Source organism: Symphalangus syndactylus, chromosome 7 (genome assembly GCF_028878055.3).
Source record: "Symphalangus syndactylus isolate Jambi chromosome 7, NHGRI_mSymSyn1-v2.1_pri, whole genome shotgun sequence".
Taxonomy (NCBI): Eukaryota; Metazoa; Chordata; class Mammalia; order Primates; family Hylobatidae; genus Symphalangus; species Symphalangus syndactylus.
In genome coordinates, this window is record NC_072429.2 from 125,413,117 (window position 1) to 125,485,205 (window position 72,089).

The window sequence follows — 72,089 nt, forward strand, 5'->3', positions numbered from 1 at the left end:
TTCCAAACGCCTGAACCGCAGCAGCCAGGCGTTCCTCCAGAACCTACTCCCCCAGGAGCTTGCTACAAGTGCCAGAAATCTGACCACCAGGACAAGGAATGCCCGCAGCCCGGGATTCCTCCTAAGCCGTGTCCCATCTGTGCGGGACCCCACTGGAAATCGGACTGTTCAACTCACCTGGCAGCCACTCCCAGAGCCCCTGGAACTCTGGCCCAAGACTCTCTGACTGACTCCTTCTCGGCTTAGCGGCTGAAGACTGATGCTGCCTGATCGCCTCGGAAGCCCCGTAGACCATCACAGACGCAGAGCTTTGGGTAACTCTCACAGTGGAGGGTAAGTCCGTCCCCTTCTTAATCAATACGGAGGCTGCCCACTCCACATTACCTTCTTTTCAAGGGCCTGTTTCCCTTGCCTCCGTAACTGTTGTGCGTATTGACGGCCAGGCTTCTAAACCTCTTAAAACTCCCCAACTCTGGTGCCAACTTAGACAATACTCTTTTAAGCACTCATTTTAGTTATCCCCACCTGCCCAGTTCTCTTATTAGGCCAAGACATTTTAACTAAACTATCTGCTTCCCTGACTGTTCCTAGATTACAGCCACACCTCATTGCTGCCCTTTTCCCCAGTTCAAAGCCTCCTTTGCATCCTCCTCTCGTATCCCCCCAACTTAACCCACAAGTATAAGATACCTCTACTCCCTCCTTGGTGACCGATCATGCACCCCTTACAATCTCATTAAAACCTAATCACCCTTACCCCACTCAATGCCAATATCCCATCCCACAGCACGCTTTAAAAAGATTAAAGCCTGTTATCACTCGCCTGCTACAGCATGGCCTTTTAAAGCCTATAAACTCCCCTTACAATTCCCCCATTTCACCTGTCCTAAAACCAGCCAAGGCTTACAGGTTAGTTCAGAATCTGCGCCTTATCAACCAAATTGTTTTGCCTATCCACCCCATGGTGCCAAACCCATATACTCTCCTATCCTCAGTACCTCCCTCTACAACCAATTATTCTGTTCTGGATCTCAAACTTGCTTTCTTTACTATTCCTTTGCACCCTTCATCCCAGCCTCTCTTCTCTTTCACTTAGACTGACCCTGACACCCATTAGGCTCAGCAAATTACCTGCGCTGTACTGCCACAAGCCTTCGCAGATAGCCCCCATTACTTCAGTCAAGCCCAAATTTCATCCTCATCTGTTACCTATCTCGGCATAATTCTCATAAAAACACACGTGCTCTCCCTGCTGATCGTGTCCGATTAATCTCCCAAACCTCAATCCCTTACAAAACAACAACTCCTTTCCTTCCTAGGCATGGTTAGTGCGGTCAGAATTCTTACACAAGAGCCAGGACCGCACCCTGTAGCCTTTCTGTCCAAACAGCTTGACCTTACTGTTTTAGCCTAGCCCTCCTGTCTGCATGCAGCGGCTGCCACCGCTTTAATAGTTTTAGACGCCCTAAAAATCACAAACTATGCTCAACTGACTCTCTACATTTCTCACAACTTCCAAAATCTATCCTCATACCTGACGCATATACTTTCTGCTCCCTGGCTCCTTCAGCTGTACTCACTTTTTGTTAAGTCCCACAATTACTATTGTTCCTGGTTCGGACTTCAATCCGGCCTCCCACATTATTCCTGATACCACACCTGACCCCCATAACTGTATCTCTCTGATCCACCTGACATTCACCCCATTTCCCCATATTTGCTTCTTTCCTGTTCCTCACCCTGATCGCGCTTGATTTATTGATGGCAGTTCCACCAGGCCTAATCGCCACACACCAGCAAAGGCAGGCTATGCTACAGTACAAGCCACTAGCCGGCCTCTTAAAACCTCTCATTTTCTTTCCATCGTGGACATCTACCCTCAAGGAAATAACTTCTCAGTGTTCCATCTGCTATTCTACTACTCCTCAGGGATTATTCAGGCCCCCTCCCTTCCCTACACATCAAGCTTGAAGATTTGCCCCCACCGAGGACTGGCAAATTAGCTTTACTCAACATGCCCCGAGTCAGATAACTAAAATACCTCTTAGTCTGAGTAGACAATTTTTCTAGATAAGTAGAGGCCTTTCCTACAGGGTCTGAGAAGGCCACTGCAGTCATTTCTTCCCTTCTGTCAGACATAATTTCTCAGTTTAGCCTTCCCACCTCTATACAGTCTGATAACAGAGCCTTTATTAGTCAAATCAGCCAAGTAGTTTTCAGGCTCTTAGTATTTGGTGAAACCTTTATATCTCTTATGGTCCTCTGTCTTCAGGAAAAGTAGAACGGACTAAAGGTCTTTTAAAAACACACCTCACCAAGCTCAACCACCAACTTAAAAAGGACTGGACAATACTTTTACTACTTTCCCTTCTCAGAAGTCAGATCTGTCCTCAGAATGCTACAGGGTACAGCCCATTTGAGCTCCTGTATAGATGCTCCTTTTTATTAGGCCCCAGTCTCATTCCAGACACCAGACCAACTTGGACTGTGCCCCAGAAAAACTTGTCATCCCTACTATCTTCTGTCTAGTCATACTCCTATTCACCGTTCTCAACTACTCATACATGCCCTGCTCTTGTTTACACAGCCGGTTTACACTGTTTCTCCAAGCCATCACAGATGATATCTCCTGGTGTGCTATCCCCAAACCACCATCTTAACTCTTAAAGTAGATAAATAATCTTTGCTGGCAAGGCTATGCTGAACCTCCTTAAGCACTCTCTAATTAGATGTCCTAGGTCCTCCCAATTCTTAGACCTTTAATACCTGTTTTTCTCCTTCTCTTATTCCGTTTAGTTTTTCAATTCATACAAAACTGTATCCAGGCCATCACCAATAATTCTAAATGACAAATGTTTCTTCTAACAACCCCACAATATCACCCCTTACCACAAAATCTTCCTTCAGCTTAATCTCTCCCACTTGAGGTTCCCATGCTGCCCCTAATCCCGCTCAAAGCAGCCCTGAGAAACATCGCCCATTATCTCTCCATACCACCCCCAAAAATTTTCACCATCCCAACACTTTACCACTATTTCATTTTATTTTTCTTATTGATATAAGAAGATAGGAATGTCAGGCCTCTGAGCCCAAGCTAAGCCATCATATCCCAGGTGACCTGCACATACACATCCAGATGGCCGGTTTCTGCCTTAACTGATGACATTCCACCACAAAAGAAGTGAAAATGGCCTGTTCCTTCCTTAATCGATGACATTGTCTTGTGAAATTCCTTTTCCTGGCTCATCCTGGCTCAAAAAGCTGCCCTACTGAGCACCTTGTGACCCCCACTTCTGCCCACCAGAGAACAAACCCCCTTTAACTGTAATTTTCCTTTACCTGCCCAAATCTTATAAAACGGCCCCACCCATATCTCCCTTCGCTGACTCTCTTTTCGGACTCAGCCCGCCTGCACGCAGATGAAATAAACAGCCATGTTGCTCACACAAAGCCTGTTTGGTGGTCTCTTCACACAGATGCGCATGAAACTACCTAAGACCTACATGGCTTACTTAGGATACAAAATGCCACTTCCGGCTTTACTGATTTTCCTTAACTTTACGTGATTTATAACTTGTCTACTTTGTGCCAGATATGTGCCTTGCCATTCAATTTCTTCCCAAATCTAAAGAAAGTAGTATTCCTGGACCTGCTTTACAGATGGAGAAACAGATCAATCTCCTGCCCAAGGTCATAGAGGCAATGTCTAGACTTGAACCTCAATCGTATAATTAAGATAGATGCTTTTCCCCACTGCTGCCTCTGCTTCTGGTCATTATTTTGGGGTTTCTGTCGTTACTAGAGAGAGATGCATGATAATAAGCATAGCTCTCTAGTGAGATGTTCCCTGATATTTTGGTTCAATTTCTGAAATGAAAGTTGGGTGGCCCAGTCAACTTGTGAGCATCTCCCAGGTAAAGGGATGAATCTGAGGATGGGTCTAATTTCTTTGACCTTGACCAGCTAATGCTGGGCAACAAATCACTTCACGATCCAGTGACTTGAAACAATAAACATTTATTTCTCACCTGTGGATCTGAGGGTCAGCTGCAATTCACCAGGCTGGAGTAGACTTCAGACTCCGGTCTGTAGATTGGGCTTAAGTCTGTGCTATTGGCCTCCATATCCTCCTTGGACCAGCAGCTGCCCAGTGTATGCACTTCTCATGTAGGATTGTGAAAGGGAAAGATGCCAGCCAAAGAGTGAGGGTACATTTAGGTCTCACATCACATTTATTAACATTCTCTTGGCCAAAGCATGTACTTTAAATAAGCCAGTGATAATGGGGTAAGGAAATATACTCAGCCCACTATAGTGCACTGCAAGATCACAGGATGGCAGAGGGAAGAGAATAGAGAACAAAAATCAAATCTACCACAGTCACTTAGGACAACATGAAGCTACTTATGACTGCGGCAAAGACAGGCAAACTAGGCTCCACTGTTCACATCCAGTCACTGTTTATTTTTGCAAATAATGCTTTATTGGTAAACAGTCGTGATCACTTTTGTATGTATTATCTTTGGCTGTTTTTATGCTTTAATGGCAGAATTCAATTGTTGCAAAAGAAAATGATCATACAACTACAAACCCTAAAATATCAATTGTCTTTACCTTTTCAGAAAAAGTTTGCTAATCCATGTGCTAGGATATACAATCATTTGTGAGGTATTTTAAAATTAAGTAAAACAAAAAATAACAAACCCATTTTTTTTCTGAATGCCTATGTCTTAGTTCAGGCTGCTATAACAAAACACTGTTAACTGGGTAATTTATAAACAACAGAAATTTGTTGCTGACAGTTCTAGATGTTGGAAACTCTAAGATCAAGAGATGTGGTGTCTGGTGAGGGCATATAGATATTCTCATAGATGGTCCTCCATGTGATCTCACATGGTGAAAAAGGAGACAAGTTCCCACAAGCCTTTTTTATAAGGGAACAAATCCCATTCATGAAGGCTCCATTCCCATAACCTTCTAAAGGCCCCACTTCTTAATACTATTGCATTTGGGGTTAGGTTTCAACATATGAATTTGAGGGAGATGCCAACATTTAGACCATAGCAGTCTACTATGCCCCTAAACTCTTATACGCCAAGAAGCAGTAAAACACATAGTCACTATGTGACCTTAAACGAGTTATGTATATTATCTGAGCCTCGGTGTCTGTATTAGTTCTTTCTCACACTGCTATAAAGAACTACCTGAGACTGAGTAATTTATGAAGAAAAGAGATTTCACCGACTCACAGTTCCAAAGGCTGTACAGAAAGCATGGCTGGGAGGCCTCCGGAAACTTACAATCATAGCAGAATGCGAAGGGGAAGCAAGCACATCTTAACTATGGCAGAGCAGGAGAGAGAGAGAGAGAGTGCAGGGGAAAGTACTACATACTTTTAGACAACCAGATCTCATGAGAGCTCACTAGCACACAAGAACAGCAAGGGGGAAGTTTGCCCCCATGATTCAATCACCTCCCACCAGCTCCCTCCCCTAACATTGGGAATTACAAGTCAACATGAGATTTGGGTGGGGACACAGAGCCAAACCGTATCAGTGTTCTCGTCTCCAGAATGGGAAGAATTACAATATTATCTGCTTCACTGGGTTGCTGTGAAGATTGGATGAAGTAATATACATGGTTATGTGTTAAATTGTTTCCTCCAGAAAAGATATATTGAAGTCCTAATCCCCACTATCTCAGGATGTGACCTTAATTTGGAAATAGGACCATTGGAGATGTTATTAGTTAAGATGAGATCATACTAGAGTATGGTAAGCCCTTATTCCAATGTGACTGGCGTCCTTACGGAAGCCAGCCATATGAAGGCAGGCAGGCAGGGGGAATGCTGTGTGATGATGGAGGCAGTGATTGGAGTTATGCTGCCACAAGCCAAGGAACACTTGGGGCTACCAGAAGCTAGGAAAAGACAGAGAAGAATTCTGCCCTAGAGGCTCTGAAGACAGTATAGCCCTGACAACACTTTGTTTTTGTATTTACAGCCTCCAAAATTGTGAAAGAATACATTTTTTTGTTGAGCCACCCATTTCGTGGTGTTTTGTCATGACAGCCTTAGGAAATTAATATACATTTGAAGCTCTAAGAATAATACCTGCAATAACTCCACAACTCATGTTACAAAACAACTCATGTTAGAAATTATTCTAGGCCGGGCATGGTGGCTCACACCTGTAATCTCAGCACTTTGGAAGGCTGAGGTGGGTGGATCACCTGAGGTCAGAAGTTCCAGACCAGCCTGGCCAATATGACGAAATCCTGTCTCTACTAAAAATACAAAAATTAGCCTGGCATGGTGGCACGTGCCTATAATCCCAGCTACAAGGGAGGCTAAGGCAGAAGGATTGCTTGAACCTGGGAGGCAGAGGTTGCAGTGAGTCAAGATCATGCCACTGAACTCCAGCCAGGCAGCAGAGCGAGACTCTGTCTCAAAAAAAAAAAAAAAGGAAGAAGAAATTATTCTAGATATTTTGGCCATGTGCAGTGGCTCACACCTATAGTCCCAGCACTTTGGGAAGCTGAGGCGGGTGGATCACTTGAGCTCAGGAGCTTGAGAACAACCTAGGCAATAAGGTGAGACCCTGTCTCTACAAAAAATACAAAAAAAATTAGCTAGGCATGGTGGCATGTGCCTGTGGTCCTGGCTATTCAGGAGGCTGAGGTGGGAAGATCACTTGACTCCAGGCAGTAGAGGCTGCAACAAGCTGAGATTGTGCCACTAAACTCCAACCTGAGTGACAGAGTGAGACCCCCTCTCAAAAAAAAAAAAGAAAGAAGAAATTTTTCTAGATATTTTTACCTTGTTTCTGTTACTCTTTATAATAATTTTATTAGGTAGGTATATTAGTCTACTTTAGCTGTCACTGACAAAATATCATAGACTGGGCAGCTTAAATAATAGATATTTATTTTTTTCACAGTTTTGGAGACTGGAAGTCCAAGTTCAGTGTGCCAGAATGATCAGCTACTCGCGGGCGCCTGTAGTCCCAGCTACTCAGGAGGCTGAGGCAGGAGAATGGCATGAACCCAAGAAGCAGAGCTTGCAGTGAGCTGAGATCGCACCACTGCACTCCAGCCTGGGCGACAGAGTGAGACTCTGTCCCCACCCCCACCCAAAGAAAAAAAAGAATGATCAGCCACTGGTGAGGGTTTTCTTCTTGATTTGCAGATGGCCACCTTCTTGCTGTGTCTCCACATGGTCAGGAGAGAGAGCAAGATGTCTGGTGTCTCTTCTCACAAGGGCACAAATCTTATCCTAGGCGCCCCACCCTCATGACCTCACCTAACCCTAATTATCTCCCAAAGCCCTGCCTCCAAATACCACCACACTGGAAGTTCAGGCTTCAACATACAAATTTTGGTAACTATTATGAATAATAATACTTATGACTGTTCCTTGTGGTAAGTATTATTATCCCTATTTTATTGGGGAGAAGACTGAGTCTCAGTGAGATCAATACTCAAGAAAAATAATAAAGGGGTGATGGTATTAGAAAAATAAGATTTCTATAGATGTGAGAATTTCTTTGGGGAGTTTTCATGCACTACCATGTATACTCCATAAAAACAGTGGTACTGTGGGCTCTGGAATCAGGTAACCTAAGTTCAATTTTAGCCTCTGCCATTAATCAACTCTGGGACATTGGACAAGTTACTTAACTACTTGGAGTTTCAATATCCTTATCTGTAAAATGGATGATTCCTGACTGATTGGAGTAGTTGTCACTTTTAAAATGACAAAATATATGTAAAGAGGATCCTAGAATGTCTGGAACAAAGGAGACATGAAATAAAAGTTAAAACTTCAGAGATCAATATACACATATATTCAACGCAGCCACAATTGTTAAAACAGATTTGGACAACTCTAATATCCAACAATAATTTAAACTAGGATTCACTCATATTAAGAAATGCTATGCAAGCATAAAACTAAGGTAGAAGTATATTACCTTCCTGGGTACTTTGCCTACTGTGTGACTTTAGGTAAATGATTTAATAATTTTGGGCCTCAATTTCCCCATATGAAAAATGTAAATAAAGGCAATACCTATTTCAAAGGGTCATCATAAGGATTAAACAATATATAGTCCACACAAGATGCTTAAAATATTCCTAGGCACATAGCAGACACATAATAAACGCTAGCAATTATTACATTATGATTCCATTTGTATGGAAGGAAAGAAGGCTAATTGGCTAATTTCTGGAAAGAGATATAAGAATCTGCTCACTAATTGTTGTCTCTGGGGAGTGCGGATGAGAGGCAGGAGGGAGAAGGGCTTTTCCTTTCACTTTACCCATCCTGTGCCATTGGAAACAAACCAACCCTGAAGTTATTAGCTGTCTCTTGTTGGTGCTCTTTCTCACATAATGAAGGGTAGCTGAGCACTTTCATCTACTGCCAGGCAGAGTTGCTTCTCAGACATGTGGGTACAGCTGCTAAAAGATTCCCATAAAGGTTGGTAAATAAGCAAATCCTTGTCCTCCATGATTCTGCAAGGTAAGGGTTAACTCCTTGCATGCTGGAAGCCTCTGAGATGCTGATTCGTAGTGACCCTGTTTGGTTTGTTCCCTGTGTCTGTAGTCCAGGTCAGTAAATATTTTGACTTTCAATCCTGGTGCCAGGCACTGACCTCAGAGCTGTACACCCATTGTCTCTCACTGTAAACCATTCTTCAAGGTACTCATTCTTATTTTCCAAATGGTGAAGCAGAGGTTACTTATTACTTCTTATGGCCCATAACACAGAGCTCATGCAAGAATTCTGTCTGGCCCTTAAGGCTATGTTCCCTTCTCTGTGTATCTTTGCTTTCAGTAACTCACATTCCCTCTTTAAAAATGTTTGTATGCTCTGCTTCAAAAATTTATTCTCAAAAAGTTTTTTTTCGTTTGTTTTTTTTTAACGAGGTTTGTATTTCTAACTTGTCTCAACTGGTTTAACAGTTTCAAGAGAAGAGCAGAGTTATCAACTGTGTGAATAATTAACAAGTTGAGTTTGATCTCTGGGCAAAAATTGACCATTGAACTTGATTATTTGCCCTTAACAAAAAGGCAAAGAAAATTTCTCTATATAGGCATTGTTCAATGCCCGTATAGGCAAAGAAGCCAGGAAGACTTATTCTAAACTTGCTCTGTTCCTCCTACCACAGAGCAAGTCCCACCTGCCCAAGGAGGGTACAAGGCCTGAACCAGTCCTGGAAACAAGGACTCTGACTCCAGGGAGACTGGAAGTGGTTTTGGAAACTGTACAGCCTCGGGTTTAAGTCATTATTAGCTGTATGACCTTGGGCAAGGTTACCTAATTCCCTCCTTCATTTCCTTTGTCATTTGTAAATGGGGGTGAGGGTATTTATAGGCACTAAGCTAATATCCAGCAGGAATATTAACATTTTCCAGCAGTCATCAACCAATCAAAAGGCTGTGCATAGAACTGCGGCAGGGTGCTGAGGCCTCAGCTCTGCAGGCATGTAGCAGTTGGTTGTATTGTGGAGATATCCACAGACATCCCAGGGGAGAGGCCAGGTGGCCAGAAAGATGGGGGTGCTATGGTAATGAGAGGTGAGTTTCAGAGAAGCCACTATTCACCAACTGGTGTGGAAGTTCCAATAGTCTAACAACTAGTACAGCTGCGCAAGTGAATTGTAGGCTAGATATGTGTCCTTCGCAAGCGAGACTGCATTTCTAGGGGAATTTACTCTGGGCTGGGTACCGTAGCTGTCTTAGACAATTTGAACCACTATAAAAAATTGCTACAGACTGGGTGACTTACAAACAGAAATTTACTTCTCACAGTTCCGGAGGCTAGAAGTCTGAGATCAGGTTCTGGTGATGACCCTTTTCTGGGTTCCAGACTTCCGATTTCTAGTTGTATCACCATGGGGTGGAAAGAGGGCAAGAAAGTTCTCTGGGTTCCTTTCTAAAGCCACTAATCCCATTCATGAAAGCTCCACTCTCATGACCTAATTACCCTTAAAGGTACCACCTCCAAATATGATCGTATCTTAGAGGTTATAATTTCAACATAGGAATTTTGGAGAAACAAAGCATTCAGTCCATTGCAGTGGCTAAACTCTCTCACATGATTCTATGTAATCATCACAAACATTCAGTTAAGAAGATGTTACTTCAGGCCCACTTTTCAGATGAGGAAACTGCATCTTCAAAAGTTAGAATGGCTAGTAAGTGGGGAAACAGTAACCGAAATCCAAGCTGAGTAGTGGGAAGGCCAAACTCTTACCTGCCATGTGAGAGGAAAGGAAATCCTGAGCAACGATGAAAGACTGAAGTTGAGAACTTGGGGGGGAAAGGATAAACATGAGTTCTGGGCTGTAGGACAATTACATGAGGAATTGAAAGGCTGCTAGGCATAGAGTCCTTGGACAAGGATAATATTAAAAACATTTCTTCCATTTGCACTTTACAAAATGCTAACAAAAGATCAACCGGTGTAAAGGGTAGGCAGAAGTTCTTTGCACAGTGCTTATTCATCCAAGTTTGAAATCATTCCCAAATAAAAGGTTCAAAAAAACCCAAAGGCCTTTACAAACAGGGCCCAAGCTCTCTGTCATCCCTTGGTTGGGTTTGTTCAATCTCTTGTCCTCGTCAACTCATTTTTCAGAGTAACAGAGACCACTGAAGAAGATTTAAGTCTGGAAGTCTAATATTCCTCCACTCCAACTTTCAGCAGCACTGTGGCAATCTGAAGAGAAGCCTTTGGGGTTATGTGATTTGGGAAATGCTTGCAAATGAAATGGGTGTAACTGCTAGAAATAACCATAATGCCACAGGAGGAGATTTGGTCCAGGAGTCAGATAACTGGGGATTGCATCCTAGTGGTGAACCTGCCCCTATAAACTTCATACAATTATTCAGGGAAAAAGAGATGGGGAGAAATAAACATAAACCAAGTTTGCAGCATGGTCAGCATTACTCATGAGGTCAGCTCATTCTCTGACCTGCTTCCTCATAGTTGTTCTGTACCTGCTTTCTTAAAATCACTGGACCCTGTTAGGAGATTATAGTTCCCTTATCTGCTCTATACATAGCAACTTGACTATGAAATGTTAAGTCTTCCCTTTGAGATACTCCTTCAGGTCCTGCAGACAGATGAATTTACTGACTCAGGTAGTCTGAAGAACCCCACTGATGCCAGCTGATCTGAAGGACTCCAGGAGGAGCTGACTCACCAAAAAATGCAGTTTCCACATCCCGATGACTTCACCCCCTTGCCTTGATTAATGAACAACTCCAATTTTTCCAGCCCTTCAAGCTCCACAATCCCCTTAAAAACCTTAACCCAGAACTCCTTGGGGCGATAGAGACTTGAGGTTCTCTTCTCATCAACTTGCTCACCACCTGTGATTATTAAACTTTCTCTGCTACAAACCCTGCTGTCTGAGTGTAATGGCTCTGTTACTGCCCAGAGGGCATATAAGCCTGTTCGTCCTATAACAGTGGGTCCATTTCACAGCTCAATGATCATATGCAAGCTATACTTCCTCTGTAAAATGGGAATCACAGTGGCAACCTCCAAGGTTATGCTGATGATTAAATGAAATAGCATTTGTAAAGTTCTAAGCATGGTACCTGGCATACAGGATATGCTCAATAAACATTTTATTTCCCCTTTCCTGAGGCTCAGTTTCCACACTTATTCAAAGAGGAGAGTAATAATACCTTAAAGAGAGGGTGCAAAGATCAAATGCCATAACCTGTGAAATGTGATTAGGAAATGCATCATTTTACGAATGAGTGTTGCCTTTACTGCTGGACGTGACCAAGAAGGCCCAAACCTACTCTCACCCCTAACCACATCCCGCAATTGAATGTGTCATACTGCCTTTATTACTCTCAAGTAACTTTTGGCTGTTTAACCCAATCCTTGCAACAAGCACACAGCTAGTGAAGCAGTACTTATACTTCTGAACAGAGTTGATATTTCCCAATATGTCTAACCCAGAGCTGTGGATACATCAAATGTTTGGTGAACATTTGTGGTTGAGATCACCCCTTCCATTCATTCTTGAATTTCCTCAACTTTCCCTTCTCCCCAAGATCAACTTGTCCTCTACGAAGTTAACTTCTTCACTATCATTTACTTTCTGAAGTCAAAAATCATTCTTGACTCTTTAATTTCCTTACCCTGAATCATAATCCATCTGGACCCTTACCTGAATCATAATCCATCTGGAAGTCTACCTAGAGAACATATCTCAAATCTGTCTACTTTATTTACCTATAATCCTAGTCCTAGATATCATGTTCTATCCTAGAGCTATTGAAAAGTCCTTCATTTCCACTCTTACACCTCTTATTTCCCTGCAAATCCATTCTACACACAAAAGCTAAGGTGACCTCCGAAAATCACAAATCAGATCAAGTTGCACCCCTGCTTAAAATCAGATCAAGTTGCACCCCTGCTTAACCTTTCAATGATTTCTCATTTCATTCAAAATAAAATTCAAACTTTACCGTGGAGCCCAATGACCTATATGATACATCCCCCAACTAAGTTCATTCACCAACAAATGTGTATTGAGTATGTGACAAGTGTTGGAGACTTAGAAACAAATTTTGAAAACAGGTAGAAATCCCTGTTTTCATGGAGGTAACATTTCAGTGCATTGTTTTCCTACTTTTCTTTTCTTTTCTTTTTTTTTTTTTTTTTTGACAGAATCTCTCTCTGTCACCCAGGCTGGAGTACAGTGGCTTGATCTTGGCTCACTGCAACCTCCACCTCCCCGGTTCAAGTGATCCTCCTGCCTCAGCCTCCTGAGTAGCTGGGATTACAGGCATGCACCACCATGCCTGCCTGGCTAACTTTTGTATTTTTAGTAGAGATAGGGTTTCACCATGTTGGCCAGGCTGGTCTCGAACTCCTGACCTTAAGTGATCCACCTGCCTCAGTCTCAGTCTCCCAAAGTGCTGGGATTACAGGCATAAGCCACCATGCCTGGCCTTCTCCTACCTTTTTAACCTCAACCCACAGAAATACATTTTACGTCCTGTCCCTGCACATACTAGAAGTATTTGTCAAGGAAACAACAACAAAAATCATTAAAAAGAAACTTGCCCTTACTGTTAATACATATAATAAAGTAAAAACATAACAAAAGTTTAACCCAGTAGAATCCTTGCTAAAGATATGTGTACTTCACTCTAATATTTTCTTATCCAATTTCACACAAACACACACACAATCTGCTTACAACAATCTAAATTGATTTTTTGACTCCAAAAAGTAACCTCCACTGTGAAAAACACTGTTCTAGCCAGGCCTCCTGCCACAGATTTTGTGACCACAAGAGAGTCATCTAAGTTTTGCCATCTATCAAATAGTGAGAAGCCTTCACAATTAGGTGAGTTAATTCATTGGAATGCACATTGACACTTGGCATGCGGAAGAATCTCACCACATGCCCATCTTTTCTTGTGTCATTCTTTGTTTTGTTTAGTTTTGTTTTGGAGACCGGGTCTTGCTCTGTCACCCAGGCTGGAGTGCAGCAGCATGATCTTGGCTCACTGGAACCTCCGCCTCCCAGGTTCAAGCGATTCTCCTGCCTCAGCCTCCTGAGTAGCTGGGATTACAGGCACCCACCATGATGTCTGGCTAATCTTTGTATTTTTGTTAGAGACAGGGTTTTGCCATGTTGGCCAGGCTGGTCTCGAACTCCTGACCTCAGGTGATCCGCCCACCTCAGTCTCAGACTCCTAAAGTGCTGGGATTACAGGCATGAGTCACCGTGCCTGGCCTTGCCATTCTTTCTAGTACCCACTTCATTTCTGGTCCTTGAACACACCACCTTCATCTTCTTGGTGCTCTTTCTCCCAGAACTTCAACTTCCTACCCCTTCTCGTCATGTAAATCTTAGCTCAGATGTCATTTCCATGAAGAAGGCTACCGCCCTGAGTATCTAGTGACTACATTTTAAATCACTGCTTTAATTATCTTTATCTGTTTAACAAGTGTCTAGTATTTTCTTGTTAATTTGTTTTCTGCTACCTCATTAGAATAGGTAAATAGCTCTTATGAAAACGGGGTCTTTGCTTGTCCTTTTCACAACACTGACACCAGCGCTTAAAATAGTGCCTGACAAAAAGTAGTTGTTCAAGAAATACTTGTTGATGTATTTCCTTTTCCTTGCCTGAAAATAATAACAACAATAATAAAGATGTCTAGGCACAGTGGCTCAGGCCTGTAAGCCCAGCACTTTGGAAGGCTGAGACAGGAGGATCACTTGAGCCCAGGAGTACAAGACCAGCCTGGGAGACGTAGCAAGACTCTGTCTAAATGAAAATATAATTTTTTTTTGAGACATAGTTTCACTCTTGTTGCCCAGGCTAGAGTGCAATGGTGCAATCTCGGCTCACCGCAACCTCTGCCTCCTGGGTTCAAGCAATTCTTCTGCCTCAGCTTCCCTAGTAGCTGGGATTACAGGTGGCCACCAGCACACTCAGCTAATTTTTTGTATTTTTAGTAGAGATGGGATTTCACTATGTTGGCCAGGCTGGTCTCGAACTCCTGGCCTCAGGTGATCCACCTGCCTCAGCCTTCGAAAGTGCTGGGATAACAGGCATGAGCCACTGTGCCCGCACAAAAAATATTTCTAAAAATTAACCAGGCATAATGACATATGACTGTTGTCCCAGCTACTCAAGAGGCTGAAGTGGGAGAGGCATTTGAGCCCAGGAGGTTGAGACTGTAGTGAGCTGTGATCACCTCACTGCACTCCAGCCTGGGTGACAGAGTGAGTCTCTGTCTCAAAAAAAAAAAAAAAAAAAGAATACGTGTTGAAATAAATGAGTGGTCTAGAGACTACGCCCTCACTAGAGTCAACTAGCAGGCAGACGTAATCATGTTGAAATATTTTTCCCTAAAGAAAACAGGGGATTTGGAGTTAGAATTTCTGAACTTCAGGATTAGCTCCTCATTTATTAGTTCCCTGTGATGGGCTCAGTTGCATTCCCCAAAATTTATACATGGAAGTCTTAACCCCTAGTATTTCAGAATGTGACTGTATTTGGAGATAAGGTCTTTAAATAAGTACTTAAGGTTAAATAAGGTCATTAGGGTGGGCATTAATCCAATATAACTGGTGTCCTTAGGAGAAGACAGAATTTGGGCAAAGATACGCACAAGGAAGGCCATGTGAAGGCATAGAGAGAAGGTGAATATTTACAAGCCAAGGAGAGAGACCTCAGAAGAACCCAACCCTGCCAATACCTTGATCTTGGACTTCCCAGCCTCCAGAACTGTGAGAACATGAATTTCTGTTATTTAAGCCCTGTAGTCTGTGGTACTTCATTATGACAGCCCTAGCACACTAATGCACTAGGCTTGGGTGAATCATGAAGCATCCCTCTCTGTTTTTCACTTGCAACATGAGGGTAGTGCTTCGCTCAGGAGCTAATATATGTGAAAGCACCAGCACAAATCCAGGCATGCAGTAGGATCTTTACATATGTCTATTTTCCCCACAATATTTTTCTTTACTACTAATTTATTTATTAATATTTATTATTTATTTATTTTTGAGACAGTCTCACTCTGTCGCCCAGGCTGGAGTGCAGTGGCGTGATCTCAGTTCACTGCAACCTCCGCCTCCCAGGTTCAAGCGATTCTCCTGCCTCAGCCTCCTGAGTAGCTGGGATTACAGGCATCCACCACCACGACTGGCTGATTTTTGTACTTTTAGTAGAGACAGGGCTTCACCATGTTGTCCAGGCTGGTCTTGAACTTCTGACAGGTGATCCACCCGCCTCGGCCTCCCAAAGTGCTGAAATTACCAGCATGAGCCACTGTGCCTGGCCTATTAATTTAAAAATAGATGCAGGCTGGGCACAATGGCTCATACCTGTAATCCCAGCACTTTGTAAGACAGAGGCAGGAGGATTGCTGGAGCCCAAGAGTTTGATACCAGCCTGGGCAATACAGAGAAACCCCATCTCTACAAAAAAATAAAAAAATTAGTCTTGTGTGGTGGCATGTGCCTGTGATCCCAGCTACTGGGGAGGCTGAGGTGGGAAGATTGCTTGAGCCCAGGAGGTAGAGGTTGCAATGAGATGTGATTGCTCCACTGCATTGCAGCCTGGGTGACAGAGCAAGACCTGTCTGGAAAAAAAAAAATGTCGATTTTCATGAGTTCATTGAAATTTGCAAAATCAGACTGAGCAATACCTGAGGTCAATAGTATCTTATTTGTCTTTGTAGTCCCAGGACATAGGACAGTAGCAGGTTGAATAGAGGCAGAGCAGGTATGAACTTCAGTTCATAAACTCCTAAGGGCAAGAATTATCACTGACATTATTTTCCTGAAGTAACTAAATTCACAGTCCAAACCCCCAGGCTTCCAAGATGGAAGAAAGTTCAGTCTTAATATTTCTTGACTTTCTATCCTCTACTCTGAACTACGGTTTTGGGGAGGTCTGTATATCAGTCACCTTCAGGTCTTGCAGCCCTGCAATTTCTCATCTACTGCTTAGGGGACTTAGGGATCTTTGGCAAGGTAGGGTGCCATATACCTAGGCTCTGAACTCCTGGGTCCCCATGAAGCCACTCCTTTATGTCGTTGCTACATCCCCAGTGGCCTGCCAAGAAGCCCTAGTGTAGGTCATACGACCTCTATATTCTTGGGTTCTCTCTGTCCCTGGCCACAGAGAACTTCATCTCTTCTCCCAGCTTGAGCTTCTTGGGGCTGCTCCTCACCCTGGATAGCTCCAGAGCCCTCTGGTGGGTTTAGGCTCCTTCAGATAAGAACACTTGACAACAGATTTTCACCAACTGACAGCATCACTTTGGAAAAATGTTTACTTTTAAGGCCCATAATATCCTTAGCCTTTTCTCCTACCTCTGTACGCCATCCCCTACCCCTGCTGATATGGGTTAGCTTTGTGTCCCTACCCAAACCTCATCTTGAATTATAACCCCCAGGTGTTAAGAGGAGGGACCCGGTGGGAGGTAATTGAATCATGGGGGCAATTTCCCCCATGCTATTGTCGTGATAGTGAGCGAGTTCTCACGAGATCTGATGGTTTTATAAGTGTCTGGCATTTCCCTTGCTGACTCTCATTCTCTCTCCTGCAGCCCTGTGAAGAGGTGCCTTCTGCCACGATTGTAAGTTTCCTGAAACCTCCCCAGTCATGTGGAACTGTGAGTCAATTAAACCTATTTTCATTATAAAATACCCAGTCTCAGGTATTTCTTCATAGCAGTGTTAGAAAAGACGAATACACCTGCCATGAGTTTTAAAATTTTTATTTACTTATTTATTTATGTTGAGACAGGGTCTCACTCTGTTGCACAGGCTGGAGTGCAGTGGCATGATCACAGTTCACTGCAGCCTCAACCTCCCAGACTAAGGTGATTCTCCCACCTCAGCCTCCTGAGTAGCTGGGACTACAGGTGTATGCCACTATGCCCAGCTAATTTTTATACTTTTTTTTGTAGAAACGCTGTTTCATCATGTTGCCCAGGCTGGTCTTGAACTGAGTTCAAGCAATTCACCCACCTTGTCTTCCCAAAATGCCTGGGACTACAGGCATGGGCTACCACACCTGGCCCAGATTTTGTAATATCTTAAGTGCTCTGAGAACCCTGCTGCAGTCATTTTCTCTTAGTTGACTATTTCAGCCATTTGCAAGTAAATTGGAAATGATGGAACATCCAAAACAGTTGCCAAATCCTTACAATGAAACTCTCAACATTAGAGTTAGCAGATTTAGCTATTGAAAATACAAGATGCAATATTTGGGACATACTTGTACTAAAAAAATATATTCATTGCTTACCTGAAATTCAAATTTTACTGGGTGTCCTGTATTTTATCTGGCAACTCTAATTTAACTCATAAGGAAATCTCTTGGGGCAGTGCTTCTCAAACTCCAGCTGCATCGGGATCACCTGGAGGGCTTCTTAAATCAGATGTCTGGGCACAGCCCCTAGAATTTGTGATTCAGTAGGGCTGAAGGGGGCCTGAGAATTTGCTTTCCTAACAAGTTCTCAGATGATGTTGCTATTGCTGGCACAGGAGCCACACTTTGAGAACAATTGTCTTAGGAAACAGGCAAGGAATCAATTTCATATGCGCTTAGCAAATTTCATGACCTCTCTGCGCTTCCATTACCTGAACTGTAAGATGGAGAGATTAATAATAAATACCTCAACCTACTTCTTAGGGTTCTCCGCAGGATTAAATGAGTTTACATATAGAAACTGCTTACAATGGGGCCTAGTACTTTCATGTGCTATGTAAGTGTAAACTTGTTATCATTAATATAATTATTATTCCCTCCTGCCTTCAAATTAAAAAGCTGAAAAAATTCTGCTTTTCATTGATCTTAATAATGACCATCCAGGGTTGTCAAAAATATGCTAAAATGATGTGAAGAAATTTAAGAAAACAGGCAGCATTACACATTAAAAAATACTTAATGAAAAATGGTAAAAGATAATGTTGTAGCTGCTGTGAAGAACAGTTTGGCCGTTCTCCAAAAAGCTACCATAGAATTAACATGTGATCCAGCAATTTCACTTTTAAATATATTCCCAAAATAGTTGAAAACAGGAACTTAAATACTTGCATGCCAATGCTCATAGTATTATTCCCAACAGCCAAAAGGTGTAAACAACCTAAATGTCCATAAACAAATGAATGTTTAAGCAAAATATGGTATATACAAACAATGGAATATTATTCACCCATAGAAGGGAATGAAATACTGGCAGGGCATGGTGGCTTACACCTGTAATCCCAACACTTTAGGAGGCCGAGGCTGGCAGATCACTTGAGGTCAGGAGTTCAAGACCAGCCTGGGCAAAATGGTGAAACCCTGCCTCTAATAAAATACAAAAAAATCAACTGGGTGTGGTGGTGGGTGTCTGTAATCCCAGCTACTCGGGAGGCTGAGGCAGGAGAATTGCTTGAACCCAGGAGGCAGAGGCTGCAGTGAGCCAAGATGGCACCACTACTGCACTCCAGCATGGGTGACAGAGTAAGACTCTGTCTCAAAAAAAAAAAAAAAAAGGAAAATACTTATACATGCTATGATTTAGATAAACCTTGAAAACATTATGTTAGGTAAAAGCAGTCAGCACTCTCATCCTCCTGCCTCCCTCTGGTAAAGAGGCTTGAGATTACATTGGGTGCTCCGGATAATTTAGGCTAATCTTTCCATCTCAAGATCCTTAACTTAATCATACAAGCAAAGTCCCTTTTGCCATGAAAGGTAACATATTCACAGGTTCCAGGGATTCAAATGTGGATATCTTTTGGCGGAGGGGACAGTATTCTGCCTACCAAATCATCTCACCACAGGATTGGAAAAGCTGACCTTGGAATCTCAGTCTCATTACTTAGTAGCTGTGCCACCCTGCTTACCTAACCTCCTCAGCAGCACCCTTAAAATGGCCATAAATGCGGCCTTGCCAGGCTATTGTGAGAAGAATGATAATGAGTCACAGGAGCTGGGACCAAGAGAGCCCTCAGTGAACAGTCAGCGTTATTATTATGATCTTAAGCCCTCTACTTTTTCCAACAGGAGTACTATAAGGTTTAGACGTAAGTGAAATTGTTGGGTGAAATGCTAAGTTCTATTCAGTTGTTGGTTATGATATTTTCTTGAAACAATCAACCTACACATTTCCTTTATTTTTCATTTCATTCCAGGTCATTTGGGGATGAAGAGGTGGGTAAGGCTAGCCAAGCAGTCTTCCCTGCAGTCCCTACTCTTAGCATCATACATAACGGTGTCTGGAAATAGAACGTGCACTGTCACTTTTTGATATCTTATTTTAAAAGGCAAAACTAGGAAGCTCCTGATTAAAAAACAATGTGAGAAAATGTTCTATGATCAAAATTAGCAGGGTATATGAATGTGCTGAGCTATGTAACAACATCTCAGGGTGTAAAAAACAAGCATCTCTTTATTCATTCAGAAACATTTATTGAGCACTTACTATTGTCCAAGTACTGTGTTAAGCACTGGGTATACCGTGGTGATCAAAGCAACTGAGGTCCTTGCCCTTATTCTGGTGGGAAGAGACATACAATAGAGGGATAAAAAATTATGGGGCTGGGTGCGGTGGCTCATGCCTGTAATCCCAGCAATTTGGAAGGCCAAGGTGGGCTGATCACTTGAGATCAGGAGCTCAAGACCAGCCTGGTCAGTGTGGTGAAACCGTGTCTCTACTAAAAATACAAAACTTAGCCGGGCATGGTGGCAGGCACCTGTAATCCCAGTTACTTGGGAGGCTGAGGCAGAAGAATTGCTTGAACCCAGGAGGCAGAGCCTGCAGTGAGCCAAGATCACACCACTGCACTCCAGCCTGGGCAACAGGTGACACTCTGTCTCAAACAAAAAAGCAAAAAAAAATTCACTGAGTGAATCCAGCAACCAAGTGCTTGGGACTGAATTCAAATGTCTGCCATAGAAGAAAACTGGTGACCCACTGATTTGAATTTTTGAATTTTTGGCGAATAAATAAGACTCGTTCAGGTTGTAAAAAATAAAATACTAATAGAAACTTAATATATTATTTTTTACCTATGAGTAGGCAAATATTTTCAAACAATTGAGTATGTTATTAGCATTATTGAAAATTGGCACCATCTTTTATAGAGGGCCATATGGTTATTCCTATCAAAATTTGAGGCTGGGCACAATGGCTCACACCTGTAATCCCAGCACTTTGGGAGGCCAAGGCAGGTGGATCACCTGGGGTCAGGAGTTTGAAACAAGCCTGGTCAACATGGCGAAACCCCGTCTCTATTAAAAATACAAAAATTAGTCAGGCTTGGTGGTGGGCACCTGTAATCCCAGCTACTTGGGAGGCTGAGGCAGGAGAATCACTTAAACCCAGGAGGGGGAGGTTGCAGTGAGCTGAGATCGTGCCATTGCACTCCAGCCTGGGTGACAGAGTAATACCCTGTACCAATAAAAAAAAAAAATTTAATTGTTCATGACCTTTATTTAGAAATTTCACTTCAGTAATTATATCCTTCAGAAATACTCACATATATGCCAAGAACAGGTATAGCAAGATGTTTGTGGTATCATTTGTAATTAGGAAAAGTTGGAGATGGCTTAAATGGGCATTAATGAGACAATGGGTAAATAAGAAACAGAAGCTGCTTTCCTATAATAGCCAGCTGTTAAAAATGTTCCAGACACTTTATGTACTAAAATAAAAGTCCTGATTTATTGACAAGGTTTTTTAAAAAACATGGCAGAGAAATATGGGTAGCAAGATGTAATGTGAGGAAAAAAAAAAAAAAACCTGGGCGCAGTGGCTCACTCCTGTAATCCCAACGCTTTGGGAGGCTAAGGCAGAGGGATCTCTTGAGGCCAGGAGTTTGACACCAAACTAGGCAACATAGTGAGACTCCAACTCTACAAAAAAAAAAAAAATTTTTTTAAACTACCCAGGTGTGGTGGCTCATGCCTGTAATCCCAACATTTTGGGATGCTGAGGTGGGTGGATCACTTGAGGCCAGGAGTTCAAGGCCTGCCTGGCCAACATGGTGAAACCCTGTCTTCACTGAAAATAGAAAAATTAGCCAGATTTGGTTAAAGCCAGGAGGTGGAGGTTGCAGTGAGCCAAGATCACACCGCTGTGCTCCAGCCTGGGCAACAGGGTGAGACTCTATCTCAAAAAATAATACTAATAATGTAATCTAATTGGCTGAGTCTGTATCAGCAATATGAAAAAAGGGAGTTACTAATCAGTTTCTAGTATTGGCTCCCACGTTCCACTCCCTATCCCACTCCAGTTGTCACACAAGTGCAAGGACAGATATGTGTGTTTCACCATTAAAATAAAGGGCTGATAAGATGGGAGCAGGATTATTTGGAGTCTTTCTCTGATAAGACATGCCTTACCTGCTTAACCTTCCCCAAGAAGTCTATTGCTTACCGCTCCCACTTCCAAGGGGTGGGTGGTTGGGGTGGGGGCAAGGTTAGCTGACCCCACTCAGTGGCGCCCTAGGCCTGGGGCTTTCCCAAACCTTATCATCACACTTTATCACAGACATTGCATCTACTGTCAGCCTGTCTGTCTTCCTCCCAGGGAATGTGGGCAGACACCTGAACCACGTGGTATTCCTCTTTTTAGACCCAGTGGTAGAACAATGCCTGGTGGGCCTTCATAAACACTTAAGGAATGAACAGACATGGCTCTAGCCAGGAACGTCATTTGGCCTGGCGAAAGCAGCAGAGGGGCCTGCCGACAAGTGTCTCTAAGACCAGATAAGGGCAGCTGAAAATAGTCCAATTCTCAGCCCTGGCGGGGAAGAAAGGAAGAAGGAGAAACAGTTACGCGTAAAGTTATTTTCCTGGATACTGTAATAGTGGATTTGTCAAAAACTACAGAATGTACAACACAAACAGTGAACCCTAATGTAAACTATGAACTTTGGTGGATAAAGACTGGACAACGTCAGCGTATTGATTATAATAATTGTACCACACTGATGCCTAATGTTAATGGGGGAGTAGTTGTGGGGAGAGGGGGAGGAGGGGCATGTGGGACCTCTCTGTGAACCTAAAACTGCTCTAAAAAATAGTGTCTTGGCTGGGCATGGTGGCTCACACCTGTAATCCCAGCACTTTGAGAGGCTGAGGCAGGTGGATCACCTGAGGTCAGGAGTTCGAGGGCAGCCTGACCAACATGGCGAAACCCCGTCTCTACTAAAAATACAAAATTAGCCAGGCGTGGTGGTGCATGTCTGTAATCTCAGCTATTTGGGAGGCTGAGGCAGGAGAATCGCTTGAACCTGAAAGGTGGAGGTTGCAGTGAGCTGAGATCGTGCCACTGCACTCTGGCCTGGGTGACAGAGACTCTCAAAAAAAAAAAAAAAGTTTTAATTTTTTAAAAAGTACCAAAATAAATGTCAGCACAAAGAACTATCACCATTTTGATGTTTTATGGCTTTATGGACAACTCTGCTATTTCTGAACTATGAGAAGAAACAGATCCTCTCAGAACACATCAGGATAAAGCATGCATATCCACTGAGATACACAAGCATTCTCTCCACGGGCTGTGATGTGTTGCCTTAGAGTCAGATAGTAAAGAGAAATAGACTCTGGGTTGGAAAACAAAACACAACAAATCATTGAATGAAGCAAAATTTAAAACAAACGAAAACCTCTGAACATGTTTTCTAAAATAAAGGAGACATGGATTAATTTGCTTTTTCCCTAGCCACTGCTTAGGTTTGGTTTATAATATTAAACATAATGTCAAGATTTGCCAGTCCAAAAAAAAAGTTTTGGGGATAGTGCCAACTTTTCACAACAAAAGCACTTCCTGAAATTCAGTCAATTATTATCATTATTAACCATTTTTTTTGTTTTTGTTTTTGTTTTTGTTTTGAGACAGAGTCTTGTTCTGTCACCCAGGCTGGAGTGCAGTGGGTCACTGCAACCTCCGCCTCCCAGGTTCAAGAGATTATCCTGCCTCAGCCTCCTGAGTAGCTGGGATTACAGGCACCTGCCACCACACCCAGGTAATTTTTATATTTTTAGTAGAGATGCAGTTTCACCACGTTGGCCAGGCTGGTCTCAAACTCCTGACCTCAGGTGGTTAAGTGCTGGGATCATAGGTGTGACTCACCGTGCCAGGTCCTGTTTTTCACATGAATGAGGTTTAGGGTGATGGCCAAGGAACAAGTATTCATTAAAACAAAGGGCAACATCTTACAGCCATCTCAAAGGATAACGTTACACCTGAAACCTTGCCATAGATTGTGCTGTGTGCTCCACACACACAGACCCGGAACCAAGTTCCTAGCATGGTAAAGGGACTTGCTCAAGGCCACACATCTCAAATCAAGCCATTTGCAGTGGAGCCAATGCATAGGGTCACCACCTCACACCTAAGTGCCCTGTGATGCACTAAGCTGTTCATGTAGGTCAATGAACAGCTTAATGGAGTAGGCACTCCTAATAGCCTTGGTTTTTAGATTAGTCAAGGTGGCTGAAAGAAGTTACTAACTTGCCCAAGGTTACATTGGAGGTCAGGGGTTGGAGCCATGATGAGAAGCAGACTATGTGGCCTGATATCTATATGTACTGGGGGGGCGGTAAAGAAGTCACGCAAAGACAGAGGAGGAACAATTGAAGGAGAGACTGTCACAGTGCTTGGCAACAGGGAGGGTGGGGTGATTATCCTGGGGCCTGTTACTGTTACCCATAAGAATGCAAAGTCCTTCTGGATGAGTTGCCTCTCTTGTTCCTGCTGCTTCTTGCCTCCAGGGTTGCTGCAATAAAAGTGGAAACATAAATGCTATTCAGACAACGCAGCATGCCACTTGCTGGAGTAGAAGAGGGCTCCGAGTACTCTCCATGGGGTGACAGGAAGGGCAGAGAAGGGGTGATCAGGTGATCTTTCAGTGCAGGAAGGGTATCCTGGGGCTTTGGAGACCAGCTTTCCTGTTCCTGGTCAGAAGTTGTCATTTATTAGTTATGTAATTTTGGACAAATCACTTAATTTCCCTAAACTTCTTTCCTCAACTGTAAAATGAACATAATATTAGTATCGTTCAGAAAGTCTGTGGTGATTAAAGTAGGACAGAGTGGACAAGGTGACGTCATTGTTTGTTATTACTGTAAAATCCCTTTTTATCCCTCCCTGACTACCCAGAGCCCAGTGTCTTAAAAATGCTCAGTAACAGGTGCATGCTGGTAGTCCCAGCTACTTGGGAGGCTGAGGCAGAAGGACTGCTTGAGACCAGAAGTTCAAATCCAGCTGGGCAACATAACTAGTCCTAAGCAAACAAAGTGCTCAGTAAATATGTGTTGAATTAATTAGTATACATATTTAATACTGAGTAGCTGGGACTACAGGTGTGTGCCACCATGCCTGGCTAATTTTTATATTTCGTCATGTTGGCCAGACTGGTCTCGAACTCCTGACCTCAGGTTACCTGCCTGCCTCAGCCTCCCACAGTGTTGAGATTACAGGCGTGAGCCACTGTGCTTGGCCTTATTATTGTTTTAATGAGATGGAGTCTCACTGTATTGCCCAGGCTGGTTTCAAACTACTAGACTCAAGGGATCCTCCCAATTTGGCCTCCTAAAGTGCTGGGATTACAGGCGCAAGCCACCTCACCTGGCCAAGAAATATTTCAAACATTACAGTATCTGCTAAACAGTTGAAGTATTAACTAATTATCTCTTTCTTATCTTACCAAGTTCTCACGTATAGCTAAGAAATTCTCCAAGACCAAAGGGAAGACCTCTCTCTCCCAGACAATAACTTCATTTTGACTAAGGCTTTTGAACACACACAATACCCCAGATTTCCCTAGCCAATCATACTAGTTTTTTTTTTTTTTTTTTGAGAGGGAGTCTCACTTTGTCGCCCAGGCTGGAGTACAGTGGCATGATCTCAGCTCACTGCAACCTCTGCCTCCCAGATTCAAGTGATTCTCCTGTCTCAGCCTCCAAGCAGCTGGGATTACAGGCACACACCACCATGCCTGGCTAATTTTTTATTTTTAGTGGAGATGAGGTTTCACCATGTTGGCCAGGCTGGTCTCGAATTCCTGACCTCAGGTGATCCACCTGCCTCGGCCTCCCAAAGTGCTGGGATTACAGGCGTGAGCCACCGTGCCCGGCCCATACTAGTTATTGATCTGAGATTTACATGCAGTATTCCATTTTGTCCTCACAAGCACCATTTAAGGTAGATTTAGCTCAGTTATATTGTTATGTATTATATATTAGTCGTATTACTTTACTAATGCAACTGAAGTTCAGGGAGTGAATTGGTGGATGCCATTAACTCGTAAGAGGAAGTGGGTTCCAAGAAAGTAAGTAACTTCTGCCAAGGCTACTGGCCTAATAATAAGCGAAGGCTGAAGGAGAGAAACCCAGGTCGTTTGACTGTAAAGCCTTAACCACTATTCAGTATGGTGTGCCCAGGTCAGACCCTCTACCTGCAGGTTAGCATTGTCACTGAGAATTCTCCAAATTAATGAGTTTAAAAAGAATGCACTGAATATCAAGACAACTAGATTCTTGGAGTTAACCACATTATATAAGTTTTCCAAAGAAAGTATCAGAGTGCTCATCTTTTGAATCATTTATGGTCACACTGGACAAGACACTAGGTACTATATTATGCCAATGGCTTGCCAACTGAACAAAATAACCTCTTCCCAATCACAATTCCAAGGCTGTGGCAGCGAGGTTATAAAACCTCCTGCTCCATTTTACCACTGCTCTTCCATCCAGCCTGGCCAATGCCACTTGTCCGTTGATTTGCACCCAGGCAAAGGCCCGACTTCACAATCCATTCCATAACCTGGCTGGCAATATAAGTAATCCTTAGCACCCTTCCACCCAGAACAACCTCTAGTTGCCTTCTGTTCTAGAGGTTGCCTTCTAAGAGGATGGGAAGACAGTCACTTACTTGCTCTCCCTGTTCAATGCACCCTAAAAAACACTATCACGTTCATTCTTTTCAAACCAGTCACATCATCATCTTGAGATAATCTAGAGGCTTTTTAGTCTGGCAAAGTCCAAACTCAAAATTCATTTACTCAAACTTTTTTCAGTGGGGGTTTCTTCACCTGGTCCTGTGTAAGTGTTGGAGATACATGAATGAGTTGGACAACTTGTTGTAGAAGAAAGCCCCAAGGAGAAATGGGTGTGTACCAGGAGCATGAAGCAAAGGCATTTTGAGGGCACTTGAGGTCCATTCATTCACTCTCCAGCCTTCCTCCCTTAATGTAATCAGTACCCACTCTGAAGCCCCTGGCTCCCTCCTCCACTTCTGGGGTGCAGCAAAAATACTTCTTCAGGGAAGCCTTTTTTGACTCATTGATGGGGAGAGATTCTCCTATACACCCTGTACATTTACTTCATTTCACCTATCACAATTTTGCTAAGTAGTTATGTGTCTTACTTAATTAGAATGAAAGTTACATGATGATAGTAACTATGGACTTGGTGTATCTTTATTTTTCTATTTTTATTTTTTGAGTCAGGCTCTCACTCTGTCACCTGCCCAGGCTGGAGTGCTATTGGCATGATCTTGGCTCATTGCAGCCTCGACTTCCTGGGTTCAAGCGATGCTCCCACCTCAGCCTCCTGAGTGCTGGGATCACAGGCATGTGCCACCACACTTGGCTAATTTTATTTTTTGTAGAGATGGGGGTCTCATGTTGCCCAGGCTGGTCTCAAACTCCTGGGCTCAAGCAATCTCTTTGCCAAGGCCTCCCAAAGTACTGGGATTACAAGTGTGAGTCACTGCATCCGGCCAGGATTGGCTTTATCTTTGGATGTTAGGTACAGGGAATTGAAGAGCCTCCAGATTAATTGTTTAGTGAATATTCGTTATATTCGTTGCTTCCTTTTCTCCATCATTTTTATCTTCATGCATTTGGTCTACCCGATTTCTCCACATGCCCAATACCAGTTTTCAAACTCTAAACTTTCTCACATCTGTTTTGAGTATCTACCAACCATCCATACTTTACAGGTCCACCTTTTATTATAATCTGTCCTGTATGTATGAGTGAGATTCATTTCCCCTTAGAAATAGGCTCAAGGGCAGGACTATTTCTCAAGGTTCTTGTTTTTCGACCTGTTTATTTATAGTTCCTAGGCTAGGGCTCAGCATCTTCTAGCCCTTCATAGACAGTACCTTACTGCAATTGCTAATGCAGACACTAGCCATTCTTGCATCTACTCTGCAGATAAAATTGCTATTTGTTTAATGAGTAGTTTCCCCAGAAAACTCAGTAAAAGGAAATACACGCTTTTCTGCACATATCCTGGGCCTGTTCATTTCGGAAGTCGCAAACATGTCATTTTCCTACATTAAGCGAGCTCAGTCCACTTAGGAGAAATAGGAAATCACCCAAGAATCAATGCACATTGTGTACTAAGCACCCCTTCCCCTGCTTTCTCATCAGAGCTGAGAGCCATGATACATTAGACTTCCGCTTTAGGGATAAATGGCCTCATTGTGCTTGGGCTCCCTATAACCTTCATTCAAATTTCTTCCTATAAAAAATTCTCACAGGAGCCTGTTTTTTTTTTTTTTTTTTTTTGAGACCGAGTCTTGCTCTCGTCGCCCAGGCTGGAGTGCAGTGGCGCGATCTCGGCTCACTGCAAGCTCCACCTCCCGGGTTCATGCCATTCTCCTGCCTCAGCCTCCCGAGGAGCTGGGACTACAGGCGCCCGCCACCATGCCCGGCTAATGTTTAGTATTTTTAGTACAGATGGGGTTCCACCGTGTTAGCCAGGATGGTCTCAATCTCCTGACCTCGTGATCCGCCCGTCTCGGCCTCCCAAAGTGCTGGGATTACAGGCGTGAGCCACCGCGCCCAGCCATGGGGCCTGTTTAAAAGCCCAGGCATTTGAACCTCACAGGATTGTGGTGGTGGCTTCAGGCACTGGCCTAGGGAATACACCCAGTGGCATCCCACACACCAGTCTGATGCCACATCTGTTCTCTTACCAACCACTGGCACCTGCATCCCTTATGCCAACAGTGGCGTGCGACTATGTTCACCCATTTTCTGTGATTATGTGGCAAATACGTTCCCTTCATCTGGAACTCTGAAGCCACTTAAGATGCAACACAGATTCCCAGTGGGTTACCAAACAGACTCCCCAGTGTAGACTCCATAATGAGTGTGGTTTCCAGCAATTTTTGCATGGATTTTGTAAAATCACTATGTATTGAAAATTTATGTTCATAAGACATTTTTCATGAACACTGATAGTTCAGCAATAAGTGATTTCACAAAGTAGATGCAGGGTTTTCAGTCACTAAATGAATTAAACAAAATGTTTACTGTGCAATACAAAGGTGATGCACGCTAATATTCTCAGAAATTATAGGAAACTGAGTAGCTTGAATTTGGACCAAAATGTCAGAAAAAAGGTATTCAAGTGGAAAAAAAATAAATAAATCCAGTGAACTCTAATAGATGGTTTATTGGAAACACTCATAGCATTTTTTCAAAAGAACTTGGCAGGTTTTATTTTAATAAGACATAGTGAAGAGGAAATGGCTTAAAAGATATCATCAATCTTTTATTTAACTAAGCACTGCCCTTCATTTTGAAGGAAATGATACAATTTCAAATCGGAACTTCCTTCTCAAGAAGTGATATAAGAATGTAACATTGATTTAACATACAACCTTCAACAAAAATAAAGTTTATACAACTCACTGGGAAATAAAATGCATGTGGAATTTATCCTGTTTGTCAACATAATTCTTCATGAGTCACAAGTATCATAGCCAAGAACAAAACAACTTAACAAAAAGCTGAATCAGTTTATAGTTACTGATTTAAAAAACATTTCACAAATAAGACGTAGCTTTCCAAACAAATCCATCTGATGACCATGATCACAACTATATTTTATTCTAATTTATAAAACAAAAAATGGTTAGACAAGCACATGATATCAAGAGTCTTCAACACAGTGGATTCCATTTTATTAAGAAAAAAAATAGAAAAGAAGTAGTCCTTAAATTTTCTTAGCTCTCCATAGCATACGTTATATAAAATTAAAGTTTTGCTTCCAAAAATATGTTTCCATGTGGTCGTGGTGTTGTCCAGTGCTATTAGGGCCAAAGCACCAAAGACATGAGAAGTTTAACCATCGACTTGTCATTTTTCATAAAAACTAAACATTTCCTTATAGGTCTGGAGTAAAATCTAGGCATTTTAGTGCTAAAAGTCATTTTAAATTAAATGTGAAATAAAAGCTACAAAAAGTATGAGTTCTTTCAATACAAAAAGTTGTGTAGCTGAAGTTGTGGGCTCCTTTGACATACATAAGCAGTTTCAATAAAATATTTGCTCAGGTAAGAAAATAGAAATTTGTCTGCTTTCATTTAGCATACGTTCCAGTCGATGTCCTGCTTATCCCTGCCAGAACTTCTGAAGAACATTAGAATCGATATTTCTTTCCTTCAAAGAGCATCCGTAATTCACAGTACAAAACAGTTCTACAGTCTTATTCCTAAGGAGAAACAAAAATTATTAAATAATGTTTATTTTTTCTAAAGTGTCAAATGTAGCCATTGCCAGGGCATTAAAAACTCACTTATCGACAACACTGCCGTCTTGAGGAAAGAACCAAGAGTTGATTCATTCCCCTTTCCTGGAGCTGTTACTAGTTGGTTGTTGCTCTAAGTGTTATAACCCTAAGAAAATTCCCAATAAAAATCACTGTTCTTAAGTGTCATATATTTCACACCTCTGGTACCCTGTAGAAACGCTTGTATTACATGGGAAAGCAGCATCTGAAGAGATCTATTTCCTATTCTAGTTCATTTCCAAGCCCTGTTACTGAAAACCTCCTCTAGAACACAGAGTCACTGCTATACTTCAGCGTGACTGACCATAACCATATATCACTTTCCATTCTGGGACAGAGGAAGGAGACGGGTGGGGGAGTTGAAAAATGATCTGGCTAGCCCAGAGCTGGACAGTGCCATTCTATTCTTCCCTCCCACTTGTCTACATGGTGGTTATTACTACTTGCTCTGTTGCCCAGGCTGGAGTGCAGTAGTGGGATCTTGGCTCACTGCAACCTCTGCCTCCCAGGTTCAAGCAATTCTTCTGCCTCAGGCTTCCAAGTAGCAGAGATTACAGGCACCTGCCACAACACCCAGCTAATTTTCTGTATTTGTGGTAGAGACAGGGTTTCACCATGTTGGCCAGGCTGGTCTCGAACTCCTGACTTCAGGTGATCTACCTGCCTCAGCCTCCCAAAGTGCTGGGATTATAGGCATGAGCCACTGCGCCCGGCCTACCTTCTATTTTCACTACTGCGTTAAGCATGAAAGAAAATCCAATTGGGTTAGATATAGCAGGTTCTCCTAAATGTCTTATCTTGTTCTGCTATTCCATGAGCAAAGAGAATAAACCCAAAGCTGTGAGTATTAAATATGGACACTAGATTTACATTTCCAACAAGAAATTCATCTCCCTCCAAAGTCCCAGACCAGGGCTAGAATGTGGTTCATGTTTAACAAAGTGGCAAGATCTGTTTGGTGATCACTGTAAAAACAGGAAACATAGCTAATGCCCTTTCATGTTGAGGTGCTACAAAGGTCCAAGCTTTTAAAGACTATGGCCTTGCCGGGCGCGGTGGCTCACACTTGTAATCCCAGCACTCTGGGAGGCCGAGGCGGGCGGATCACGAGGTCAGGAGATCGAGACCACGGTGAAACCCCGTCTCTACTAAAAATACAAAAAAATTAGCCAGGCATGGTGGCGGGCGCCTGTAGTCCCAGCTACTCGGAGAGGCTGAGGCAGGAGAATGGCGTGAACCCGGGAGGCGGAGCTTGCAGTGAGCCGAGATCCCGCCACTGCACTCCAACCTGGGCGACAGGGCGAGACTCCGTCTCAAAAAAAAGACTATGGCCTCAACGTCCATGTCTGAAACAAGTGTACTAGAAAATTCTTTTAAGTCTTGTTGCCTTAACTTAGAGATCTCCAGGCAACAGGCCTGACGATAACCATGGCTGTACCACTCAACTATGATTCCATTCCAACTGTTAAGAATCATATCACAAAATGACTTGTACACAGTAGTTTATAATGACTCCCAAGAGAGGAAAAAAAAAAAAGGCGCCTCAAAATTCACTCAACTTTTGAGACAGCAATGGCAATAGGCAGCAGAGAAGCTATGCTGCAACTGAGGGCACATATCATTGAAGATCTCACAGGAGTTTAAGACACAGGCTGGAAAAAATCTCATACTAAGCAAACAGTAGTATCTCATACCAAGCAAAACCAAGTAGTATCTCCTCAGCCTGCCGCTAACAGATCTCACAATCACCAACTGTGCTTTAGGACTGTCACCAAAGTCAGATTCGGTGCTAACCAGGTGGCATCTATGATCAACGTCGCCCCTCTTATTTAACAAAGGGCTCTGAAGGAGGTGTTCTCCAAGCAACAAGGAGACCGCTGCAGTACAAGACTTTGCACCTTGAATTAAATTGCATCAAGTGTGGATAGCAAAATAAGTATCTTACCATTGAAATATGTGTTCAGCGTAAGATTTTCCCCACCAGCAGAACAAAAGTGAGGATGAGAGGGATGGGCGAGTGAGGGGATGGGGGAAGAAAAAAAAAAAAATCACAGGATTACCACCAAAGCCTTGTTTTAAAAGGGCTCCCTTCACTATTCAGGAAGGGAAGTGGAAGGAGAAATTCACTAATTCCTGCCAGAGCAGCCCTTTTTGGCTGCTTCCACAATAGATACTTTATGGAGTGGCACATCCAACCCTATCTGTGACCTGCCCTGCGGATGAACACAGCAGAGCAGGTTTAATTAGATCAAAGACACAAAGGGCTATTCCCTCCTTTCATAACAACGCAGCTGTAAGTGCCTACAACAGCAGGGGAGAAACAAAGGCAGCAGAACAGAACCTTAATTGAAACCTTCCCCTGGCTGGCCCTTGACAATGATTTACTTGTAACCTAGGAAAGGGCGGGTGGAGCAGGAGGTAGCAGGAGCCTCAGCTAAGAGCCAGCTCCAGAAGACTAATTACTTGGGGATTGTGGAGGAGGGAGGTAGCAAAGTCTTTGTTTGTAGCCCGAGTTTGCTTAACTATTTGTTATACTTAATAGGAGGCTGCTGTGGTTTTGGTCGGCTGCTCCCAGACCTTGTCATGGATTCACCAGCCCTGCGCTCCAGGAATCCCACAAAATAAATCACCCCAGCCTCCTGGATCCCATACACAGCTCAGCTCCGCCAAAGCAGATAAGCAGCTTTCGTGCTGGTCCCTCGGTGGCGACTCCACAAACCCACTCTGGCCTTTGTACCAGGATTCTTCCAAGCCCAGGATAGGAAGCAATGGCAGTAACCGGTACTCCGAACTTTCCCCTAACCCCACGTGCTTAAGAATGGCCGATTATAAACCCAGATCTACCAAGGTTTAAGTGCCAGGCAAGTCCACAGTTTGCCCCACCGTGGAGAGGAAGACAGACAGGGGGCCAGAGGGAGACGCCCCCCAACCCCAACTAGTGTTTCCTACCTGCTCCCTCTGTCCCCTTCCTCCTCCCCCGTCCACAGCCGGCCGCGCATTTCACCAACTCTTTTCCAAAGGGCCCAGGAATCCCAGATGGGGCCCAGACGGTGGCAAAAGAGGGAGGAAGAGAGGGAGAAAGGGGGCAGCGGCTGCTACTGCCAACAGTTCCCCTTCGCAGCTCTGCGCTCGCCCATCAGTGTGCCACTGCCTCTCCGTCTTCCTCCTCGGAGCTGGGCGCAGGGGGGCGCCCGGGAGGCGGCGTAGTCCGCGCCACGTTGCTGTCGCCCTCCTCCGGCTCCGCCGGGTGCAGGTGCGTGGCGAGCTCCTGCAGCACGGCCGAGCGCCCGATCTGGTCGTTGCGTCGCTTCTCCATGATCAGGTCCTCTAGACTCTGGAATTCGAGCGTGTGGCTGCGCCGCGCCGACAGCTGAATCTGCAGCCGGTAGGGCTGCTTGCCGATGCGCAGCTCGCCGCCGATCTTGAACTCGCGCTTGCCGTAGCGGCACCAGGCGGCGAAACTCTCCGAGTTGCGCCAGCTCAGCTCGCGCTCCTTGGCGCCCACGTGCGCCAGCGCGTTGCGCACCACGGCGCTGGGGCTTAGCGGCTTGTAGCGGTACAGATCGTTGACCACGCGGCCGCGACGGCCCTGGCTGGCGTCAGTCAGGAAGCTGTTAATCACCTCCAGCCGGTGCAGGTGCACCACCTGGAAGTTACCCACATAGACGGCCCAGTGCGGGTACTGAGCCTGCGACACGAACTCCACCAGATCGCCTGGCTTGCACTTGTTGAGCAGGTTCTCGGGTGTGTAGGTACTCAGCGCCGCCGAGCCCGGCGCGAAGCTCTTCTGGTAGATGCATTCGTCCCGGTAGAACACGGAGCATTCCACCTCGTGCAGCCGCGGATCGTAGGGCTGCGGCTGGGGCGGCGGCGGCCTGTCCCCACCGTCGGGCAAGCCGCCGCCATCTGGCCCCTGAGGCGGCGGCTGCGGCTCCACGTCCTCATCGTCATTGGAGAAAATGTAGGAGACCCCTATGCGGGGCCCGTCGTCCCGGTCCACGCCAGTCGGGTCGGCCGTGGGAACTTCCTTGTAACTTAGGTGGGTCAATTTCTCCACCTGATTGCCCATCACGCTGCGGACACACGTTCACACCACCGCGAGGGGAGAAAGCGAAACCAAGTCTAGGGTCATTTGCACAGGACCCCGGACAGGGGCTGAGGCCACCTGTTGGGAGAGGAAGGCAAGAAAGCCATGTAGGAGCCCCTCCGTGAAAAGGGCGTTTTGTTCCGAAAAAGAATCGGTGGGGTCTCAGCACCTGGAGCCATTTTAGGGGAAGTCTCGGGTGTAGCGAGCTTTCCCTCGTTTCTCCACCTGTAAGGTCACGGTCACAGGAGACTGGGCAACTCCAGTTCTCCCTGTTCTCAGCCCTTCGCCTGGCCCTAGCAAAAGCCCATTGCATCAGCAGCTTCTACTGCTTCCGCCTGCGCCCTACCTGCCAAGCTTGGGCAGGAAGAGGGAAGGAAAGAGAAACTTTACGCCAATCCCCCCTCCTCTGCTAACTTCCCCTCCCACCCTCGGGCCCTAACTAGCCCCTGGGACGCCTCCTCCCCACCAACGCATCCATCCCCAGAGGAACAAGCGAGGATCTCAGAGCGCGACCTGGGCAGGTGAGTCACCCTACCTGGCTCACCTGCAGCGCTACCTCCTCCCGGCTCGCCTGCCCTTCCCCCGCGCCCGCCCTCAGGCTCAGGTTACCTGCGAAAACTCACCCGCGGAGAGGTGGAGGCCGTAGGGCCTGGGAAAGGGCTCCCTGCCGCGCCCCGAGACTTCTAGGGCGAGTTTGAAGGTGTAGGCTCCGCAGTCCCTCCTCTCTCGGCGCGGGCGGCAGCGAAGCTGGGCAGAGGGCAGCGCAGCGAGCAGACTGGGGGCATGTCTTTCCCAGCGGCTGCGTAGCGCCCCAGTACTTGAAGGCGGGGGGGCAATCCCTGTTCACACTGCGCCTCCTCCCGCCAGCTGGGGCTGCTGCCCCTCCTCAGCCAGCTCTCGGGGGAGGTGGGGCGCGAGGAGGAGAAGACGGCAGCCTCGCAGCCGGGCGCAACAGCTCCCGCTCGGGCCGGGCGAGCAACAAGCACCGGAGCTGGAGGGACGGGATTGTAGATCCGGCTCCGGGCTCCCGGGCGGGAGCGCAGCCCGTGGCATTTAAAGAGACAGGCGCTCACTCCCCGAGCTCGGGTCTTTTTCACATTGCTCCGAGCCGCCGGGATCTCCTCCCCCGCCCCGCCCACTCGGGCCTCGGGGCTCCGCCTGGCCACGCCCCCGCGCCGGAGCGGCTTTAAATCCCCCTGTAAATAATCCACCCCCAGGCTGGGGCTGGCGCTGTGAGCTCCGCCTGCCCTCCGAGAGAAGTTAGAAGGCAAACACAACTTGCCAGAGTGGAAATGAAAAAGGGAAGGAGAGTTTGGTGTTTGCGCCTTTCCCTTTCTCCTCTTTTTTCCCAGAGTACCTGGTGACGGAGGAACAGTCGTTTCTTTTCTTTCCTGGAACATATTTCTTGCCCTAAAGGTCACAAGAAAAGATTCTTCACCAGGACAGCTCGAAGAGTGCTGCATCTTAGAGGTGTTTTCAGAGTTAGTAGTGGGAAACTTTGGGGTAGAAAAGAAAATCACAGAAAAAAAACAGTATAAAACAGAATGAAGACTTATTCACTTACTGGGTCCCAAGACCACCGCTCTATTTATTAGATATCCCTGGAAGTTAGTACAAAGTTCATAACCTCCGTTATTTCCAGAGACGTACCAGTTCGTTGGATAGTGAGAAAAAGCGTGCAGTTCTGACTGCTTTTTTGGGGGGCGGGGGTTAGGGGATGTAGGAATTGCCTAATTGTCCTTAAATTAGAAACAAATTAGCAGAGGCCCCTGGTGGATATATTTCCTTCCCGTTCACTTCGGAAAGTGACAGGAGACCAGTACTGCCTACTAACCTCCACCACAAAAGGACACTTCCACCTTCCCACTGGTTTCGTTTCTTTTACCTAAATGTAGGCTACCAAAGTGTTTGTTGTTGTTGTTGTTTATTTTTTTAAAATAATGGGTCGGGTGAGGGTGGAGGATTAACAGCTCTGTTTACAATAAACAAGTTTAGGCACTACTGCAAGCACCCAGACTTATTCGTGGGGGACTTAAGAATGCAATTCAAGACCTGTATTCTGTCTTCCATTGCTTTCTTTTGACTAATTTTTTCCAGCAAGTATAACCAGCCAGTGGAAACAGGAATTTACTAGCACTACTGTGATCCTTTCCAGTTTAGGAGAAAAAAATAAAAATCAATCTGCTTATGTAATTTTGAGTCCAAACAATCAATATTGGCAGGGCTGTGATAGAAATTAGTCCTTCAGCAATTCTGAGATCACAGTATAAGTTAGACCAACATGAAACTACTGTGTGCTGTGCGATTCTATTTCAATAATTTCAGACTGGCTGGCCTCAGGCACATGTGACTGAATGAGTCCACCATACCCCGGTCCTTTTGATAGCAAATGGTTTGGGGGGCTGCTGTTACCTGAGTGATATTTGTTGCCATCATATGATCACCATATTATAGACAAGAGTTAGGCTTATAGAGATTATGGCTGGTCATCCATCCTATGTTCATCAGATTGGGAGAACTCTGCTACTGTCTGATTTGGGAGGCCACTTTGCTCCTAGGTGCTACTGGGATGGCTGGGAATGGAAGAATTGAACTGAGAGGACACAGTAGTATGACAATTTGCTACCAGCACTCTAGGTCAGAGATCTGGTGGGTGAGGAAGCAATGCCTGGCTGTCTAGGTGTGTCTCCTTTTGTCTTGATGAGCTGTTCTCAGGTGCACAATCGTGGCTCAACAACATATCTTGAACTGACCAACTATAAAGTCTCAGAGGGAACAAGCCCTGATCCATTTTATATCTAAATGCCTAGCACTGAGTGGGTACTCAATAAATGCTTGATGCATGCCTTAGGGGAAAATTTGGCCATAGATCAAGAATTGCTTCCTGGTTTTATGGGGCAGTAAGTGAGTGAGTGAGTGAAGAAATGTTGCCTTTTGATAGCTGGCCTCTAGTGTAGATTCTTCCATGAATGCCTGTTGAGGGTTCAACATCCGTCTTGTCACCTAGAACACTTGGTCAGAGATTACAACATGGCTCTCAAACATGCTTTGCTCATCTCAAATAGTTGTTTAATAAATTTAAGCTTGTCAACAATTTGAAAACTTGGGAGATATCATTAAAAAATTCATATTCCCAGTTTCATTTGAAAAATCTAAAGATATGAGATTTGGCTGGGCATGGTGGCCATGTTGTAATTTCAGCACTTTGGGAGGCCAAGGCAGGTGGATCACTTGAGGTCAGGAGTTTGAGACCAGCCTGGCCAACATGGTGAAACCCTGTCTCTACTACAAATACAAAATAGTAGCTGGGCATGGTGGGGCGTGCCTGTAATTCCAGCTATTAGGGAGGCTAAGGCAGGAGAACTGCTTGAACCCGGGAGGCAGAGGTTGCAGTGAGCCAAGATCATGCCACTGTACTCCAGTCTGGGCAACAGAGTGAGACTGTCTCTAAATAAAATAAAATAAAGATATGAGACAATCAGACGTATGTTCCAGGATGGCAACAAATGGCTGGAGAGAAGTGGTAGTTGCCTTGCTGGCAAAATATATTCTCCAATTGGATCCAGTCCCCGTCCCCCACGCCTCACCTACCTAGGTCCCTTGCCTGGTCCAGGAAGCTCTCTGTTGGCCACCTTTGCCATCCAATATCTATACTACACATTTTATTACTTGAATATGTGTAACTCAGCACTTCATCATATACTATCTGGTATTATTCTCTAATTCATGTATTAAATTTCATATTCTAATTAATATATTCATGTCTTTTCTTTTTTTTTTTTTTTTTTTTTTTTTTTGAGATGGAGTCTTGCTCTGTTGCCCAGGCTAGAGTGCAGTGGTGCGATCTCTGCTCACTGCAAGCTCCGCCTCCCAGATTCACGCCATTCTCCTGCCTCAGCCTCTCCGAGTAGCTGGGACTACAGGTGCCCACCACGACGCCCAGCTAATTTTTTTTTATTTTTAGTAGAGACGGGGTTTCACCTTGTTAGCCAGGATGGTCTCGATCTCCTGACCTCGTGATCCACCGGCCTCGGCCTCCCAAAGTGCTGGGATTACAGGTGTGAGCCACCACGCCTGGCTATTCATGTCTTTTCTAAAGAGGACTTGGTTCAAAATACATTTCATGAAGACATACTAGGTGCCTGCTAGTCTTAATCTCTGTGCATCCAATTCTACAATGGGCACTGTGCTAGGTTTCTTAGATGCTCATGTCCCCAGGTAGTCACCATATTGGAGGAGACAGTGAAGTAAATAGACTCTTTGGGACACTGTGACATGTCCTGTAATAAGAAATAGAGGATGCTAGGGCAGTAAGGTGATGTTTCAAGGCATGGTCGTTACAGAGATTAATGACAAATTGCCTGCCAACAGGGTCTTGGGCTCACGGGGGAAACACAACTCTAAAATTAATAATAACTCCCACGGAGTGAGCTCTTGATTCTTTTATAAAGGAGAAGAAAGGTTAGAGAGGCCATGGCTTCTCCCAGCTGATAGGTGGAAAGATCACACAAGCCCACTTTACTTCCACACCCATGCTTTTTGTTTTATTTGTTTGTTTGTTTGAGATGGAGTCTCACTCTGTCACCCAGGCTGGAGTACAGTGGCATGATCTTGGCTCACTGCGACCTCCGCCTCCCAGGTTCAAGCGATTCTCGTGCCTCAGCCTCCTGAGTAGCTGGGACTACAGGTGCCGCTGCCACACTGGGCTAACTTTTTTATAAGTTTAGTAGAGATGGGGTTTTGCCATGTTGGCCAGGATGGTTTTGAACTCTTGACCTCAGGTGATCTGCCCACTTCAGCCTCCCAAAGTACTGGGATTAGAGGCGTGAGCCACTGTGCCTGGCCAGGCCCATGCTTTTAACTTCTTTGTTTTGAATACAGTCCAACAGATTCTACAATATTTAACAAATATTTGAGGGTCTGGGTTTACCAGACTCCAAGGATACAGTTGTGGATGTAGCAAACAACGTCCCTGCTCTTACGGCGTTTACATATTGATGGGAGGAGGAAAATAATAAATAAATGAATCAATGGAAATAGAGAGAGCAGGGCTATGAAGAAGGTAAAATAGGGAAATGGGATTGAATAGCTGTCAGTAAGGAGATGGTGATGGGGGTGGCCTACTTGGGTTAAGATTGTCAGGGAAGGGCTCCTGAGGAAATAGAAATGAGCAGAGACTTGAAGGATGAGGAACCAGCCTTGATATTACCTCCAGAGGGAAGACCAAGAGCAAAGGTTAGAGGGGGAAAAGACTGGAAGTGTTTAGGAAAAAGGAAAGACTACAGTTGTGACCAGACTACAGTGAGTGAGTGTAACTATGACAGGAGATGCAGGTAGAGAGGTGGGCGAGCCTTTGGGTTTAAGGGTGTCCAGGCAGCTGCCCTACAGGAAATGGACTGCAGGAGCGAGAAAGGAAGCAGGTCCCACAGAGGCCTGGGCTGTTGGAAGAAAGGCATCCCAGGCAGATGGAGGCTGGAGGAAAGCAAAGGGCAGGCTGGGAAAACACCTTCCCCAAGAGCAGCAGTTCGAGAAATAAATATTAGTTGGATTTGAATTCTCAGCCATACTGCAGCTTCATCCCCCCAACAGTGACCCGAGTGTCACATCCCACACACCTCTTCAGAGGAGGCACTCAATAAAAACAAGTTGCATTGAATGCCAGTTAGTCACTCTCACAGTACTCCTGTCTAGACCAGTGGGGAGTAATTGAGAATTGACGTTTCTACCTGACAAGGCGTCGGCCCTGTCTCTGCAGGTGTGGTAAAGAGCTCAGTTTAAATGGCTTGCTCCAAGAAGTACAAAACAGGAGCACGAGGGCAGAATTATCTGATTAGGCAATCTGGAACTCTGCCTGTTCCCTAGGCTGGGCCCCAGGCCCATGGCAGCAGCAAAGAGCTGAGCGAGTTTGCTGGGAAACAGCTCCCTCCACACCTTCCTTACAGTGGGAAATCCTTAGTTACCTGCACCTCTTATTCACTGCTGGGGTTTTGTTGTGACTTTTGGAGGTAAGCAATAGCAAATGGAGCCAGGTGACCTGGGCTAATCCTGTTTGCCAACTGCATAATCTCCAAGATGTCTCTTCTCCACTCCGGGCTTCATTTTCCAAACTCTAAAGGGAGGCCGATGATACTGTTTGCCTCACTTGTGAATCCTCAGATGAAACCCTCTATATGGAAGCACCTTGTAAATCCTAAAGGCTCTGTAGATGCCAGGCATTATTGACACTCCGTGATAATGATTTCAAAATGAAGACAATACTTTTTTTTTTTTTTTTGAGACAGAGTTTCATTTTGTCACCCAGGCTGCAGGGCAGCGGCGCGATCTCAGCTCACTGCAACCTCCACCTCCCGAGTCAAGTGATTCTCCTGCTTCAGCCTCACGAGTAGCTATGACTACAGGCATGTGCCACCACACCTGGCTAATTTTTGTGTTTTTAGTAGAGATGGGGTTTCACCATGTTGGCCAGGCTGGTCTCAAACTCCTGACCTCATGATCCACCTGCTGGGGCCTCCCAAAGTGCTGGGATTACAGGCCTGAGCCACCATACCTGGCCTAGATAAGATTTTATAATGGGGAATAAAAAGGTAACCATTTATTGTGGGCATCCTCTTACTAAATCTCCCTATCAGTCCTATGATTGACATTTCCCAAATAAGAATACAAAGGCCCAGGGACGTCAATATGAATCTTGCCCACTGCAAAGGGAGAGGCTGGATTCGAATCCAAACCTGGCTGCTTCCAAGTCTGTTTTTCACACTGTCAAGCAGCCTCAGGGAACACCAGCATATATGTTTGTTTGCTCAGCCAGACACTGACAGGTCTCAGTGACCAACATGCTTAGTTGGCCGAGGACTTTCCTGGTTTTAGCACTGAAAGGCCCACCACATTCTAGGCAAACTAGGACAGCTGGCCACCCTGCTTGGGTGCCTCCCTGTCTTGGTCATTGCCCTCCCTAAGCCAAGGGCTGTCATGAGGGTGAAGCTGGGGATATTGCTAGGATAGAGCAGGGAAGGGGGAGGAGAGCAAAGAGAAAATGATGTTTTAGTCTAGTCCCCACTCTTACAACGAGCCCCCATTGCCAGGTGAGGTTATACATACAGCAGCAGCTGCATAGACAGGGCCATCCAATAAAAGGGACAATACATATTATAGCTTGCTTTTGGCATTCATTTTTATTTTAAAATCAGACTCTTCACAATAGGTGAGGCCTGGGCCTATCTCACCTTTGAGAGCTGCTGGCCTGTAACTGCTGTCTTTAACCCTCCCAGCCTGCCTGCCTTTGACTTTAAGTCCTGCATAAAGAGTTTTACATTTTGGCTGAGTTATTACTTGACCTTCAAATGAAAGAAGGAAGCCCAGAGGCTGTGGAATGACATCCTTTTCCTTGGCTTCTGCATTGTATTTGCTTAGATCAACAGAGCAGATTCTGATGCTGACTGGGCAAGAGCTAGTTTACCCTGTGGGCAGGGGTGAAAAGCAGGTACCCTGAGAAGGGGTCTGAGGCTGCAGCCCACCCCAAACCAGGTCTCCATGCATTAATCCTGCAGCTAAATTGTCTGTCAGGTAGCTTTTAATCTTTTCCTGGAAAAGGGTACATGGGTGGGGAGACATTGAAGCCAGTCCCTGCTGGAGGCCTGCTGTTTTAGGAGGCCCTGACATCATAATGTTTATGTTGAACGAGAGTTTGATTTGTGCTTGGGAGTCTGAGCTTGTAGCTGGGCTCCTGCAGAAACCTCATGAAAGATGCATTTCACCAGGCAGTTCCAGGGGAGAGACCAGCTTAAATTACAGCTCGACAAATCCAAATATTGGCATATCTGCAAATCCAAATGTGGGGATTTCAAAATATAATCTAAATTCTAAGAATCTTATTTTGCACTTCTTGTGCAAGAAGAAGAGGATGAGATATTCGGAGAGGAGACAAGGCTGTCAATAATGAGAGCGGCTTCGGCAGAGCAAACCTGACCTCCTTTTCTTTCCTTGGGCATTCTTCATGCTTCCAGGGAAGAAGCGTTCAGACATGAGAGAGGAAGACAGCATTTCTTCAGCGTGGCTTTCTGCAGGACAAATGGGTGAGGGGGACCACCCACCCAGTATTTAGGACATAAGGCTCAACAAATCTAGTTAGTCAATTCCTATCTGACCTGGGGCGAAGGGATCTCCGTGGATTACTCACTCCACTAAAGTCTATTCACAACACAGTAGCCCCAGGGATCCTGTGAGACTGAGAGCCAAGCTAGGTCACTCTGCTCAAAACCCTACCATGGCTCCCCATCTTCCTTGCAGAAGGGCCAACTTCCTACAATAGCTCCTAAGACCCCGCTTCCCCATAAGCTCTCTGACACCTCATCATTTACACCTCCAGACATACTAGCCCCTTATTGTCTCTCCCCCATGGCTGTTTCTTCATTCCTTCTGCTTGGAGTACTTCCCCTCCTCATCAAGTTCCTCCCCAATATCTTCATAGAGTGCTCCTTTAAGTCTTTTTTTTTTTTTTTTTTTTTGAGACAGGGTCTTGCTCTGTCACCCAGGCTGGAGTGCAGTGGCACAATCTCGGCTCACTGCAACCTCCACCTCCCAGGTTCAAGTGATTCTCCTGCCTCAGCCTCCTGAGTAGCTAGGATTATAGGTGCCCACCTGGCTAATTTGTGTATTTTTAGTAGAGACGGGGTTTCGCCACATTGGCCAGGCTGGTCTCAAACTCCTGACCTCAAGTGATCCATCCACCTTGGCCTCCCAAAGTTCTGGTGAGAGGTGACAGCATGGTGGCAGTCCTCACAGCCCTCGCTCGCTCTCGGCGCCTCCTCTGCCTGGGCTTCCACTTTGGCGGCCCTCGAAGTGCCTTTCAGCCCACCGCTGCACTGTGGGAGCCCCTTTCTGGGCTGGCCAAGGCCAGAGCCGGCTCCCTCAGCTTGCAGGGAGGTGTGGAGGGAGAGGCGCGAGCGGGAACCGGGCCTGCGCGCGGCGCTTGCGGGCCAGCTGGAGTTCCGGGTGGGCGTGGGCTTGGCGGGCCCGCACACGGAGCAGCCGGCCAGCCCTGCCGCCCCAGGCAATGAGGGGCTTAGCACCCAGGCCAGCGGCTAAGGAGGGTGTACTGGGTCCCCCAGCAGTGCCAGCCCACCGGCGCTGCGCTTGATTTCTCACGTGCCTTAGCTGCCTTCCCGCGGGGCAGGGCTCGGGACCTGCAGCCCGCCATGCCTGAGCCTCCCACCCCCTCCATGGGCTCCTGTGTGGCCCGAGCCTCCCCGACCAGCGCTACCCCTGCTCCATGGTGCCCAGTCCCATCGACCACCCAAGGGCTGAGGAGCGCGGGTGCAGGGCAGCGGGACTGGCAGGCAGCTCCACCTGCAGCCCCGGTGCGGGATCCACTGGGTGAAGCCAGCTGGGCTCCTGAGTCTGGTGGGGAGGTGGAGAAGCTTTATGTCTAGCCCAGGGATTGTAAATACACCAGTCAGCACTCCGTATCTAGCTCAAGGTTTGTAAACACACCAGTCAGCACCCTGTGTCTAGCTCAGGGTTTGTGAATGCACCAATGACACTCTGTATCTAGCTACTCTGGTGGGGCCTTGGAGAAGCTTTGTGTCCACACTGTATCTAGTTAATCTAGTGGGGACGTGGAGAACATTTGTGCCTAGCTGAGGGGCTGTAAAGGCACCAATCAGCGCCCTGTCAAAACAGACCACTGAGCTCTACCAATCAGCAGGACGTGGGTGGGGCCAGATAAGAGAATAAAAGCAGGCTGCCCGAGCCAGCAGGGCAACCCGCTTGCGTCCCCTTCCGCGCTGTGGTAGCTTTGTTCTTTCGCTCTCTGTGATAAATCTTGCTATTGCTCGCTCTTTGGGTCCACACTGCCTTTAAGTGCTGTAACACTCACTGCGAAGGTCTGCAGCTTCACTCCTGAGCCAGTGAGACCACGAGCCCACCAGAAGGAAGAAACTCCGAACACATCTAAACATCAGAAGGAACAAACTCCGGACACGCCTCCTTTAAGAACTGTAACACTTACCGCGAGGTCCGTGGCTTCATTCTTGAAGTCAGTGAGACCAAGAACTCGCCAATTCCGGACACACTGGGATTACAGGTGAGAGCCACCAAGCCCAGCCATTCCTTTAAGTCTGGACTCAGATATTAGCACCTTGGTGAGTCTTCCCTGAAACCCCTGTTTAAAATTCTAAGTGTTCTCCCATACATGCTCCTTATCCCCTTTCCTGCTCTATTATCTATCACTTATTCTAGTCCTTTATCACTTTTAGTATTCTGTATAATTTGCTAAATTATTTTTGTTTATTGTCTCTCCTAGTTGGACTATAAGCTCTATGAAGTCAGAGATTCTGTTCATTCACTGGAGACATCCTTAGCTCCTAGACACGCGCTAGGCTCAATAAGCTATGGTTAAATGAATAAATAAAAGGGCTTTTTATGAGCCACCTCTATTTGTGCTCACAACAGTCGTTTTTTTTTTTTTTTTTTTTCTTTTTTTGAGACGGGGTCTCGCTCTGTCGCCCAGGCTGGAGTGCAGTGGCGCAATCTCGGCTCACTGCAAGCTCCGCCTCCCGGGTTCACGCCATTCTCCTGCCTCAGCCTCTCCGAGTAGCTGGGACTACAGGCGCCCGCCACCACGCCCGGCTAATTTTTTGTATTTTTAGTAGAGACGGGGTTTCACCGTGGTCTCGATCTCCTGACCTCGTGATCCGCCCGCCTCAGCCTCCCAGAGTGCTGGGATTACAAGCGTGAGCCACCGCGCCCGGCCACAACAGTCTTAATGGTATAGAATTATTCTTAATTTACAGATGAGAAAATTAATTCTAAATTACTAAATGCCTATGATGTGCCAGGCACTGTAGACTAGGCAGTTGAATTTCAGAGAGGTTAAGAAATTGGGCCCAGGAAACACAGCTAAGTTCACCAAGAAATAACAGCTCTGTAGCTCAACATGGCAGCTGCTGGTCACATGTGGCTATTGAGCATCTGAAATGTAACTAGTCTGAACTGAAATATGTCATAAATGCAAAATGTATACCAACTTCCAAGACAATACAAAAAAGTAAAATATCCTACTAATTTTAAAATACTGATTGCATGTTGAAATGACAAAATTTTGAATTTATTTGGTTAAGTGGAATATGTTATTAAAATTAAATCACTTGTTTTTGTTTTTCCACTTTTTAAAAATGTGGCCACTGTAAAAATTTAGATTATGTATGTGGTTTGCATTTGGGCTTGTGTTATATTTTTAATGGGCAGCCCACTTCTAGCAATTTCCATTCCACCATGCATCTCTATCTTCAAGAATATTACCTCTTTGACTCTTGAGGGCAGGGATGCCATGACCTTGTCTTTTCTGTAAGAGTAAGATCAAAGATACGTAGAATACACCAATAACTCTCAAAAGCATTAACATGCCTATCTTAGTTTGTGCTGTGATAACATAGTGCAAAAGACTGGGTGGCTTATAAATAAGAGAAATTTAGTTCTCACAATTCTGGAAACTGCAAGTCTGAGATCAAGGTGCCAGCATGGTTAGATTCTAATGAGTTGCAGACTGCCATCTTCTGGTTGCATCCTGGCATGGCAGATAGAGGGCAAGAGAGCTCTCTGGGGTCCCTTTTTATAAAGGCACTTATCCATGGGAGCTCCACCCTCATGACCTACTAACCTCCCAGAGGCCTCACCTCCTAATACCAATGAGGCAGGATAGGTAGTCAGTGTTCTCCAGATGCAGCAACTGTGGTGACCCTACAGTCAACACAATAAGCCTCAGCATTCACATTGTAATTGGGCACATTCCAGCAAAGCTGTCTTCCAGTAGGAACTTTCCCTTCTAGATAGTGTGTGCATTTTGATTTTACCTGTTCTCAAACTGACCCTTTGCTCATTATAATAGTAAAAATACACCCTTGGGTGGAGATTTAAGATGCTAACGAGACATGTGGTCTAGAAGCAAGCATGAACAGCTATTGCACATGATTACCCAGAAGACCATCCAGAACATGCTTACTAGTAACACCTCTTTTCATCTCTTTATAATCGTGTAAGACTCCCATAAAGGGAGACTCCCTAGTGCCAGTCTTTGCTGTCTCATACTTACAATCAGCCCACCCTGAATCCTCTTATCTTTCAGGGTGCACTATCTATTCTGCACTTAACTTCCTTCCTTTCTCCCTCTCTCCCTCCCTCCCTTCCCTCCCTTCCCTCCCTCCCCTCCCTCCCTCCTTTTTCTCTCTCTCTCTTTCTTTCTTTCTTTCTCTCTCTTTTTCTCTCTCTTTCTTTCTTTCCCCCTCCCCTCCCCTCCCCTCTCCTTCACAGAGTTTCACTCTTGTTGCCCAGGCTGAAGTGCAGTGGTGCAATGGCATGGTCTCGGCTCACTGCAAACTCTGCTTCTCAGGTTCAAACAATTCTCCTGCCTCAGCCTCCCAAGTAGCTGGGATTACAGGTGCCCGCCCCCATGCCCGGCTAATTTTTGTATTTTTAGTAGAGACAGGGTTTCACCATGTTGGCCAGGCTGGTCTTGAACTCCTGACCTCAGGTGATCCACCCTCCTTGGCCTCCCAAAGTGCTGGGATTACAGGCATGAGCCACCGCGCCCGGCCTCTGCACTTAACTTTCAAAATATTCTTTTGCAATACATTACTCTGTGCTGCACCTCCTTTGCTGTGTGTCTCTTATTTAAATTATTTTAAATTAAGAAGACAAGAACCAGCCAGGTACAGTGGCTCACGCCCGTAATCCCAGCACTTTGGGAGGCTGGCGAGGGGGTGGATCACCTCAGGTCTGAGACCAGCCTAGGCAACATGGTGAAACCCCGTTTCTACTAAAGATACAAAAATTAGCCAGGCATGGTGGCGTGCACCTGTAATCCCAGATACTCAGGAGGCTGAGGCAGGAGAATTGCTTGAACCCTGGTGGCAGGGTGGGGCGGGTGTGGGAGAGCTGTGGAGATTTCAGTGAGCTCAGCCAAGATCGTGCCACTTCACTCTAGCCTGGGCAAAAGAGCAAAACTCCATCTCCAAAAAAAAAAGAAAAAAAAAAGAAAGAAAAAAAGAAGACAAGAGCTGAGGTATCAGATCAGCTGTCCACAGCAACACATTGAAGGTTAGAATTTCAACATGTGAATTTCGAGGGGACACAAACATTCTGTCCATAACAATACCTAAAGAATGAATGTCTCTTTCCAAAAAACAGTCTCCAAGAGAAGCAAAAAGAGGGTGGAAGTGGCCTCCAGGGGTAATGTGTCTTCCGTGCTTTCCTTTTTCTTTTTTTTTTTTGAGATGGAGTCTCACTCTGTAGCCCAAGCTAGGGTGCAGTGGCTCACTGCAACCTCTGCCTCTGGAACTCAAGAGATTCTTGTGCCTCAGCCTCCTGAGTAGCTGGGACTACAGGTGCGCGCCACCACGCCCAGCTAATTTTTGTATTTTAGTAGAGACAGGGTTTCACCATGTTGCCCAGGGTGGTGTGAGCTCAGGTGATGCACCCTCCTCGGCCTCCTAAAGTGCTAGGATTACAGGCATGAGCCACCATGCCTGTCTCTTCAGTGCTTTCTAAATAAAGCAGATAGTCCCCTACACTAACTCGAGAGTTGGGTCTGTGAAGAAGAAATTCCCAGTATATAAGGAAGTTGAATGAAGCTGACTGGACACCCACTATTAACATTATGGAGCATGTTCTTCCTGACAACTGAGCAACCTCCTGAAGGGCATCTGGCTGCCTGCATGGACATTCTTAGAGAGAATACAAATTAACCTGATAACTCCATTCTTTGTGTTAATCAGTAAACTGGCAGTCTGGTTTTATGTATCTGACTCTGTGGGCTGGGTTCATGTGACTCTCTACTTTCCATGAGTTGACAGCTGGGTTTTTGAGCCTGGGAGCTTGAGGATTACACCTCAGATGATAGAGAATTCACAAATTCTAATAAATAGAAGCAGCTAACATTTGTTGAATCCTTACTGTATCCAGTACCTTTCTAAGAGCTTTATATGCATTCATTCATGTAACCCTCACCTGTGAGGTAGGCATTATGATCATTATCCTCATTTCACAGATGAGAAAACAGGCATAAGAAGCTTAAGCATCTTGCCCATGGCCACGCAGCTAGTGATTTGTGGAGCCAAGAGTTAGACTCAGGCAGTGCCATGGAGTGGGCGTAACCCCAGCCACCTATCTGGCCTAGACATTGACTACTATGGTTGAGTTTCTGTCTTCATATTCCACATGCCTCTTTGACCCACCAGTGGATGATGAAGCCGTCACCTTGCAGCTCCATGTCCATTCATGAGCCTGACTCTTCACCATCCTTTCAGCCTCATCCCTTGCCAGCCTCCCAGTTGCCCACTGAGCCACACCAGTCCTTGGCTTCCTGCCTATACCAAGCTCATGATAACCTCAGCCTGTGACATGACCATCCCCTGGACCTGGCATGCTCTTCATCTCTCTCTTCTCAAAGCTAAATATTTTGTGTTCTTTATGCTTCCATTTAAGTTCATGAAGGGGACTTTGCTAACTAGCTGGTAGCCCCACTCACTCATTCTCAGTCCTTTTTGTCTGCTGCATAACACTGATCACAAGAGTGATTTCGTTTGCTCATTTGGTCGTCATTGCCTGTCTCACTAGCAGCCTAGGCTTTATTGTGCCAATAAAACTCCCCCGTTCTCCAGTGCATGGCCTCCTTATGGTACATGCCTAACAATTACCTTTGGAGTAACTGGATCTCTCTTTGGAGGAGTCTGAAATTCATATTCTGAAGGAGGGGAGTTAAGAGAACCACTCCTTCAAAGAGTGATTTTTTTTTTTTGAGACAAGTTCTCACTCTGTCACCCAGGCTGGAGTGCAGTGGCGTGATCTGGGCTCACTGCAACCTCCACCTCCCAGACTGAAGTGATTCTTCCACCTCAGCCTCCCGAGTAGCTGGGATTATAGGTGCCCACCATCATGCCCGGCTAATTTTTGTATTGTTTGGTAGAGATGGGGTTTCACCATGTTGGCCAGGCTGGTCTTAAACTCCTGACCTCAAGTGATCCACCTGACTCGGGCTCTCAAAGTGCTGGGATTACAGGTGCCTGACGAAGAAGTGATTTTGAATTTCAAGTATGTGCTCAGGTTTGCAAAATGAATGAGTTAACCCGAGCCAGGAGGAAGTTGACAAGGTTAAGTGTGGGTTAAGGAGGAGAAACACACACACACAAAACAAACAAAAAGCTTTACAAAGTTAAACATTTGTAAGGGCCTGTTAAAAAGAGCAAACTTCAAGAAAGGATGTTACTAAGGCTGGTTGCACAGGGCATTAACTGCCTGTTTGCTGAATGAAAGATCTGGCTGGATTGTATGAGTGAAAGGTGAAGTTCTTGCTTCATATGGCAAGGACTTACCTTTGCTCTAAGGTTAGAACCCTGCTGTAGGCTCTGTGGTTGCAGCCCTGTGTGTTTCACTGTACACTGCTGCTCAGCTAAGCCTGGCAACCCAGCTCTAGGAATCCTTAGTGAACACCTGCCTTGAGTACCTCTGCTCAGTTGCTGCCCTGTAGAGACTCACAGCCTGCCACTCTGACTAGCACTTAATAGGTGTTCAGGAAGCATTTTTGAAGTAATGGATTAATGAGGGCATAGAATGAGGCTTTTGTCTTAAGGGCACAAACAGTAGTTGGAAATGCCAGACAAGGGATATTTAGGGCCTGAGCCAAAAGTATAAGTATAAAAGCTATATTTGCTCAGCTTTTGCAAATCGGAGTAGCTGTCACCACTCTGCATAGCCATAAGCCAGCAAAAAGATGAAGCCTTGTTTCTGAGACAGGAGTAAGATTCATTCTGGGGCACATACTGTGTTACCTGGTTCATCCTCCATAAACCTCACAGGGCAGATTTTGTGTTTTTTTTTTTTGAGACGGGGTCTCGCTCTTTCGCCCAGGCCGGACTGCAGTGGTGCTATCTCGGCTCACTGCAACCTCCGCCTCCTGGGTTCACGCCATTCTCCTGCCTCAGCCTCCCGAGTAGCTGGGACTACAGGCGCCCGCCACTGTGCCTGGCTATTTTTTTTTTTTTTTTTATTTTTTATTTTTAGTAGAGACAGGGTTTCACCATGTTAGCCAGGATAGTCTCGATCTCCTGACCTCTTGATCTTCCCACCTCGGCCTCCTAAAGTGCTGGGATTACAGGAGTGAGCCACCGCGCCTGGCCACAGGGCAGGTTTTGTTATTCTGCTCGTACCCATTTTATAGCTGGGGAAAGTGAAACACCAGGAGGGACTTGTCCCCATCCAGAGCCCACATATCAGCCAACCAACAGGGCATGGACCCAGGCAGGTCTGACCTCAAGCCCACTGCATATGGTGCCTTCACTCTCTGGCCACGGTTGTCCCAGGGATATCACAAACAACAATAGGAGGGAGCTTCTTTGAGAGGCAAATGCACCCATTGATCAAGTGTTTCTTTTTCTTCTTCCTCCTCGTCTCACTGGAGTATGCTTCACCCAGAGCAGCTAGCCTGAGGGCTTCAGATTGGTTGTTTAGATTTCAGCATATCCAGACAGATTTCAGGAACAGATTGATAGAAGATGGCTCCACTGGGGAAAGGAACCAGAATTTTCTTTATAGGGATAGTCCAGCGCGAGAGTGGAGAGAGAATAATTTGGGAACTCTAATTTGACAAATGAATTTATTTCCGTGGGAGGGTCTGAGCCATTAAAGCATTGGGGGCATACCAACAAAGATAAATAAATCAAATTTCAGTGTTCCCTTCCGTATCCCTACACCCCTGCAGGCACGTAAACACAACGCCAACCTGGGCGTGAAGAGGTCTGTGAGTTTGGCAAGGTAAAAAATATTCCCATTCCTACCAGGCAAATTTCTCTCCCCTAGTGATTAACAAATTTTTGCCCAAATCCTCAGGGACTAGATCAACATTTCCCAAAGCCATCCTCTGCCCTTTTCCTTCCATTATCCCCAAGCCCCAGGGCCGCCAGCCCCCTGAGTCATTATGTAAATGACTCACTGGCAAACCTTAACAGCCATTCACTAGGAATACTCCACCTGCAAGGTCTCTAGTTAACTGGATTTCTGTTTAACCGAAGGTTAAATAAAACCTGCCTTTTTGTATCCCTGGATATTGAAAATCTTTCTAAATTGTGTTAGTTCACCCACCTTTCTAAGTTTCTGGAGCAGAATGAAAATAATTACATTTTTGCTTGGTGATCGGGCATCTTGCAGTGCCATGGGGCATTATTCTGCCTATCAGTTAGGATTAAAATTTAAGTCCAGTTTTAGACTTTGGTGAGAAGTTGGGCTGTAACCATTCTGAGTTGAGGAGGAGATTTGTCTCATTTTGTTGAGAGAAACACAGCCTTTTGCCTTCCTAGCTCCTAGCAGAGAGTTGGGAGCTCCTTGTCAAAAATGCTGATGGAGCTGATGAATGACTAATATGATTTTTTTTTTTTTTTTTTTTTTGAGACAATCTCACTCTGTCGCCCAGGCTGGAATGCAATGGCACAATCTTGGCTCACTGCAACCTTTGCCCTCTGTGTTCAAGAGATTCTCCTGCCTCAGCCTCCTGAGTAGCTGGGATTACAGGCATGTAATTAGCCACCATGCCCAGCTAATTCTTGTATTTTTGGTAGAGACGGAGTTTTACCCTGTTGGTCAGGCTGGTCTCGAACTCCTGACCTCAGGTGATCCACCCACCTTGGCCTCCCAAAGTGCTGGGATTACAGGCATGAGCCACCGTGCCTGGCCTGAAATTCTTTATTGCAGTGTTTTTTCCTCATGATAATTGTGTCTGCCGTTTATTGATTGCTAGTGCTTATTCCGGGTGTTGTGCTAAGTGCTTTGCAGGCTTAAGTCATTTCATTTGAGTTGCCACACAGTGAGTGGCACGGGGTCGGTGGGCTTTACCTTCATTCTGCAGAGGAGGAAATGAAACCTGCAAAAGGTTGAATGACTTGGCCAAGAGATTCTGAAGCTAGAAAGTGACAAATCAAAATTCATATAGCTTGAGGGGTTTGGGCAATGGCAGTCTTCACCCGATGGGGATGGATATACAGGGGCACTGCTAAAATCATGAGGAAATGCAACCTATAGGAAATGGGAATTGAGTGGGACACACACATGCATATGTGTGTGTGCATCTTGATGGCCCTAGACTTCCCTTCAGTTAGGGAGCAAGCATGGTGTAGTGGTTTTAGAGAAGTGATTTCCAAATTATCTGTGGGAAAGAGTAAGGGCTGTTCATTTTATTTGTTTGATTTATTAATAATGTCCAATATTTTGTAAACTGATATCTTTGTAAAACACCAAAGACATAAATTACTGAAGGAATGAAGTAAAAAATAATAATAAAATGACATTCATGCTTACTATGAGCTGACTGTGATCTGCCCACCTCAGCTTCCCAAAGTGCTGGGATTACAGGCATGAGCCACCAAATTTTGTATGTTGCACCAAAATTTGTATGTTGAAACCTGATATCCAATGTGACAGTGTTAGGAAGCAGGGTCTGGGGTGGGTGGGGTAATCAGATCATGAGGGTGGAGTCTTTATGAGGGAGATTAGTGCCCTTCCAGAAGAGGCTTCAGCGATTAGTGCCCTTCCAAAAGAGGCTGCACCACCCACCATATAAAGACAGGGTGAGAGGCCACCATCTATGAATCAGGAAGTGGGTCCTCACCAGACAGTGAATCTGCCGGCATCTTGATCTTGGACTTCCCAGCCCCTAGAACTGTAAGAAATAAATTTCTGGGTTTTTATTTTTTTGTTTTTTTGAGAGGAAGTCTTGTACCCAGGCTACAGTGCAGTGGTGGGATTTCAGCTCACTGCAACGTGGCCTCCCAGGTTCAAGCAATTCTCATGCCTCTTAACCTCAAGTGATCTGCCCACCTCAGCCTCCCAAAGTGCTGGGATTACAGGCATGAGCCACCAAATTTTTGTTTTTTATGAGCCATCCAGTTTATATTTTGTTAGGGCAACCAGAATGGACTAAGACAAAGCCTCAGTTATTTGTTGTAACTGTTTTCTAGATTTAACAGGCACAAAATAATTGCCACATTGTTACAAGATTTCTAGAGGCTCACTCCCAATTTCTTTTCTTCTTTCAATGTAGACAGGTAGACAGGTAACAAACAGTTGGTGGATTGATAGAGGTGCTCCTATTCCGTTTTCTTTTTTCTTTGTGAGATGGAGTCTTGCTTTGATGCCCAGGCTGGAGTTCAGTGGTGCGATCTCAGCTCACTGCAACCTCCTCCTCCTGGGTTCAAGCAATTCTCCTGCCTCAGTCTCCCGTGTCGCTGGGACTACAGGCACCTGCCACCACGCCTGGCTAATTTTTTGTATTTTTTAGTAGAGATGAGGTTTCACCATGTTGCCCAGGCTGGTCTTGAACTCCTGACCTCAGGTGATTCACCCACCTCAGCCTCCCAAAGTGCTGGGATTACAGGCGTGACCCACCGTGCCCAGCCTCCTATTCCATTTTCTAGCATTGAGTCGGACTGGGTGTTGCTTCTTCAAGTGTGGCCCTCTAATTGGCAGCATGAGCCTCACCTGGAAGCATGTAGAAAATGCAGGATATCAGGCCCTACCAACAACCCATTGAAACATAATCTGCATTTTAAGAAGGACTCCAGGTGATTTTTGTTGTGTGTGTCAATGCTTAAGGAGCACTAATTTAGAGCATAGACTCTTAGGTTGGACAACCTGTTTTAATCCTGATCTTTCTTTTATTTCTGTGTGACCTCAGGCAAATCACTTGGCCTCTCTGTGCTTCAGTCTCTAGTTTATTTGTTTTGTTTGTTTGTTTGTTTTTTGACATAGTTTCACTCTGTTGCCCAGGCTGGAATGCAGTGGCACAATCTTGGCTCACTGTAACCTCCACCTCCCAGGTTCAAGCGATTCTCCTGCCTCAGCCTCCCAAGTAGATGGGATCACAGGCATGCACCACCATGCCTGGCTAATTTTTGCATTTTTAATAGAGAGGGGGTTTCACCATGTTGGCCAGGCTGGTCTTGAACTCCTGACCTCAAGTGATCCGCCTCCCTCAGCTTCCCAAAGTGTTGGGAATACAGGTATAAGCCACCACGCCTGACCCAGTGCCTAGTTTTATCAGCACTCACCTCTCTGGGCTATTATGAGCTTTTCAGATAATGGACCTGGAGGGTTGAAGCCAGTTGAGACTGCTCTTATGGGGCTGGCACATCGTAATGGCTCAATCGCTATTGTTGTTGTCAATGATTTTTTTAAAAAAATTATTATCCTTAAGCCACCCTTGTTGTCTTTGAGACCTAGGCATCCAGGCCAATGATGTTTACTTTGGTGGTTAAACTATCTGTTAGTTGAAGGTTTCCCTTTCCCCTGCCTCAACCCCGTCATTTGGCATTGGGGCTACCGATGCCATTTAAAACTCACTTGGACAGGTTTCTTACCCGACTTGGGATCATCTATTTGTGCTAACCATCTTGAATGGTGTGAGTCTACAAGAGGCCCCGAACGGTGATACTGTCTGGTTTTCCAGGCTGTACAGGACAGAGGTTCCCTGGCTCATTGGGCCGTTTTGGCAGATGGAACCATTGAGGGTCAGCTGGGAGAGAGACGCATACCTGGGTAGTGGGGTTTCTGTGTTTGCAGTGATTCTGGCTGCTCTCTCCTTTCTTCCACCGTCTCCACAGATGAAAACCAGTGTGTCCTCTAGTGAGACAGACAATATTGTGAGCCCAGAGCCAGGAAAAGGCAGCAAACAAAAGTGAACAGCCACCCGAGTAGAGTTTGCTGGAGATTTACACAGAAACCTACCCACAGACACAGAGCTGCTGGATTTATAACAAGGGCTGGATAATTTGTTTTTGTGTGCTAAGATAAGGGTAAACAAATTTCATGCTGGGATGTAAGCCCCTATCTGCAGAAGTCAGGAAAGAGTCCCTGCCCTGTTGCTGAATTGCTGGCTTGGCAAATTATCCTCAGAGGTATATTTCTTGGTGACTTCATCTAGAGGTCATGCGACGGCCCAAGAGTGAAAGGTGGGGGGATGTGCCTGCGTGCAGAGGAGGGGAACTCTTGCGTTCCTGTGCACGTGGAAGCTCAGAAATGGAAGTGGTCATGGGCCTGGCTGTGGTATTTAGAAAATCCCAGAGAAAAGCTGGGTCACTTCTGAGAGAAGCCAAGTAATTGTGTGATGCCTGGGCATGATTGAGAAAATATGCAGGGAAATGGAGGTTCCCATTTCAGCCCACACTTGGTCTTGGTCCCATAGTCATACCCACTCTGGACCTGGCTCTGCTGCATATATTGTTAATAGCAGATGGTTAAGCGCTCTATATTTCCATGGTTTCTCCTCACACCTGCACAGAAGGAGTACTTACTGTGCCACTGGAACTGGCTTTTTCTATCTCCTCTGTCACAACTTGTATCTCCAGGGGACTAAGGCAATAATATCTTGATAATCTTTGTATCCCCTATGCCTAAGCATACTTTATAGGTGCTATTAATGTTTACAGAAATAAGGAAGAGGCCAGAACCCTGAGGGTGAGCCTATTTTAGAAATTTAAAAAAAATGCAATGTAAATTTTGGAAAATTATTATTATCCAATAAAATATCCTATGTGGTATTTTGCATATATTTTCTACAATCCTAATTATTCTATAATGTATTAGTATCCCCAATTTCCAGATATTGAGAACTGAGGCTCCAGAAATAAGGAACTCAACCAAGAAAACGTATCTTTTATGTAGAGGAGCCAGGATGCAATCCTGTGACCGTTAGTCACCCAACCCCAGGTCACCCAAGCTGATGCAAGAGTCCTCATCCCGGTGTGTATTGCCGTCCATATTCTTTTTGGTTCTCTCCCAAGTCCATGCCTAGGTACCATTTCACCCATTTGTAAAATATGTGGGGATTTAGTGTATGGTCCCATAGGCTGCTTGTTAATGGGTATCAGAAATGCAGGAGGAGGAAGTATGCAGCCAGGGAGACTGGGCTTCAAGGCTTGAGCCAAGGCCAGTGTGAGCCCCCATAAATTAAATGTTGCTGCACAGACTTGGGCACAAGGGAAGCAAATGGCAAGCCAGTCACCAGTGCAGGGGACTTCCAGAGGCCTAGGGACTAGGATTCTTTTTTTTTTTTTTTTTTTTTTTTTATGAGACGGAGTTTCACTCTTGTTGCCCAGGCTAGAATGCAATGGCACCATCTCAGCTCACCGCAACCTCCACCTCCCAAGTTCAAGCAATATTCAGCCTCCCGAGTAGCTGGGATTGCAGACATGTGCCACTATGCCCGGCTAATTTTGTATTTTTAGTAGAGATGGGGTTTCTCCATGTTAGTCAGCCTGGTCTTGAACTCCCGACCTCAGGTGATGCCCCGCCTTGGCGTCCCAAAGTGCTGGGATTACAGGCGTGAGCCACCGTTCCCCACCCCATCTAGGATTCTTGAATGGCCAGTCCAGTGGGATGGAGAATACATTGATCCCCAAAGATGGGTGTGGCCAATTTGTGTTCACAGTAAGGCAGACATGTGCGTGTATGACTTTCATGCATGCACAGAGACACAGACACCATGATCAAGGGAGCATTTGTGTGTAGCCAGAGGCACAGGACAAGATCCTTTTATTTTGCAGATAATGTCATTAGAACACTCAGGCTTCCCCACTGTAGGACTCTGCAGGTTATTAAGGTCTCTTATTAGTCAGCCTCCCTGTGTCCCGTTGCCTTCCATATTCTTGGTGCAGATAGCGTAGATAATAATATATTAATTACATTTTGTGAAAAACAGTGAGAGAAATATATCCTATATACTATGTATATTTGTATATATATTTATGCTTTTTTCCTCTTGATTTTTCTACGTACTCTATGGTCTATTTCTAGAAGTTTATCCAAAAAGCTGATAAGCATGGTTGCCTCTGGGTAGGGATTTAAGTTTCAGAGGTAGGAAAGAGAATAACTTTGCATAACATCCTCTTGTATAGTAACTAAGTCTTTTAATCACGGGTATGGATTCCTTATTCAAAATGATAAACTAAAAAAATAGCAAACCATGTCAAGTGTCTGTCTTATAGTTGGATGTCTCTGAATTGCATCCTTTCCACGAATAATTGTTTCTGAATGTGATCAACTCTGAGTGTATTTATGATATGGTTAAAGGCTGTTTTCTCACTTAATGGAAGGAAGTGGACTGACAGAAGACCTCTGGAGGTAAAGAGGATAGAGGTGCTCAAGAGGTAGGCAGTTCCTCTAATACAAGCCAAAAAGGGCCATCCCAACTACTGGGGAGTGATGACTGCCAATAATTTCAGCAAATCAGCTACGAACCTATGAAAAGCTGTGCTCTTCATGTTGACACTTGGCTGAAGTTGCAATATCTAAGAGTATTGAGAGATTTGAATTGGACTTAGGAAACCGATTTTTTATTTATTATTATTATTTATTTATTTTTGAGACAGAGTTTTGCTCTTGTCACCCAGGCTGGAGTGCAATGGCGCGATCTGGACTCACTGCAACTTCTGCCTCCCAGGTTCAAGCAATTCTCCTGCCTCAGCCTCCCAAGTAGCTGGGATTACAGGTGCACGCCACCGTGCCCAGCTAATTGTTTGTATTTTTAGTAGAGATGGGATTTACCATGTTGGCCAGGCTGTTCTCAAACTCCTGACCTCGGGTGATCGAGTGGCCTCAGCCTCCCAAATTGCTGGTATTACAGGCGTGAGCCACTGCACCCGGCCCGATTTTTTATTTTTGGAAATGAAATGACTGCATACTTTAGGATGTTTGTTGCTGGGATGACCTGTGGCCACAGAGCGACTAAGCTGACTTTATGTAGAGAAGCAGCTGACTTTTTTTACTACCCGCACTGCGACAGACATGGATGGCATGTTGCCAGTCTCATCTCATTTAATCCTTAAAAAATCTTATCAAGCAATATCCCTTTTTACCCATGAAGAAATTAAAACCTGAAGGTGTTAGAGGTTAATCAACTAGCCCAATATCACACAGCTAATAAGCCAGAGTCACCATATAACATCAGGTTCTCTTTGGCTCCAAATGCTCAGCCCTACCCATGATCCAGCACTGCCTTAGAAGAGAAAGAACTAGGGCTTAACTGTCCATCAAAAATTGGCAAATAATTTTCTTAAGATAGTGGCTCTCAAACAGTGGCTGCATCAGAATCACCTGCATGGCTTATTAAAACACACATTGCTAACCCCACTTGTAGAGTTTCTGATTTCACAGATTTGGAGTGGGGCCTGAGAATTTGTATTTCTAACAAGTTCTCAGGTGATTCCCTTGCTTCCAGTCAGGGGACTACACTTTGAGAACCACTAATAGTCGATTTTTACCCTGCTATAAAGAACTGCCCAAGACTGGATAATTTATAAAGGAAAGAGGTTTAATTGACTTACAGTTCCCCATGGCTAGGGAGGCCTCAGGAAGCTTATAATCATGGCGGAAGGCAAAGGGGAAGCAGGCACCATCTTCACAAGACAGAAGGAGAGAGACAGGTAGCAGAGAAAACTGCCACTTATAAAATCATCAGATCTTGTGAGAACTTCCTCGCTATTCTGGGAACAGCCTGGGGGAAACCATCCCCATGATCCAGTCACCAACCACCAGGTTCCCTCCCTTGACACATAGAGATTACAATTCGAGATGAGATTTGGGTAGGGACACAGAGCCAAACCATATCACACTATCCTAAAGAGATTAGACTAGGGGCTCACAAAGCTTATTTGGTAATTTCAGGGCCAAATGTGATAGGAACACAGCAATTTAATGCTATTTATGATTCTTGTTATTATTTCTCTTGTGGTCTTGCTTGAGTTTTATTTTATTTTCTTTTTTATTTTTTTGGAGATGGAGTCTTGCTCTGTCACCCAGGCTGGAGTGCAGTGGTGCAATTATGGCTCACTGCAACCTCTGCCTCCTAGGTTCAAGTGCTCCTCCTGCCTCAGCCTTCCAAATAGCTGGGACTACAGACATGCACTACCATGCTTGGCTAATTTTTGTATTTTTAGTAGACATGGGGTTTCACCACGTAGGCCAGGCTGGTCTCAAACTCCTGACCTTGTGATTTGCCCACCTCAGCCTCCCAAAGTGCTGGTATTACAGGTATGAGCCACCTTGCCTGGTCTTGCTTGAGTTTTAATAACTTTTAAAAAGTATCCATGTATCTCACTTATTTTAAAGTGAAAGAAGGAAATAAGTTTGTGTCTGTGCATGGGCTGGAAAGAATGGGGGATTGGTGTACTTTACAATATGGCGTGCAGTGGTGATCACAGAATTCTCCAATGGAAAGACCAAATCATTAGTCACAAGTCTTCTAGTCACAGGGACAGAAATCTATCTCAAGTCATTTCTTTTCAGATTGTATTTGGCTGTATGCAACAGACTCCCTCCGCACCCCCCAACACACACACACACACACACACACACACACACACACACTTTTTTTATGAGACAGCATCTGGAGTGCAGTGGTGCGATCTCAGCTCACTGCAACCTCTGCCTCCTGGGCTCAAGTGATCCTCCCCTCAGCTTCCAGAGTAGCTGGGACTATAGGCATGTGTCACCATGCCCAGCTATTTTTTTGTATTTTTTTTTTTTTGGAGAGGCAGGGTTTCACCATGTTGTCCAGGCTGGTCTCGAACTCCTGGGCTCAAGCAATCCTCCAGCCTTGGTCTCCCAAAGTGCTGGTATTACAGGCATAAGCCAATGCACCCAGCCAGAAACCCACATTAAAGAGGTGTCTTGGAACCAAGTTTCTGTAGTTCTTGTACATTTCTGGAGTAAGATGGTTACTGTATTGTTTTGTTGAGCTGTACTGCTTTAGCAGCTCAACAATAATAGGTCTAGCATCTCTATAATTCTTTAAAAACTTTCTCGTTTACTCCCATTCTGAAAACAGCTGCTGTGGCTCCAGTCATCACATCTGTGTTCTAGTAAAGGAGGCAGAAAGTAAAAAGTGTGTGTTCCATTTTGTCAATTGTTCATAACCTCTTTGTAGCTTTAACTGTGTCATATAACCATATCTAGCAGCAAGGAAAACGGACAGGGTAAGTATTTACTTGTGTAAATTGCCTCCCTACACAAAATTAGGATTTTTGTTGTCAAGGGAGAAATGACTGGATATGAGGAATGCCCTTATGATCTTGCTTCAGCAGCATGGGCAAATGCCTTCATGAAAAAGACAAGAATGGACGGCTTTAAGAAAGTTATTTGAGTTAGCTTTTCCTGCATAACAAGCCATTCCAAATGTGGTGACTTTTTACACTTAAAGTTTAAAAAAACATCAATTTGTTTATGAAAGTGTGGATTGGCAGCTTGGACTGGACTCGTCTGGGATACTTATCTCTGCTCCCTTCAGTGTCAACTGGGCTTTGTGTTATATCTGTGGCTTCAGCCAGATGGTGGGGATAGTTGGAGTGGTTAGGACATCTGGGACTTTCCTTCTACATGGTTTCTTCTCCTGTAGTCACCTTCTTCACATGATGGCAGAAAGGTCTCCTATTATTGAGTGACAAATGACTCCAAAACTTGATGAATAAGCTGCCACCATTTTATTTGCTCATAACTCTGTGGGTCATCATTTCGGGTGAAGCTCAGTTTGATGGTTCTTCTACTGGGCTCTCCTGGTGTCTTCCATGTGGCTTAACTGAGGCTGAATGGTCTATGATGCTCTTGCTGGCCATGGTCCATTGATGTCTGGCAGTTGGTGCTGGGTATTGGCTGGGCCACCTGTTGCAACAGGCTAGCCCGGGCTTCTTCATGTGGTGAAGAGGTTCGAACAGCAACAAGAGAAAAGGTAAGTTTCAATGACTAAGTGCTTTTCAAGCCTCTACTTGCATCACATTTGCTGATGTCCCACTGGCCCAAGCAAGCCACAAGCCCAGAATTGATGTGGGAGGGGACTATGCAAGGGGGCATCTACAAGGAGACCTACTTTCTTGGGGACCATTATTCTACCAATCCACCATATAAGCCTCAAACCAATGACTTGAATGTCTACAGGGATCTCCTTATCTTGTCATTGCTTTTCTCTGCAAGTCCTCTTCATTCCTTTAGATACACCCCTTTCCCCAGGGTAGGAACCACAGCTGCCCTTAGCTCTAGAAATCACTTCCTCAGCTTCCCACTCAGGTGCTGGGAAGCACACTGACTAGCCTGGCATGGTGTGATGCTTGTCCTGAGGCTAAGTAATCAGGATACTATTATCGCCAATTTCCACTGTAACTACATGTTTGGATGGGGTTGTAGAAGGAACGGTTTTGGAGCCACCCTCCTAAAAATGAGGTGGTGCCTGTTGCAGGAAGTCAGGGACCCCAAACGGAGGGACCAGCTGAAGCCATGGCAGAAGAACGTGGATTGTGAAGATTTCATGTACATTTATTAGTTCCCCAAATTAATACTTTTATAATTTCTTATGCCTGTCTTTACTGCAATCTCTAGGCATAAATTGTGAAGATTTCATGGACACTTATCACTTCCCCAATCAATACCCTTGTGATTTCCTATGCCCGTCTTTACTTTAATCTCTTAATCCTGTCAGCTGAGGGAGATGTATGTCGCCTCAGGACCATGTGATAATTGCGTTAACTGCACAAATTGTAGAGCATGTGTGTTTGAACAAATATGAAATCTGGGCACCTTGAAAAAAGAACAGTATAACAGCAATTGTTCAGGGAATAAGAGAGATAACCTTAAACTCTGACTGCTGGTGAGCCAGGCGGAACAGAGCCATATTTCTCTTCTTTCAAAAGCAAATGGGAGAAACATCGCTGAACTCTTATTTTTAGCAAGGAACATCCCTGGGAAAGAGAATACGTGCCTGGGGGTATAGGTCTATAGATGGCCACCCTGGGTATGGCCATATTTTATGGTCTGTAGACTGTAGGGGTGAAATAGACCCCAGTCTCCCATAGCACTCCCAGGCTTATTAGGAAGAGGAAATTCTCACCTAATAAATTTTGGTCAGACCAGTTGCTCTCAAAACCCTGTCTCCTGATAAGATGTTATCAATGACAATGGTGCCTGAAACTTCATTAGCAATTATAATTTCACCCCGGTCCTGTGGTCCTGTGATCTCACCTTGCCTCCATTTGCCTTGTGATATTCTATTACCTTGTGAAGTACTTGATGTCTGTGATCCGCACCCTATTCATATACTCCCTCCCCTTTTGAAACTCCCTAATAAAAACTTGCTGGTTTTTGTTGCTTGTGGGCATCACGGAACCTACCGACATGTGATGTCTCCCCCAGACGCCCAGCTTTAAAATTTCTCTCCTTTGTACTCTGTCCCTTTACGTCTCAAGCTGGCCGATGCTTAGGGAAAATAGAAAGAACCTATGTGACTATCAGGGCAGGTTCCCCGATAGGTGCCCCTGGAATAACAAAGACATACTGGCCAGACAAGATCGACAGGTGGAGTTAGGGACCATTTGAACAGGAAACCTCACAGACTGTATTTCTGGAGGTTTTTGTTTTGTTAGTTGGTCGAAAGGATCTGGTTTTAATAAGAATTTAAGCTAGTTTAAATTCAATTTCTATCATTTTCCAAAACATTACCTTATTAAACAAAGCTATACGTTTTATTTATTTATTTATTTTGGAAAAAGATGCAGACTAGCATCTGATGCTGGCTCCAATGGGAAACCTAGCTGGGTGTTCTTTGTGGCAAATATACAATAGTGGTTGCGTTATTGTCTCATTCTCCCTTTCCTGAAACTGTGCTGGGAAGACAGAATGGAAAAAGGCATTAATTGGCATTAATTGGCACATCAATCAAGGCCTGAGCTGCCACATCAGTCACATCAGGGAGGGTTTATTTCTTCCTCCAATCCTGTTAGAAGTTTAAGAGCATGCAAAGGATGTTCCACCTTGTGCTCTGTGGATATGTGAGATTTGTGGCAAGCAGAAATGTCTCGGATGGCCTCGGCCCCAGGGCCTCTGATAGAGGCCTTTCTGCTGCATCTCATTGAGGTTTCCCATCAATCACGGGCAGTGGCAGGGCCCACCCTTACCTTAATTTAACTGAGACAAAGGAAAGTAAAGAGAGAGTGCCTGAGAGTGAAGGAATGCTGGCCTTGGAGAATGCAATCCAATTCCATAAATAGCAGAGATTCTGAAAGGCTTTGAGGCAAGCTCTGAGAGGTAGCCAAGGCAATGCGGTACCTCTTGGCTTCCTGCTGCCAGAGAGAGGCTGCTTGCTGTCTCTTCCCAGGGACCTGTGCTGGCATGCCTAGGCTTATTTCAGAAACTCTCCTAGACACAGAGACTGCTCAGAAGCATACCCTTAATTGGTGGAGCCGGCTTTTCTCTGCCTTCGTGCCCTGCAGCATTTCACTGGCACCCTTCTGCCCAGCAAACACTTGCCAGTAATTGTGGGGCCGCCACTGTTAGTTAACAGGCTGTGGTTTGCCTTCAAGGGGTTAGTGAGTTCTTCTTGGGTTCTTTGGTGACAATTAGGGTGTGTCTATCAGCAGGATGGCTGAGGGGTGTTGTCTGTGACTTTGGAAGATTAAGGCAATCTGACTTCACCTATCCCCAATTCAGAATTCTGGCTTCTTCCTCCCTGCACCATGGGGGCTTGCATCCCCACTGGTCCTCAGTGGTGTCTTGGGGACCTGGGAAGAGGAAAGTGGGATCTGAGATGTGTCTGTGGGTGTAAAAGTAGGTGGATTAGGACAGCATTCCTACTTCAACTGGCATCCCTGTGTTTTTTTTTTTCAGAGATGGAGTCTTGCTCTGTCGCCCAGGCTGGAGTGCAGAGGCACTACCTCGGCTCACTCTAACCTCTGCCTCCAGGTTCAAGTGATTCTTGTGCCTCAGCCTTCCAAGTAGCTGGGACTACAGGCATGCGCTACCATATCCAGCTAATTTTTGTATTTTTAGTAAAGATGGGGTTTTGCCATGTTGGCCTTTGCTAGTTTTGAACTTCCGGCCTCAGATGATCCCCCTGCCTCGGCTCCCCAAAGTGCTGGGATTACAGGCATGAGCCACCACGCCCAGCCTGGCATCCCTCTGAGAGACAGGACTAGCTGGATTTCCTAGGCCCTAAGCCTAGCTGGGCAGGTGACTGCATCCATCTTTATACACGGGGCTTGCAACTTAGCTCACACCTGACCAATCAGGTAGTAAAAAGAGCTCACTAAAATGCTAATTAGGCAAAAATGGGAGGTAAAGAAATAGCCAATCATCTATTGCCTGAGAACACAGCAGGAGGGACAATGATCAGGATATAAACCCAGGCATTCAAGCCAACAGCAGCTACCCCCTTTGGGTCCCCTCCCTTTGTATGGGAGCTCTGTCTTCACTCTATTAAATCTTGCAAATGCACACTCTTCTGGTCCGGGTTTGTTATGGCTTGAGCTGAGCTTTTGCTCGCTGTCCACCACTGCTATTTGCCACCGTCACAGACCTGCTGCTGACTTCCATCCCTCCGGATCCGGCAGGGTGTGTGCTGTGCTTCTGATCCAGTGCTCCCGATCGGGCTAAAGGCTAGCCATTGTTCCTGCATGGCTAAGTGCCTGGGTTTGTCCTAATCGAGCTGAACACTAGTCACTGGATTCCATGGTTTTCTTCCATGACCCATGGCTTCTAATAGAGCTATAACACTCACCGCATGCCCCAAGGTTCCATTCCTTGGAATCCATGAGGCCAAGAACCCCAGGTCGGAGAACAAGAGACTTGCCGCCATCTTGGGAGCAGCCACCACCATCTTGGGAGCTCTGGGAGCAAGGATGGGTTCAATTGATTCTTGTGCCTCAGCCTCCCAAGTAACTGGGACTACAGGCATGCGCTACCACATCCAGCTAATTTTTGTATTTTTAGTAAAGATGGGGTTTTGCCATGTTGGCCTTGCTAGTGTTGAACTTCTGGCCTTAGGTGATCCACCTGCCTCGGCCTCCCAAAGTGCTGGGATTACAGGCGTGAGCCACCACACCCAGCCCAGCATCCCTCTATTTTTATATTTTATATTTTGAGTGAACAGTTAGGATGTAAAATTTCCACAAGTTAATAAACAGTTTTATAGATTTACAGAAAAGTTGAGCAAAAAATACAGAGTTCCCGTATATCCTTCCACCCAAAACCCCTGGATGCCCTCATTATTAATATCTTGCATTAGTGTGTTACATTAATTACAAATGATGAACCAATGTTGATATATTATTATTAACAAGAATCTGGCCAGGCATAGTAGCTCACATCTATAATCCCAGCAGTTTGGGAGGCTGAGGAAGGTGGATCACTTGAGGTCAGGAGTTTGAGACCAGCCAACATGGCAAAACCCCATTTCTACTAAAAATACAAAATTAGTAGCTGGGCATGGTGGCATGCGCCTGTAATCCCAGTTACTCAGGAGGCTGAGGCAGGAGAATCGCTTGAATCTGGGAGGCAGAGGTTGCAGTGAGCTGAGCTATTTGGCCACTGCACTCCAGTCTGGGCGAAGAGTGAGACTCCATCTTGACAAACACATAGAGCTATGTATCTGTCATCATATTATCATACAGAATAGTTTCACTGCCCTAAAAATGTCCTGCGCTCAGCCTATTTACCCATTCCTCCTTCTGTATCAGCTCCCGGCAACCACTGATTTCTTTCTGTCTCCATAGTTTTGCCTTTTATTTATTTTTTTACCTTTATAATTGCAAACTGTATGTAAAGACTATAGTAATGCAAACAGGATGGAATGTGCAACAAAAAATACAAAAAACCCAATGGAACAGAAACCACTACTCACATGATGCAAAAAGAGAATGTAAAAAATAGTTCAACATAGAGTTTCTCAAAAGTATGCAGATATTTGTATGTTCCCCAAAACAATGGAAAAGCAGTCAGATTGTATACCATGAAGAGGACTTTTGGCTTTTGCTGTAAACTTGAAAGAAGGTCACCAAAGGGAAAGTAGAATCCTTAGAGAATTTAAAAGCTTAAGACAGAAAATGCCCTATGAGAGAGCAAAATAAAAAAACTCAGGCTTCCCAGACATTATTTTCTTTGGAACACAGCTTCCCAAATCACATTTTAAGGACTGGCTTTCTCCTTGACCTTTGGACTTCTCATCTGTGTCGTCTGTTGTATTCATTTTTGCTCCCACCCAGTGGGGCTTTGGCTACCATCTCATGTCCCTTCATATTCCAAGGCTCTTTTTTTTTTTTTTTTTTTTTTCTCTCCAGACAGGTGATCAGGCCTGGCTTAGAGACAGCAACACCCAGGAAGACCAGGTTTCTATAGTCCAGTAACATCGCGTTTCCATATAAATTCTGCTGTGCAGTGTCCAGGCATTGCCACTCCTCTAGAGACAATTCTGTGGCCACATCCATAAATGTCAGTAGTCCCATTTCTAGGCTTCCAGGGATTCCTGGTGTCTTAGCTGTGGATCTCCAAATACCTGCAGGTAACGGAGCCACAGTGGAGCCACAGAGGCTGGGCATCTAGGGGCAGTCAGTTTTGCCTTTTCTAGAGTGTTATATAATTGCAATTACTTAGCATGTAGACTTTTCACACTGGCTTCTTTCACTTAGCAATATGCATTTAAGGCTCCTTCATGTCTTCCTGGCTTGCTAGCTCATTTAAAAAAAGTCATTAAATAATATCCCATTGTATGAATATACCATCATCTTTTGGGTGTAGATTATTAAAAGAGGTTTTCTACAAAAAGTACATTTAAAAATTGTCAGTTTAGTGTTTATGATTTTCTTTTATGAGGTGGCCAGGGTGTGGGATTGGTCAACCTGTAGGTATAGTGCCCATGGAAACAGATGTGAGAGTGGAATGAGAATGATTGCTTCATGGAAAAAAAAAACAAAACAACAATACACACACACACACACACACACACACACACACCATCCATTTAAAATGGCTGATATTAGGGGAAGAACAATGGACCAAGAACGAGGATGTGACTCAGTATGATTTAGCAGAGACTGAAAATTTGTTCACTCATTCATCACTGGTTTATTTATTCAACACTGATTTACAGAACACCTGACTCTATGACGTCACACTTGGCCCTAGGAATGGAATAATGAACACAGCAGATAAATGGAACTGATAAATGGAACTTTCAGGAGAGTCAGGCATTCGCCAAAGAGTCACATTAATGAATATGTAATTACAATTGGAGTAAAGCGCTCAGAAGGGAGGAAAACTTGGCCTCTCTTGGAGGGTCAAGGACAGTTCCTAGAGGAAAAGGCACTTGAGCTAAAATCTTAAGATTAACCAAAAGTTGACTTAGGGGATGGAAGAAGTTGCTGGGCCTGTGATCGGTTCAACCAGCATCGTGCTTAACAGCCCCTTCTCCATGGGACAACTCCATTGTGGAATGCAGCTCTTCTTGGAATAACTGAAGCATACGGTGGGTGTTATCCTGTAATACCAACCCAAATTGCTGCCAAAGTATCTCCAAGCAATACAGGAAGACAAGAGGGCAATATTTAATGAAGCTTTATTTATTTATTTATTTATTTTGCTACATCCTCTGTTTCCAATTTCCTCCAACACATATTTTGAGCAGTTGTGATGTTTCAAATATGGGGTTTTTACAATTAAATGAAATATGTAGTCTGTCTTTGAGTCAGCATATAATTGCATAATGCACTCTCTTGACGGCAGCTCTCCCAGGGTCCTCTGGGTACATCAATGTGTCTGTTCATCCTGCAATATATATTGAGTGCTGTGTGCTGGGCCAGGGACGTGGGGATGAAAGAGACACATGATCCACCTACAAGGACCTTACTTTCTAGTGCAGGGGACAACCTGTAAACGTAATTCAGTGCAGTGAGCTCTAAGAAAGAGACAAGAGGTAATAGAACTGTTTGGAAGAAGGCACTGTGGAAAGGCCTTGCCTAAAATCTGTTTTGCTTTAAGCAGAGGAAGTAGACTTCTTCCTATTTTACAGGAAAATCATTTATGGAAATGTATGTAACTATTTTAGCTAAAATATTCTCTTTCACTTAATCTGAAGCCTGAGATGATAAATTTCTCACTGTGGAAGAAGGCTCAGTGTCCCAGCATTAAATAAATATCATGCAGCTTCCCAAAGTGGAAGTTAAAAGCCAACATGCAGAGGTCAGTCTAGCTCAGATGCAAGCCACATTGTTATTTATTTCTTGCTATGGATTCTCTTGGTGTCTTGTGAAAAAAAAATAGATATTTGGGGAACTTAAGTATCCCAGATTTTTCTTTTGAACTAAAGTCAACCACCATCTGCCCTTGCTATGTTTGGTTGTTTTAAGTAAGGCTCTGTCTCAATGGCACCACCTCTAAGCTCAGCCAGGGCAACTAGAGAAATGCCTCTGGGGCCTTGGAATGCATTTCCAAACAGGATTTGAATGTGGGTGAGATATGACAGCTCCTCACAGCCTCTTGGTACCAGCAGATGTTCTGTCCCAACAACGTAGGCTGACTCCAGGATGAGAGGACAGCAGGTTCAATGAAAATGCCCGTCTTCCCTCCCCTCCTTCCACCTGCCTTATAAAGAGGTTGACAGGTGGTCATTGACAGTGGCAGCAAACCACCCACACCATTTAGTTCTGCCCACTGCACTTTTCCACGAGGATTCCCTCAAGGATGCAGCTCCCAGGCCTCCCAGCTTGTCTGCCTTGTCCAGAACTGTTTTTGCTGCTCAGTGTAGCAGCTAAGAACTTGAGCTCTGGATTTTGACAAATCTGGCTTTGAAATCCAGCTTTGCTGCTAACTAGCTGTGGGGCCTTACACAAGTTACTTTATTTCCCTGACGTGCCTGTAAAATGGGTATAATAATAGTACCTATATATCAGGATCCCAATAGGAAATAGGAACAAATTATAAATGTGTAGAAGTGGTTTAGAAAACCACAAAACATAGTGAGATACCCAGATCTGTTAGAGCAGCAGATCTGTGACTTTCTCTAAGCCAATATCTAAGAGGGCAGATAGAAATTACAGGAACCCAGAGAAGAGAAGAGGTACTTAGAAAAGCCCTCTTTGAGAAAAGCCATGGCTTTTACCAGAAATGACCTTACAGAGGGGAAATCTGACCTTATTTTACTTTCTTTCTCCAAAATCCTGCTCTCCTGAAGCTCCCTGCTGGCCAAACCCAACACAAAGCCAGAGGGCATGGGAGCAGGTGATACAATCTGTACAGAGCAGCCTCCCAGGGTAGAGTGAGACAAATGGAAAAGGGTGGAAATGGCTATGGAGGGCAAGTGGAAGACATCCAGCACAAACCAACTCACAGCCTTGCTGAGCTGATTAAATAATGTAATGACATTAAGGGCTTAGCACATTTCCTGTCACCAAGTATTTAATGAAAGTTAGCCATGACTATTAGCATTGCTGTTTGCTAGATCTAAGTGAGTTGTCAATGCTTTAGGGTTAAGGACATGAAGCAGGACTTAACTGGAACAACAGAGAGCCATACATGTGGCCCCCACACAAGCCCAGGTAATGACAAGTTTGTGCTTCTTTTGGTATCAAAATAAAATTAGGTTTGTGGCCGGGTGCAGTGGCTCATGCCTGTAATCCCAGCCACTTTGGGAGGCTGAGGTGGGTGGATCGTTTGAACTCAGGAGTTTGAGACCACCTGGGCAACAAGGCAAAACCCTGTCTCTACAAAAAACAAACAAACAAACAAACAAAAAAACCCCACAAAAATTAGAAAAATTAGCTGGGCGTGGTGGCGCGCACCTGAAGTCCCAGCTACTCGGGGGCTGAGGTGGGAGGAACACCTGTGCCTTGGGAGCTTGAGGCTGCAGCGAGCTGTGATTGGGCCACTGCACTCCAGGCTGGGCAACAGAGTGAGACCCTGTCTCAAAAAACAAATAAAGAAAATTGTTTGTTTCTCCTCCCCTGAGAAATGCTCAAATATTTCTTCCACTATTTTCCATGTCTTTCACCTGTACCATCTTTTCTTGTCTTTCCTGTTAGCATGTGAACATGCTGTTATGAAGAAAATGTCTTTTAAGCTACTATTCACCAATGTAAGGGTTCTCAAAAGAGTAAGGGTTCTTTGGATTATTGGAGGGACAGGAAATAGGGCCTCAAAGTGCCAAGATGCAGGTGTGTGTGTGGGATGTAGACATGAGCTGTTAGCACCATGGGGGCTGATATTTTAGAAACAGGTCCACTCCTGACCTTGGTATTAACAGACTTTCCACATGGTTATCTTTCTGCTCTTTACTTTCTGTATGACCACGAACAAGTCCTATTACCTGGATTTCTGTAAATTGTCAGCCTTACTTCACAAAAATATTCCACAGATTAAAAATGACACGAAACACGTGGGTCTTTTTGCATGAAGAAGGTAGCTTGCCTTCCTATTGCCTGTATCTATTTTCTGGGCTGGGAGGCTGTGTGGACTGCCATGGGGAAAAAAAAGAGGGTCAGGAGAGCAGAAAGAATGGGAGGAAGAGAGATGCTTCAGATAGATAACAACATGGTCCTCAAGGCGAGGGACGCAGACGAAAATGGCTGGAGAAGAGAGGGCGGGGAACATATTGAGTTGAAAGGCTTCAGTGGGAGGCAGCATGGCAAAGGAGACAAGCACAGCCTTTGGTCCCATTAGTCCAGATGGGGTTGCCACCCAGTACCACCTCTTATTGGTATGAACTTGGGTAAGCTGCGTCATCTCTTTGATCTTCAGTTTCCTTGTTTGTTATGGTGAGATAAGAAAAAAAATACATATGCAAAAGGCTAGTGGATGCTCAATAAATGGCTCTTCCTCTTGAAATCCCTTTTATTTTATTTTATTTTAAAAGCATCCATTAATGCACCCATAATAGGGAGCGAGGGATAGCTCACAGGATTCTCTAATTTATTACATCAACACCAACAGAAAATAGAAATCGTTTCCAATTCTTCTACACTCAAGTGCCATGGCAAAGCACATCTCTGAAAATGTCCTCTAGGTTCCCTGCTCCATGCATGCCTCCTGCTGATCCTCTCTGAAAAGCTGCCTTCCCACCTGTCTGTCTGTTGCCATCAAATCTTCCCTCTCATTTCTCCTTTGTCTATCATTCTGTAGAGCTGTGTTCATATCTCAATTAAAGAGCTCATCACACTGTGATTCTGGGATCTGCCCACAGGCTCCCAGTTAGGCTGAGCCCTCTCTGCAGGTAGCATCTGAGCAGACACATGTATAGAGCTTCTGGGTGCCAGACACTGTGTCACTATGCTTCCTATACATGCCATCTCATTGAATCCTCACATCTGTACTGTTACCTCCACTTTAAGGATACAGAAACTGAGGCATCCAAAGTTTTAGCTTTCAGCCTGGGCAACATGGTGAAACCCCATCTTTATAAAAATAGAAAGATGATCTGGGCATGATGGTGCACGCCTGTAGTCCCAGCTACTTGTGAGGCTGAGGTTGGAGAATCACTTGAGCCTGGGAGGCGGAGGTTGCAGTGAGCTGAGATTGCGCCACTGCACTCTAGGCTGGGCCACAGAGCGAGACCTTGTTTCAAAAAGAAGAAGAAAAAAGTTTTAGCTTTTTACCTGAGGTCTCAAAGGTGCAGGTAGCACAGCCAGGATTTGAACCTGGTCTGCCTCAAGAGTGTGTGTTTCTTTTCCCTCCACACTAGTCATGTTGGTATTAGCTCCAGGTGCAATACCTGCCTCATAGTATGTCTTCAAGAAATGCTTATTGGATTAGCTGAAATAAACACCCAAAGCTATACTTAGAAACTTTTAGCTTTATGAACTATATATTCTTATTTGAAGAAAATGGCATTTTAACACATTTGAAGAGGTATAAGAAAAAGCCAGGCTTAACACTTAGTCATCTTGCTGTTATATATAAGACAGTTTATATAGGATCCTTTTTACATGCAGAAAATTACTTCACCACGGATAGAACATACAATCACATGCACACCACACTACACACATGCTGATATTCCTTTTCCTAGGTAGAGATAAACTGGGATCGCTTGGGGAGTAAGATGGCAGCACATCTCTCTGCGCTGATGTAAGGA

The 72,089-nt window shown here is 45.0% G+C and overlaps 1 protein-coding gene across 1 annotated transcript; it reads right to left on the bottom strand.

The window, feature by feature from the left end:
* Positions 1-28,946: 28,946 nt before the first annotated feature.
* On the bottom strand, positions 28,947-35,244 carry LRATD2 (LRAT domain containing 2). The gene is made up of 3 exons (XM_055287239.2): positions 34,801-35,244; positions 33,040-34,255; positions 28,947-30,012 (listed from the first exon to the last, which is right to left on the bottom strand). The coding sequence occupies exon 2, from the start codon at positions 34,157-34,159 to the stop codon at positions 33,227-33,229; it is 933 nt and encodes a 310-aa protein (XP_055143214.1). The 5' UTR covers positions 34,160-34,255; positions 34,801-35,244; the 3' UTR covers positions 28,947-30,012; positions 33,040-33,226.
* Between the last annotated feature and the right edge of the window lie 36,845 nt (positions 35,245-72,089).

Coding starts and splice junctions, on each gene's coding strand:
- LRATD2 (XM_055287239.2), bottom strand. CDS start 34,159: ATGGGCAATCAGGTGGAGAAATTGACCCACCTAAGTTACAAGGAAGTT.